At 46.8% G+C, this 72,089-nt stretch overlaps 1 protein-coding gene across 1 annotated transcript; it reads right to left on the bottom strand.

Annotated features, from left to right (window-relative positions):
* Nucleotides 1-15,885: 15,885 nt before the first annotated feature.
* Nucleotides 15,886-53,289, bottom strand: LOC139017033 (cyclin-Y-like protein 1). Its single transcript, XM_070425241.1, has 7 exons — nt 53,094-53,289; nt 40,197-40,342; nt 29,920-29,955; nt 24,751-24,870; nt 20,326-20,492; nt 17,143-17,308; nt 15,886-15,996 (listed from the first exon to the last, which is right to left on the bottom strand). Exons 1-7 carry the CDS (start codon nt 53,287-53,289, stop codon nt 15,886-15,888), a joined length of 942 nt encoding a protein of 313 aa, XP_070281342.1.
* Between the last annotated feature and the right edge of the window lie 18,800 nt (nt 53,290-72,089).

Below are 72,089 nucleotides of genomic sequence, written 5' to 3'. Positions count from 1 at the left end.
TGTGCCACAGGCGAGGCGGCTCCTGGGACCCGAGGTGAACCCATGCCTGAGGCTAGGCTTTCAGATGACGATCATGATCATGGGCCAGAGGCAAAGCAGCTCCTGGGTATCGGTGTGGCGCAGTGCCTGAGACCGGCCCTCTGAGCATGATCACGATCACGGGCTCCCTTGTGTCCCTGGGTGCCCCCTTGCCTGTGGTCCCGCTTTTAATTCACGATCATGATCTCGATCACGGCTGCAGGCACAGCAGCTCCTGGGTCCCGGGGTGCCACCTTGTCTGTGGTCCTGCTTCAAATAACCATCAAGGGCCACAGGCAAGGCGGCTCCTGGGACCGCGGGTGCCACCTTGCCGGTGGTCCGGCTTTCCTATCTCAACCACAGGACACAGGCAATGGGGCTCTTTGGAACCAGGGTGCTGCCTAGCCTGAGGCCTTACTTTCCAATATGGATCACGATCACAAGCCCGAGGTGAAGGCAGCCCCTTGTCCCGGGGTGCCACCGTGCCGCTGGTGCGGCTTTCCTATCTCAACCACAGGACACAGGCAAGGCGTTCCTGGGACCCAGGGTGCTGCCTTGCCTGAGGCCTTACTTTCCAATCACGATCACGATCACAGGCCACGGGCAAGGCGGCCCCTTTGTCCTGGGGGGCCACCTTGCCTGTGGTCAGGGTTTCAAATCACGATCATGGGCCACAGGCAAGGCGGCTCCTGGGACCCAGGGTGCCTGTATCCCGGCTTTCCGACTGCAAACATCAGCATGGGCCACAGGCAAGCCTGCCCCTGTGTCCCTAGGTGCCACCTTGCCTGTGGTCCAGCTTTCCCATCTCAATCACTTGATTCAGGCAAGGAGGCTCCTTTGACCCAGGGTGTTGTCTTGCTGCGGCCTTACATTCCAATCAAGATCATGACCACAGGCCCAGGCAAGGCGGCCCATTTGTCGCGGGGTTCCACCTTGCCTGGGGTCCAGCTTTCAAATCACGATTATGGGCCACAGGCAATGCGGCTCCTGGGACCCAGGGTTCTGCCTGACATTCAGCTCAGTTTTCTGATCATGATCATTATCAGGGGCCACACGCAAGAATGGTGATGGGTCCTGGGGTGCCGCCGTGCCTGTGGTCCTTCTTTCAGATCAAGATCAAGATCACGATCATGGATGCAGGCAAGGCACCTCCTGGTTCCCGGGATGACACCTTGCCTCTGGTCTGGCTTTCAAATCCCCATCATGGGCCACAGGCAAGGCGGCTTCCGGGACCCGGGGTCCTACGTTGCCCATGGTCCGGCTGTCCTATCTCAATCACGCTACGAATGCAAGGCGGCTCCTGGGACCCAGTGTGTTACCTTGCCTGAGGCCTTAATTTCTAATCAGGATCACAATCACTGGCGGCAGGCAAGGCGGCACCTTTGTCCCGGGGTGCCACCTTGCCTGTGCCATGCTTTCTGATCTCAGTCATGGGCCACAGGCAGGGTGGCACCCTTATGCCCAGGAACTGACTTGCCTGCGGTCCTCCTTTCTGATCTCGATCTTAATCACAAGCCACAGGCAAGGTGGCTCCTTGGTCTTTGGGGCACCCCTTGTCTGCGACCTGGCTTTCAAATCACTATCAGGGGCTGCAGGCAAGGCAGCTCCTGGGTCCCAGGATTCCGCCTTGCCTGTGGTCAAGCATTCTAATCTCAATCACGGGCTGCAGGCACAGCGGCTCCTGGGTCCTGTGGTGCCCCCTTGCCAGAAGCCCAGCTTCTAAATCACAATCATGGGCCACAGGCAAGGCGGCTCCTGGGTCCCTGGGTTCCGCCTTGCCTGTGGTCAAGCATTCTAATCTCAATCACGGGATGCAGGCACAGTGGCTCCTGGGTCCTGTGGTGCCCCCTTGACAGAAGCCCGGCTTCTAAATCACAATCATGGGCCACAGGCAAGGCGGCTCCTGGGACCCGAGGTGAACCCATGCCTGAGGCCAGGCTTTCAGATCACGATCATGATCATGGCCTAGAGGCAAAGCAGCTCCTGGGTATCCGTGTGGAGCAGTGCCTGAGAACGGCCCTCTGAGCATGATCACGATCACGGGCTCCCTTGTGTCCCTGGGTGCCCCCTTGCCTGTGGTCCCGCTTTTAATTCACGATCATGATCTCGATCACGCCTGCAGGCACAGCCGCTCCTGGGTCCCGGGGTGCCGCCTTGTCTGTGGTCCTGCTTCAAATAACCATCAAGGGCCACAGGCAAGGCAGCTCCTGGGACCCCAGGTGCCGCCTTGCCGGTGCTCCGGCTTTCCTATCTCAACCACAGGACTCAGGCAAGGCATCTCCTGGGACCCAGGGTGCTGCCTTGCTTGAGGCCTTACTTTCCAATCACGATCACGATCACAGGCCACAGGCAAGGCGGCACCTTTTTCCTGAGGTGCCACCTTGCCTGTGGTCAGGCTTTCAAATCACGATCATGGGTCACAGGCAAGGCGGCTCCTGGGACCCAGGGTTCCTGCATCTCGGCTTTCCGACTGCAATCATCATCATGGGCCACAGGCAAGCCTGCTCCTGTGTCCCTCGGTGTCACCTTGCCTGTGGACCAGCTTTCCTATCTCAATCACTTGATTCAGGCAAGGAGGCTCCTTTGACCCAGGGTGTTGCCTTGCTGTGGCCTTACATTCCAATCAAGATCACGACCACAGGCCCAGGCAAGGCGGCCCATTTGTCCCCGGGTGCCACCTTGCCTGTGGTCCAGCTTTCAAATCATGATCATGGGCCACAGGCAATGCGGCTCCTGGGACCCAGGGTTCTACCTGACATTCAGCTCAGCTTTCTGATCATGATCATGATCAGGGGCCACAGGCAAGAAGGCTGATGGGTCCTGGGTGCCGCCGTACCTGTGGTTCTGCTTTCAGATCAAGATCAAGATCACGAACATGGCTGCAGGCCAGGCACCTCCTGGGTCCCGGGATGCCACCTTGCCTGTGGTGAGGCTTTCAAATCACCATCTTGGGCCACACGCAAGGCGGCTCCTGGGACCTAGGGTGTTAGCTTGCCTGAGGACTTACTTTCTGATCAGGATCACAATCACTGGCCGCAGGCAAGGCGGCACCTTTGTCCCGGGGTGCCACCTTGCCTGTGGTCCTGCTTTCTGATCTCAGTCTTGGGCCACAGGCAGGGTGGCACCCTTATGCCCAGGAGCTGACTTGCCTGTGGTCCTCCTTTCTGATCTTGACCTTAATCACAAGCCACAGGCAAGGTGGCTCCTTGGTCTTTGGGGCACCCCTTGTCTGCGACCCGGCTTTCAAATGACTATCAGGGGCTGCAGGCAAGGCAGCTCCTGGGTCCCTGGGTTCCGCCTTGCCTGTGGTCAAGCATTCTAATCTCAATCACGGGATGTAGGCACAGTGGCTCCTGGGTCTTGGGGTGCCCCCTTGACAGAAGACCGGCTTCTAAATCACAATCATGTGCCACAGGCAAGGCGGCTCCTGGGACCCGAGGTGAACCCATGCCTGAGGCTAGGCTTTCAGATGACGATCATGATCATGGGCCAGAGGCAAAGCAGCTCCTGGGTATCGGTGTGGCGCAGTGCCTGAGACCGGCCCTCTGAGCATGATCACGATCACGGGCTCCCTTGTGTCCCTGGGTGCCCCCTTGCCTGTGGTCCCGCTTTTAATTCACGATCATGATCTCAATCACGGCTGCAGGCACAGCAGCTCCTGGGTCCCGGGGTGCCACCTTGTCTGTGGTCCTGCTTCAAATAACCATCAAGGGCCACAGGCAAGGCGGCTCCTGGGACCGCGGGTGCCACCTTGCCGGTGGTCCGGCTTTCCTATCTCAACCACAGGACACAGGCAATGGGGCTCTTTGGAACCAGGGTGCTGCCTAGCCTGAGGCCTTACTTTCCAATATGGATCACGATCACAAGCCCGAGGTGAAGGCAGCCCCTTGTCCCGGGGTGCCACTGTGCCGCTGGTGCGGCTTTCCTATCTCAACCACAGGACACAGGCAAGGCGTTCCTGGGACCCAGGGTGCTGCCTTGCCTGAGGCCTTACTTTCCAATCACGATCACGATCACAGGCCACGGGCAAGGCGGCCCCTTTGTCCTGGGGGGCCACCTTGCCTGTGGTCAGGCTTTCAAATCACGATCATGGGCCACAGGCAAGGCAGCTCCTGGGACCCAGGGTGCCTGTATCCCGGCTTTCCGACTGCAAACATCAGCATGGGCCACAGGCAAGCCTGCCCCTGTGTCCCTAGGTGCCACCTTGCCTGTGGTCCAGCTTTCCCATCTCAATCACTTGATTCAGGCAAGGAGGCTCCTTTGACCCAGGGTGTTGTCTTGCTCCGGCCTTACATTCCAATCAAGATCATGACCACAGGCCCAGGCAAGGCGGCCCATTTGTCGCGGGGTTCCACCTTGCCTGGGGTCCAGCTTTCAAATCACGATCATGGGCCACAGGCAATGCGGCTCCTGGGACCCAGGGTTCTGCCTGACATTCAGCTCAGTTTTCTGATCATGATCATGATCAGGGGCCACACGAAAGATGGCTGATGGGTCCTGCGGTGCCGCCGTGCCTGTGGTCCTTCTTTCAGATCAAGATCAAGATCACGATCATGGATGCAGGCAAGGCACCTCCTGGTTCCCGGGATGACACCTTGCCTCTGGTCCGGCTTTCAAATCCCCATCATGGGCCACAGGCAAGGCGGCTTCCGGGACCCGGGGTCCTACGTTGCCCATGGTCCGGCTTTCCTATCTCAATCACGCTACGAATGCAAGGCGGCTCCTGGGACCCAGTGTGTTACCTTGCCTGAGGCCTTAATTTCTGATCAGGATCACAATCACTGGCGGCAGGCAAGGTGGCACCTTTGTCCCGGGGTGCCACCTTGCCTGTGCCATGCTTTCTGATCTCAGTCATGGGCCACAGGCAGGGTGGCACCCTTATGCCCAGGAACTGACTTGCCTGCGGTCCTCCTTTCTGATCTCGATCTTAATCACAAGCCACAGGCAAGGTGGCTCCTTGGTCTTTGGGGCACCCCTTGTCTGCGACCTGGCTTTCAAATCATTATCAGGGGCTGCAGGCAAGGCAGCTCCTGGGTCCCAGGATTCCGCCTTGCCTGTGGTCAAGCATTCTAATCTCAATCACGGGCTGCAGGCACAGCGGCTCCTGGGTCCTGTGGTGCCCCCTTGCCAGAAGCCCAGCTTCTAAATGACAATCATGGGCCACAGGCAAGGCGGCTCCTGGGACCCGGGGTGAACCCATGCCTGAGGCCAGGCTTTCAGATCACGATCATGATCATGGCCTAGAGGCAAAGCAGCTCCTGGGTATCGGTGTGGCGAAGTGCCTGAGACCGGCCCTCTGAGCATGATCACGATCACGGGCTCCCTTGTGTCCCTGGGTGCCCCCTTGCCTGTGGTCCCGCTTTTAATTCACGATCATGATCTCGATCACGGCTGCAGGCACAGCCGCTCCTGGGTCCCGGGGTGCCGCCTTGTCTGTGGTCCTGCTTCAAATAACCATCAAGGGCCACAGGCAAGGCAGCTCCTGGGACCCCAGGTGCCGCCTTGCCGGTGCTCCGGCTTTCCTATCTCAACCACAGGACTCAGGCAAGGCATCTCCTGGGACCCAGGGTGCTGCCTTGCTTGAGGCCTTACTTTCCAATCACGATCACGATCACAGGCCACAGGCAAGGCGGCACCTTTTTCCTGAGGTGCCACCTTGCCCGTGGTCAGGCTTTCAAATCACGATCATGGGTCACAGGCAAGGCGGCTCCTGGGACCCAGGGTTCCTGCATCTCGGCTTTCCGACTGCAATCATCATCATGGGCCACAGGCAAGCCTGCTCCTGTGTCCCTCGGTGTCACCTTGCCTGTGGACCAGCTTTCCCATCTCAATCACTTGATTCAGGCAAGGAGGCTCCTTTGACCCAGGGTGTTGCCTTGCTGTGGCCTTACATTCCAATCAAGATCACGACCACAGGCCCAGGCAAGGCGGCCCATTTGTCCCCGGGTGCCACCTTGCCTGTGGTCCAGCTTTCAAATCATGATCATGGGCCACAGGCAATGCGGCTCCTGGGACCCAGGGTTCTACCTGACATTCAGCTCAGCTTTCTGATCATGATCATGATCAGGGGCCACAGGCAAGAAGGCTGATGGGTCCTGGGTGCCGCTGTACCTGTGGTTCTGCTTTCAGATCAAGATCAAGATCACGAACATGGCTGCAGGCCAGGCACCTCCTGGGTCCCGGGATGCCACCTTGCCTGTGGTGAGGCTTTCAAATCACCATCTTGGGCCACACGCAAGGCGGCTCCTGGGACCTAGGGTGTTAGCTTGCCTGAGGACTTACTTTCTGATCAGGATCACAATCACTGGCCGCAGGCAAGGCGGCACCTTTGTCCCGGGGTGCCACCTTGCCTGTGGTCCTGCTTTCTGATCTCAGTCTTGGGCCACAGGCAGGGTGGCACCCTTATGCCCAGGAGCTGACTTGCCTGCGGTCCTCCTTTCTGATCTTGACCTTAATCACAAGCCACAGGCAAGGTGGCTCCTTGGTCTTTGGGGCACCCCTTGTCTGCGACCCGGCTTTCAAATGACTATCAGGGGCTGCAGGCAAGGCAGCTCCTGGGTCCCTGGGTTCCGCCTTGCCTGTGGTCAAGCATTCTAATCTCAATCACGGGATGTAGGCACAGTGGCTCCTGGGTCTTGGGGTGCCCCCTTGACAGAAGACCGGCTTCTAAATCACAATCATGTGCCACAGGCAAGGCGGCTCCTGGGACCCGAGGTGAACCCATGCCTGAGGCTAGGCTTTCAGATGACAATCATGATCATGGGCCAGAGGCAAAGCAGCTCCTGGGTATCGGTGTGGCGCAGTGCCTGAGACCGGCCCTCTGAGCATGATCACGATCACGGGCTCCCTTGTGTCCCTGGGTGCCCCCTTGCCTGTGGTCCCGCTTTTAATTCACGATCATGATCTCGATCACGGCTGCAGGCACAGCCGCTCCTGGGTCCCGGGGTGCCGCCTTGTCTGTGGTCCTGCTTCAAATAACCATCAAGGGCCACAGGCAAGGCAGCTCCTGGGACCCCAGGTGCCGCCTTGCCGGTGCTCCGGCTTTCCTATCTCAACCACAGGACTCAGGCAAGGCATCTCCTGGGACCCCAGGTGCCGCCTTGCCGGTGGTCCGGCTTTCCTATCTCAACCACAGGACACAGGCAGTGGGGCTCTTTGGAACCAGGGTGCTGCCTTGCCTGAGGCCTTATTTTCCAATATGGATCACGATCACAAGCCCGAGGTGAAGGCAGCCCCTTGTCCCAGGGTGCCACCGTGCCGCTGGTGCGGCTTTTCTATCTCAACCACAGGACACAGGCAAGGCGTTCCTGGGACCCAGGGTGCTGCCTTGCCTGAGGCCTTACTTTCCAATCACGATCACCATCACAGGCCACGGGCAAGGCGGCCCCTTTGTCCTGGGGGGCCACCTTGCCTGTGGTCAGGCTTTCAAATCACGATCATGGGCCACAGGCAAGGCGGCTCCTGGGACCCAGGGTGCCTGTATCCCGGCTTTCCGACTGCAAACATCAGCATGGGCCACAGGCAAGCCTGCCCCTGTGTCCCTAGGTGCCACCTTGCCTGTGGTCCAGCTTTCCCATCTCAATCACTTGATTCAGTCAAGGAGGCTCCTTTGACCCAGGGTGTTGTCTTGCTGCGGCCTTACATTCCAATCAAGATCATGACCACAGGCCCAGGCAAGGCGGCCCATTTGTCGCGGGGTTCCACCTTGCCTTTGGTCCAGCTTTCAAATCACGATCATGGGCCACAGGCAATGCGGCTCCTGGGACCCAGGGTTCTGCCTGACATTCAGCTTAGTTTTCTGATCATGATCATGATCAGGGGCCACACGCAAGAAGGCTGATGGGTCCTGGGGTGCCGCCGTGCCTGTGGTCCTTCTTTCAGATCAAGATCAAGATCACGATCATGGATGCAGGCAAGGCACCTCCTGGTTCCCGGGATGACACCTTGCCTCTGGTCCGGCTTTCAAATCCCCATCATGGGCCACAGGCAAGGCGGCTTCCGGGACCCGGGGTCCTACGTTGCCCATGGTCCGGCTTTCCTATCTCAATCACGCTACGAATGCAAGGCGGCTCCTGGGACCCAGTGTGTTACCTTGCCTGAGGTCTTAATTTCTGATCAGGATCACAATCACTGGCGGCAGGCAAGGCGGCACCTTTGTCCCGGGGTGCCACCTTGCCTGTGCCATGCTTTCTGATCTCAGTCATGGGCCACAGGCAGGGTGGCACCCTTATGCCCCGGAACTGACTTGCCTGCTGTCCTCCTTTCTGATCTCGATCTTAATCACAAGCCACAGGCAAGGTGGCTCCTTGGTCTTTGGGGCACCCCTTGTCTGCAACCTGGCTTTCAAATCACTATCAGGGGCTATAGGCAAGGCAGCTCCTGGGTCCCAGGGTTCCGCCTTGCCTGTGGTCAAGCATTCTAATCTCAATCACGGGCTGTAGGCACAGCGGCTCCTGGGTCCTGTGGTGCCCCCTTGCCAGAAGCCCGGCTTCTAAATCACAATCATCTGCCACAGGCAAGGCGGCTCCTGGGACCCGAGGTGAACCCATGCCTGAGGCCAGGCTTTCAGATCACGATCATGATCATGGCCTAGAGGCAAAGCAGCTCCTGGGTATCGGTGTGGCGCAGTGCCTGAGACCGGCCCTCTGAGCATGATCACGATCACGGGCTCCCTTGTGTCCCTGGGTGCCCCCTTGCCTAAGGTCCTGCTTTTGATTCACGATCATGATCTCAATCACGGCTGCAGGCACAGCCGCTCCTGGGTCCCTGGGTGCCGCCTTGTCTGTGGTCCTGCTTTCAAATAACCATCAAGGGCCACAAGCAAGGCGGCTCCTGGTACCCCCGGTGCCACCTTGCCGGTGGTCCGGCTTTCCTATCTCAACCACAGGACACCGGCAATGCGGCTCATGGGACCCAGGGTGCTGCCTTGCCTGAGGCCTTACTTTCCAATCAAGATCACGATCACAAGCCCCAGGCAAGGTGGCCCCTTTGTCCCGGGGTGCCACCTTGCCTGTGGTCCGGCTTTCCGATCTCAATCGCGGGACACAGGCAGGGTGGCACCCTCGTGCCCAGGAGCTGACTTGCCTGTGGTCCTCCTTTCTGATCTCGATCTTAATCACAATCCACAGGCAAGGTGGCTCCTTTGTCTGTGGAGCACCACTTGTCTGCGACCTGGCTTTCAAATCACTATCATGGGCTTCAGGCAAGGCAGCTCCTGGGTCACGGGCTTCCGCCTTGCCTGTGGTCCTGCATTCCAATCTCAATCACGGCTGCAGGCGCAGCGGCTCCTCGGTCCTGGGATGCTGCCTTGCCTGAAGCCTGGCTTCTAAATCACAATCATGGGCCACAGGCAAGGCAGCCCCTGGGTCCCGGGGTGCTGCCTTGTCCTTGGTCCGACTTTCAAGTCAAGATCATGGGCCACAGGCAAGGCGGCTCCTGGGACCCGGGGTGCCTTCGACCCGGCTATTCTGATTACAATCGTTATCATGGGCCACAAGCAAGCTCGCTCCTGTGTCCCGAAGTGCCACCTTGCCTGTTGTCCGGTTTTCTGAAATCAAACACGGACCGCAGGTAAGGCGGTTCCTGGAACCCGGACTGCTGCCTTGCCTGCAGCCTTAATTTCCGAGTACTATCATGATCACGATCATGATCATGGCTGCAGGCATGGCACCTCTTGGGTCCCGGGGTGCCACCTTGCCTGTGGTCCTGTGTTCAGATCTCAATCAACGGCCGCACGCACGGCGGATCCTTGCTCCTTGGATGCCACCATGCCTGAAGCGAGGCTTCTAAATCACAATCATGGGCCACAGGCAAGGCCCCTCCTGTGGCCTGGGGTGCCGCATTGTCTGTGGTCCGACTTTCAAGTTAAGATCATGGGCCACAGGCAATGCGGCTCCTGGGACCCGGGTGCCTGCATCCCGGCTTTCTGATTACAGTCATCATCATGGGCCATAAGCAAGCCGGCTCCTGTGTCCAGGGGCGCCACTTTTCCTTTCGTCCGACTTGCGGATCTCAATCACAGGACGCAGGTAAGGAGGCACCTGGGACCAAGAATGCTGCCTTGCCTGGAGCCTTAATTTCCGAATACTATCATGATCACGATCATGATCATGGCTGCAGGCAAGGCACCTTCTGGGTTTCTGGTTGCCACCTTGCCTGTGGTCCTGTTTTCAGATCTCAATCGCCGGCCGCATGCACGGCGAATCCTGGGTCCTTGGATGCCACCATGCTTGAAGCGCCCCTTCTAAATCACAATCATGGGCCACAGGCAAGCCGCTCCTGGTCCCGTTGTGCCGCCGTGCCAGAGGACAGCCCTCCGAACATGATCATGATCACGGGTCCACATTGGTCCCGGGGTGCTGCCTTCCCTGTGGTCCTGCTTTTAAATCTCGATCAGGATCATGATTACGGCTGCAGGCAAGGCAGCTCTTGGGTCCAGGGGTGCCGCCTTGTCTGTGGTCCGGCTTTCAAATCAGGATCATGGGCCACAGGCAAGGCGGCTCCTGGGACCCGGGGTGCTGCTTGGCCTTGGGCTGAGCTTTCTGATCGTGATCATGATCCTGGGCCACAGGCAAGACGGCTGATGATTACTGGGGTGCCACCTTGCCTGTGGTCCAGCTTTCAGATCTCAATCAGGGCCTGCAGGTAAGGCAACTCCTGGGTCCCGGGGTGCCGCCTTGTCTGTGGTCCGGCTTTCAAATCACTATCATGGGCCACAGGCAAGGCGGCTCCTGGGACCCGGGGTGCTGCCTGGCCTTGCACTCAGCTCTCTGATTGTGATCATGATCCTGGGCCACAGGCAAGATGGCTGACGATTCCTGGGGTGCCGCCTTGCCTGTGGTCCTGCTTTCAGACCTCAATCACCGGCCGAAGGCACCCCGGATCCTGGGTCCTTGGATGCCACCATGCCTGAAGCACGGCTTCTAAATCACAATCATGGGCCACAGGCAAGGCCGCTCCTGGGTCCCGTTGTGCCGCCGTGCCTGAGGACAGCCCTCTGAACATGATCATGATCACAGGTCTGCTTGGGTCCCGGGGTGCCGACTTGCCTGTGGTCCCGCTTGCAGATCACAATCACGATCACGATCATGATCACAGCTGCAGGCAAGGCCACTCCTGGGTCCTGGGATGCCACCTTGCCTGTGGTCCAACTTTCAGATATCAATCAGGGGCTGCAGTCAAGGCGGCTCCTGGGTCCTGGGATGCTGCCTTACCTGAAGCCTGCCTTCTAAATCACAATCTTGGGCCATAGGCAGGGTGGCTCCTGGAATCCGAGTTGCCGCCTTAACTGCGGCCCGGCTTTGAAATCACGGTCAGGATCACGGCTGCAGGGAATGCCGATCCTGCGTCCTGTTGTGCCTCTGTGCCTGAGGACAGCCCTCTGAACATGATCATGATCACGGGTCCACTTGGGTCTTGGGGTGCCACCTTGCCTGTGGTCCTTCTTTTAAATCTCGATCAGGATCATGATCACGGCTGCAGGCAAGGCAGCTCCTGGGTCCAGGGGTGCCGCCTTGTCTGTGGTCCAGCTTTCAAATCACGATCATGGGCCACATGCAAGGTGGCTCCTGGGACCCGGGGTGCTGCCTGGCCTAGGGCTCAGATTTCTGATCGTGATCATGATCCTGGGCCACAGGCAAGACGGCTGATGATTCCTGGGGTGCCGTCTTGCCTGTGGTCCTGCTTTCAGATCACAAACAGGGGTTGCAGGCAAGGCAGCTCCTGGGTCCCGGGGTGCCGCCTTGTCTGTGGTCCGACTTTCAAGTCAAGATCATGGGCCACAGGCAAGGCTGCTGCTGGGTCCAGGGGTGCTGCCTTGCCTGTGGTCCTGCTTTTAAATCTCGATCAGGATCATGATCACGCCTGCAGGTAAGGCAGCTCCAGGGTCCAGGGGTCCCGCCTTGTCTGTGGTCCAGCTTTCAAATCACGATCATGGGCCACAGTCAAGGCGGCTCCTGGAACTGGGGGTGCTGCCTGGCCTTGGGCTCAGCTTTCTGATCGTGATCATGATCCTGAGCCACAGGCATGATGGCTGATGATTCCTGGGGTGCCGCCTTGCCTGTGGTCCTGCTTTCAGACCTCAATCACGGGCCGAAGGCACACCGGATCCTGGGTCCTTGGATGCCACCATGCCTGAAGCGCAGGTTCTCAATCACAATCATAGGCCACAGGCAAGGCCAATCCTGGGTCCCGTTGTGCCGCTGTGCCTGTGGACAGCCCTGTGTACATGATCATGATCACGGGTCCACTTGAGTCCCGGGGTGTCAACATGCCCGTCACAATCACGATCACGATCATGATCACAGCTGCAGGCAAGGCAGCTCCTGGGTCCTGGGGTGCCACCTTGCCTGTGGTCCTGCTTTCAGACCTCTATCACAGGCGGCAGGCACACAGGATCCTGGGTCCGTGGATGTCACCATGCCTGAAGCGTGGCTTCCAAATCACAATCATGGGACACAGGCAAGACCGCTCCTGGGTCCCGTTGTGCCGCCGTGCCTGAGGACAGCCCTCTGAACATGATCATGATCACGGGTCCACTTGGGTCCCGGGGTGCAGCCTTGCCTGTGGTCCTGCTTTTAAATCTCAATCAGGATCACGATCAAGGCTGCAGTCAAGGCAGCTCCTGGGTCCAGGGGTGCCGCCTTGTCTGTGGTCCATCTTTGAAATCACGATCACGGGCCACTGGCAATGCGGCTCCTAGAAACCGGGGTGCCACCTTCCCTGTAGTCTGTCCTTCTGATCTCAATCAGGGGACGCAGGTGTGGTGGCTCCTGGGACCTAGGGTGCTGCCTTACCTGCGGCAATAATTTCCGAATACAATCACGATCAGGATCAAGATCACGGCTGCAGGCAAGGCAGCTCCTGGGTCCAGGGGTGCCGCCTTGTCTGTGGTCCGGCTTTCAAATAATGATCATGGGCCAAAGGCAAGGCGGCTCCTGTGACTCAGTTCGCTGCCTTACCTGCGGCCTTAATTTCCGAGTCCTATCACTATCATGATCATGATCACGGCTGCAGGCAAGACACCTCCTGTTTCCCGGGGTGCCACCTTGCCTGTGGGACTGCTTTCAGATCTCAATCACGTGCTGCAGGCACAGTGTTCCTTGGACCCGAGGTGCCACCTTGACTGCTACCAGGTTTTCAAATCAGTATCACAGGCTGCAGGCAAGGCAGCTCCTGGGTTCCAGGGTTTCGCTTTGCCTGTGGTCCGGTATTCCAATCTCAATCACGGGCCGCAGGCACAGCAGCTCCTTGGTCCTGGGGTGCCCCCTTGCCTGAAGCCTGGCTTCTAAATCGTAATCATGGGCCACAGGCAAGGCGGCTCCTGGGACCCGGGGTGTCACCATGCCTGAGTGCAGGCTTTCAAATCATGATCATGATCAACGTCCAGATGCAAGGTGGCTCCTGGGACCCGGTGTGCGCCATGCCTGAGGTCGGCCCTCTGATCATGATCAGGATCACTGGTCCCCTTGTTTCCTGGGATGCCGCCTTGCCTTGGTCCTGCTTTCCGATCTCAATCTCAGGCCGAAGGGCACAGTGGCTCCTGGGTCCAGGTGTGCAGCCGTGCCTGAGGCTGGGCTTTCTGATCATGATAATGATCATATGCCACAGGCAATGTGGCTCCTGTGTCCCGGGGTGTCACCGTGCCTGCGGCCGGCCTTCTGATCATGACGTAGATCTCGGGCCGCCTTCAGTCCTGGAGTGCTGCCTTGCCTGTGGTCCTGCTTTCAGATCGCGATCAGGATCAAGATCACGGCTGCAGGCAAGGCAGCTCCTTGATCCCGGGCTGCCTTCTTCATGCGGCCCGGCTTTTAAATCATGATCACATGTTAACATGTAAGATAAATTCTCATATTTTCAGTTAACAAAACTTTTCAAATGTATACCACGATATAAAAAATTTAAAATCTCATTTTTTTCATGTGCACTTTAAAAATGAGGCAAAGTAAATTGAAAAAGTACGAAACTATATTTTTCAAAGGGGAATTCAGTGTAGTATGCCCACCTTAAATAGTTACTGAAGTAGCAAACTTAATATATTATGAAGCCTTTTAATCTATCACTGTGGATCTTACAGCACTGTCCACAGTAAGTATGCAGTATATACTAAGATACTAATAAAAAAATTTACAATAAAAGTTCTTACTATTTCCTTACTTTTTAATATAGAGACTGGCTTTAAGCACCTAATCTTTACAAAAAATTTTAATTACTTCAACTATTCCTGCCAACATTCTGATAACTTTAATGAAATATTAAATATACCTATATGCAACACAGTAAAACCTGGAAAATATTTAAACTCAATCTTAATGACCCTTTTGACTGACATCCTAGCCTAGTGAATATTTTCTACTCACTTCCTTCAACTGTATTATCAACTCTAAACATGTTAAAATTTTTGAAAGGTTATGCTTGAAAAGACTCAAGAAGAAACATCATGGAAGTGTTCCAATTTTTAAAATTCTTCCTTGCTAATGTGCTTTTATAATTTGCCATTGTAACTGCAGATTTAGGAGAGAAAATGCTGACATCACAGACACATTTTAACTCAAAAAGTCAATAGTGCAACACAGACAGTCCTCTAGGGAAAGCAAGATGTAGATCACAAACAATGAGATTTTACTTTCTAGATACTGGTTGTCTAATTTCTTTAAAACCAATTTCTAGACATGATAGCTAATGGCATGCATTATAGGTAGAGTAAGTCACTTACTCAATGTAAGCCCTTGGAAATACCTGCTAGCAAGGCGGTCCTGGAAAGTAATACAGAACAGCCACCCTTTGTATCCAGCGTCTGTACCACCAGAAATCTACACTTCACTAGTTCATTGTGGCAGTTTTAAGGCCAGTTACACAAGAATTTTCAAAGGCTAAAGAGCACAGAATATATGATTTTTATAATGAGAATAGTTGTTATTTAATTTCTTTGAAAGAGAAACCTTCACCCTGGCTAGATGGCTCAGTGGATTGGAGTGTCTTCCCAGGCACCAAAGGGTCCAGGATTCAGTGACCAGTCAGGGCACATACCCAGGTGCCAGGTTTGATCCCCAGTCCCAGACACTGGATGGGAGGCAACTGGTAGATATTTCTCACATATCCATGTTTCTCTCCCTTTCCCTTTCCTTCTCCCTTCCTTTCCCTCTGACATCAATTAAAAAGAAAGAGAAATCTTCAAAGTCAGAAAAACTGAAATGAAAACTCATAATTAAAATTATTTTAAAGTAATTCATATATGGTAACAATGTCCAAAAGGTTCAGGAGGAAAGGAAACAGCACATAATATATATATTAAAAGAGTAGCCATTTTGCTCTTGGAAGCAATATAAAATATTTAAGGAATTTTCTACTGTAAAATAATCCATTTTCCACATTATTAAAGTAAACATTAAAGCATTTGAAACTATACTAGTATACAGAAATAGGTACTTTAAACTTATTAAATGAGAGGACCAAAGCTGAAAAGAAAATGTCAAGTGGTAGGTTAACTAGAAATTGTTAAAAATTTAAGAGAGACATTTCCTTTTTATCCAAAATTAAACAAATGTAATAACCTCTAGTAATAAAAATAATCAAAAGGGAAATGAAAAATACTAAGGATCATAAATTAAGCATAGGCTAAGAAAGATCCTCATCAGGTTAAAACCTTTCACTTATTTTTAAGAGGAAATACTAAACTTGCCAGAATAGGGAATATTATATTTCAACAGTCCTTGTTTTGGTAGGTGAGATACTCATTATGTCAATATGCCCCCGCCGCCCCTGTCTCACTTAAAAGGAAAGAACTTATCTGGGATTGGAGCAGGAGCAGTGATTCTTCTCCAGTCCTTGCAGATGAGGCGCTCATCATGTCACAGCCCTCATTCCTCCTTAAGATAAGATGGCATGGCCACGCTGCACATCAGTAAGGTTAGCACAGCTGCCAGATTTTTTTGTGGCCACCCTGCACAGGTTTTTGTTTTCACAATATCTGGAAATGGCCTACGGGTAAACATGAGATAGAACACAGGTACATTCAAAAAAAAGGAGCTGCAGCTTTCACAGAGAAAGCATCACTGATAGCCACACAGTCCCACTTCTTTATATGGATTATAGTCATTGCCTCTTCGTAGAGCTGGCGTATACACTGCATGGTCCTTGGGATCCTATTTTATGTTCATCCACGAAGTTAAGTAGTTTAGGGACTCTGATTAGATTGACAGAGCAAAGGGGAACTCAGTATTTTTTTTTTAGTTTGAGTTTTTTCAAGATGTCAAAGGTGTGACAGTCTTCCTAACAACAGGATCATCTGTTGTCTGTACACTTGGTTCCTTAAATATAATAAATATACAGTTGGGAAATGTTATTGTTTACTCAGCTATTTACATTCTATCCAATCTTCATTAGCTAGCATTTACTCTAAGCAAATTTTAATGAGGCAGGCATGTGCTGTATTTTACTGAAAGCTCGAAAGGTCTAGTGACTGATGCACCATCAAGGTACTATTTCACTTGCACATTAAGGCAGACGCACTCTAAAGGACTATTAAGTACCAAAAAAACTGTCCATTTTAGTTATAATTTTGTTGTATACTCCCCAGAATTCATAAGCCATAAATATTATTTTGTCGCACATACTTTACAATTGCCATTAAAAACCCATATACTTTCTACACCCAGTGTTTGAAGTACATATTCTACAATCTAAGTATCACTCTCTCAGGTTACTTCTGTCTAACAAACTGAAGGTACTGAACTGTGATCTATACAGAAAAGACATGAATTTGCAAACTGAGTTAAGAGTGATAAGTAGAATATGGTTGTAGATATGATTAATGATACAATTGTAGTAAATTATTCATGTATGGTTATAAAATAGAATACAGTTTCAAAAAAAACCATCAAAGTTTAAAATGGATTTAAATTATTCTGAATCATGGTCACAGAAAAGGTAATTTTTATAATGTAGGATTCTTATATACACCATAAAAATACTGCTAATATGATGTGAGAGAGTTAATAAGTCTTATTCAATGTGTTAGTTTAAAACAGCTTTTCATTTTCCTAGTCTCTACATAATATGATTTATGCACAGATACTGGATTTTGAGTCTGACAGAAAACCCCACTTTGTGATTCCACAGCTTTACCTCTAGGTTCAGTGCTCTTTCTTTTCGAAGAGGAGTCAATGCAATAGGCAACAATCCATGGTCACTTGCTAAGGACCGAAGGTCAAAATAGTATTGGGCATAGACACTGGTAGAAACATACAGACGAAACCGCAGTAGACATATGTATTGCCTTTCCAACTCATTTCTGGGGAAGAAGGAAAACACAAAACCACCACAGGGCAATTTTAGTCAACTTGGTTCTCTTCAATATTGTCATTCTAAGCTACTAGGTTGGCTCTGAGGTTAGTTTTGAATTAAATAAAGGCTACCCAGCTGGGCTAATACACTAATGTTCAACCAGGCAAACAAGGCTCAACAATTTGTGGTCCCCTTTGAGTTTGGGACAAGGGGAAGGACTTTGAGTTTGGGACAAAGGGAAGGAGGTTATGTCTCTTGTGCACAACAGCTGTTGACTAGGGGCTCAATTATCAGAGTCCCATTAGTGCAGCTGTAGGTTTCTTCTTCTTGCTCACTCTCAGGGCTCCACTCTAGTGCTCAGATGAAAGGAATGATGTATGCTGTTTCTTAGCCCTGAAGAACTTGCAGACATTTTACCAGGCTGATAGCAGGAAGAGGATTAGTAAAATAGAGATGTGCCAACAAAAGGACTGGGCACATCACCACAGCAACAAATGGATCCATTCAGAACCACCACTCTTATCTTTGAGGGGAAAACTCTTGGAAAATTATCAGACACCAAAAAACAAACTGAGGAAGAGACAAATCAATGGAAGCATGTACAATGCTCGTGGACAGGAAGCATTAACACCTTTAAAATGTCCATACCACCTCAAATAATCTCTTTCAACCAAATTCCTATCAAGATGCCAATGCCATCTTTTACAGAAGTAGAACAACTAATCCAGAGTTTTATACGGACCCACAAAAGACCCTGGACAATTCGTCACAGCAGTTGAGAGAAAAACAAAAGAGGCTGGAGGTATCACACTACCTGATATCAAACTCCACTACAGGGTTATAGTCATCAAAACAGCATGGTACTAGCATGAAAACAAACATAGATCAATGAAACAAAATTGAAAGCCCAGAAATAACCCCACACCTATATGTTTAATTACTATTTGACAAAAGAGGAGACTTCATTCAATGGTATGAAGACAGTCTATTCAATAAATGATGTTGGGTAAATTGAACAGATACATTCAAACATTGAAGCTAGACCACTTCTTACACCATATACAAGAATAGACTCAAAATGGATTGTTAACCTAAATGTAAGTGTCAAAACCATAAAACTCCTAGAAGAAAACATAGGCACTAAAATCTGGAATATTTCTCTTAGTGCTTTGCTGATAGATTACCCTGAGCAAGCAAAATAAAAGAAAAAATAAAGGAATGGGACTATATCAAACTAATAGTTTTAGTATAGCAAAAGAAAACAGCAACAAAATAAAAAGACAACCCACTGATGGGAAAACATATGTGACATTGATATATCTAATAGGGGGTTTAATATTCAAAATTTATAAAAAACATATATAACGCAACACCTTATAAAAAACATATACAGCTCAATACCAAAAATACGAACAATCTAATTAAAAAATGGACAGAGGACCTGAAAAGACACTTATCCAAAGAGAGCATACAGATGGCTGATAGATAGGAAAAGATGCTTAACATCACTGATCATCAGTGATATGCAAATTAAAACCACAATGAGATATCCTCACACCTGTCAGAATGGCTATCATCAACAAAGAGCAAGTGCTGACAAGGATGTGGAGAAAAGGGAACCCTCGTGCACTTTTGGTGGCAAGGTATATTGGTGCAGACACTGTGGGAAATAGTATGGAAGTTCCTCAAAAATTAAAAATTGAACTGCCTATGACTCAGTGATTCTACCCCTGGTATATATCTGAAGAAAACCAGGGCACTAATTGAGAGGATATATGCACCCTATATTCACTGCAGTATTATTCATAATCCTTAAGCTGTAGAAGCAACTCAAGTGCCCATTAACTGATGAGTGGATAAAAAAGCAGTGGAATATTATGACTCATCCATAAAAAAGAATGAATTCCTGCCATTTGTGAGAGAATAGTTTGACCTAGAGGGTATAATGTTAGTGAAATAAGTCAGTCAGAGAAATACAAATAACATATGATTTCACTAAAAAGCAATATAAATGAACAAACAAAACAGAAGCAGACTCAGAGGTAAAGAGAACATTTTGATGGTTGCCAGAGGAGAAGAGGTTTGGGGGCGCTGGGTGAAGAAGGTGAAGAAATTGAGAAGTACAGACTGGCAATTACAATGCAGTTATGGGGATATAAATTACACCATGGGAAAGAGAGTCAATAATACTGCAATAACTACGCATGGTGTCAGGTCAGTACTAAAAATACTGGGGAAAACACTTCGCAAAGCACATGATTTTCTAACCATTATGCTGTACACCTGAGACTAATATGAAATAACTAGAATCCCGGTGCACAGATTTATGTTCTTACACAACCCGGGACCCCTCGGGGGATGTCAGAGAGCCAGTTTCGGCCTGATCCCTGCAGGCCAGGCCGAGGGACCCCACTGGTGCACGAATCTGTGCACTGGGACTCTAGTATGCATATAAGATCTTTGGTTAATCTCTTCCCGCACTTCCCACTCCCCCATTCTCTCTGAGATTCATCAGTCTGTTCCATGTTCCCATTCCTATGGTTTCACTCCTGTGTTAAGCATCTGCCCAGGTCGCCAGTGCACATCATAACTACTGGCTGGGCAGCCGGTCGCTTAGTTTTCTCTTTATATATAGATATTGAATGTAAAGTCTTATTGAAAATAAATGAAATTTTGAAAACGGGGGAATAAAAGACCTGAACTGGTAGAAAGCGTTAAGAATGGCATGAAGGTATTTACATTACTGTTGTTTTTGAATCTGAGCTTCTACAAACTTTGCTACCAGAGAAATATACCAAATTATCACACAGATTATTACAATAATAACACATGAACACATACTAATTAATGAGGAGTATGAAATGTCAAAGCAAATATGGATAGAAAAATGTATGTAATTTTATGCCTAGTTCAGTCCTCTGCACAATGCAACCTTTCAAAATATTTCTTATTTTGTAAACTTTATGGGGGCAAATAAGGTATTTGAAAATGGTTTGAAACTTCATCAAAATCTTGCCAACTCACAAGTTCTTGATTGTAATGCCCCTTAGCAATGAGAAGAAGTGAAAATTCCACATAGCCTCATCGTGCAGATACTTGTAGGTCAGAATAATCGCTCCCAAAACAATGCGTTTCCAGTTAGATGGGCAAATGTCGATTTCAGCATAAGATAAAAGTCTTTCTATGTAAACCTGCAAAGTAGAACACTGGTTTTTGATTCTAGTTCAGTTTAAGTGCTGTGATAAGAACTTTCAGGAATTACAGATTTCATCAGTTTTTGACATGCCTTTTATTCATAGCTTCTAGAGAGACTGCTTGGCCAGCCAAAGCCAGAGGCCAAGAAACAGTTGCAAATCAGACACTTCTACTGCCTACTTTCCCATGTGAATTTCCAGCCTGCTCACCAAAGAGTCGCTGGTTCCACTCTTGGCTCTTGTCAGGACTCATGCGGGAGGCAATCAATAGATGTCTCTCTCTCATACTGATGATTCTCTCTCTCTTTCTCCTCTCCTCCCCTGTCTTTTCTACTTTCTCTGAAAATCAATGGATAAAATATCCTCTGGTGAGGATTAAAAATTTTTTTAAAGAGAGTCCCCCCAGTGGCTGCTGTGTGGTGCAGCAGGACAGGCAGTGCAAACAGGTGTGTCTGAGGCAGGTCTCTACAACTGTCAGGTATTCCTGGACTTAGTGCCTTCGGAAGAAACACACACGCACACCAAGGATAGACATTTCATATCCCCTAAGCCTCACATCTCCATCACGATTCTGTGAAATCCATCTCTGTCTTACACAACCTGAGGCTTGGTCAGTTCTGTTGGTTTCAGTTGGTAGCAGAGCTGCCAGTCTCTATCTCCCTGGTTCTCCTCTAAACCTGCCAGATAGCTGGTGAGATCTCATGATTTCTTCACATGTATTACATGTCTATTCTACAAAGAACTGGGTGAAGTTAACAGCTAAGCAAAGATTATAGAGGCAAGCTGTGATTTGCTGTTTCGTCAAAGGGTTCTTTGAAGGAGAATATGTTTACTGTCCGAGGTTATCAGATTGACAGCTCACATTAGCCAAAGGTGTTAAAACCCAACTGTATTTTAGAAAGCAAAAGGTTACTGAACATTATGTGCTATTAGTGAAAGTTTGCACCAATCTCCCAAAGCTAAATGCTCCCAGATATCCTAAGAATGAACCTCCTTGCAAGGTTCAACTGTCAACTTTCTGGGAATAATTAGAGACATACACAACATTGGAAATCACTCAACTTTCCTTCATCACTTCTACAGATTTAGAATGTGCCATTACTCATTCATTTATACCACTTGCCCTCCTGTGTCAGTGGAATTGAGTTTCTCTTCTCACTGAGTTTCTCTTCACTCTTCCATCAGTGAAGTCAATCCCATCCCACTTCTGAAGAACACCTCCCACAATTACCTCTTCTTGAACACTTTCCTGTGCCAGAGATTCTTCCTAATATGAATATATTTATGTGGTACCCATCCCACTCCCCACAATCCCTAGACTGCCTCCTCTCTGTTTGCTCACAGTGAATGCCCTGAAGCTGCTTCTCATCTCCCACTCTCTCCTTCACCCACTGTAGTCTGCCCCTGGCACTGTCACTCGACTGAAACTACTACTGCTAAGGTCATCAGTGCGTGTGCCCATACAAACCAGAGCTCTTCACCCCAGCTCCCCACTCCCTACGCATTCCCTAATGTCATGTGGGGCACTGCCATTTGCCTAGGTGCTTGGCCAAAGACGTCCAATTGAGTTGACCTGTTCCAAACTGTTAGCAACTCTTGTTATTGCTGCCTGTCACTGATAGTGAGTCTGCTTCCTAGTCTATTTGTCACTTCTCACCCATGTCAATGTTATTGCCCCTGACTTCTCGGCCTCCACTCAGACTCCCAGCTACCATCATTCTCCCCAAAGCAGCCTGGATAGCTTTTGTAATCAAGAGCACTTCCCCACCCTGCTCAACTCTGCCAAAGTGTTTCCACCAAACAAATAAAAATGTCACTTTCTCCCATGGCCTGCAAGCTGCAAGGCCCAATCAGGTAGCACTTGCCCTTCTAGGTCCACATGACCTACATTCTCTCCCTCATTCCACACTCTGACCACACTGGCCATACCTCACTCTTACTCAAATACCAAGTATAAGTTCCCATCTCAGAGGCTGGCACTTATTCCCTCTGCACATAACGCCAGAGCTCCTCATCTTCCTCAGTTTAGTCAGGCCAGGGTCAGATGTCATCTCTTACAGAGGCTCTTCCTGATCACCTCTCTCAAGTAGCAAGCCCCTCTCAGCATGATATCACGTCACCCTGCTGTACCTTCGTGATATTTACTACTACCTGAGATATTCACCTTTTAACAACACTCAGTTAAAGAAATATTTATCTCTTCCTCACTAGGACAGAAGCTCCATAAAAGCAAACACTTTATTCAACCATGGCTCTCCTCTATCCTCTGCACTTAGATCTGTAAGGACTCAGCTCTGAAGGAGAAATCATCAGGCATAGCTTAGGATGATATCGAAAACAGGGAGAAACAATAAAATAGAAGGAAGATAAGCGAGGTTCCAGAAAGAGAGTGAGGTCAAAGTGCTCAATGCTGACAAGAAGTTGCTCGTTCCATAAATATCCACTAAATACCTGCTGTTGTTACTCTTCCTGCTTCCATGCACTTTTTATTCACACATTTTCTCGGTATTGGAATAGCTAATACTAATTCCCTGCCAGTAGCTCAGATTCATGCTCGAATTCCACATATTCAAACGCGTGGCCTGGTGCATCAAAAGCGTGCATGGAGGGGGGTGTTCCCTCAGCCTAGCCTACACTCTCTCCAATTGGGAAGACCTTGGGGGATGTCCAACTGCCAGATTAGGCCCAATCCCATGGGCCTAAACTGGCAGTCGGACATCTCCCTCACAATCTGGAACTGCTGGCTCCTAACTGCTCACATTCCTACCTGCCTGATTGCCCCTAACTGCCTCTGCCTGACTGCCTGATCACCCCTAACTGCCCTCCTCTGCTGGCCAATTTGGTTCTGACTAGTCTCTTTCTATGCCAATCAGCATCAAAAGCTCTGCTTCCTAGGCAGCCATTGGCTCCTCACACTTCACCCAGATTTGGTTCTGACTGGTCAGTTTCTATGCCAGTCAGTGTCTCTGGGTCTATCAACAGAACCTGCTCAGAAGTGCGGCACTGATGAGCAGCCCCGGTGGAGACCTGGAGAGAAATAGAGATGCTGCTGCTGGCCCGTCTTGGAGAGAAAGAGAGAGGCAAGTGTTGATCAACAGCTGCCACACAGGCTATGGATCAGACCCTGCTTCTCTCTTCAGGCCTCTCTCTGGGCCTGGTTTGCAGTCCCCTCAGCAGTCAGTGCTGGGTCATAGTGCCTGCAGCCACAGCAGTCAGTGCTGGGTCACCACGGCAACCAAGTGCTGACTGCAGGACTGACTTTCGGTTGGCTGAACCTCCGATTATGACGAACTCAGGGTTTTTATATAGTAGGATGATCTCTAGAGATGCCCCTCTGTCTCACAGGTGCATCATCTTAATGTGTTTGAAAAGCACTCACCCTCTTCTACCCCAGATGCTCTCCTTGCTGAGTTCCCTAGCTCTTCAAGTGGGAGCACCACTCCCGCCTTTGATCAGCTGTGCTCAGCACTCCAGAGGGCTGGCAGATACGTGGAAAAGCCTGTGTCTAATCCAGTGCCCACTGAGGGGTCTCTATTCGGAAGCACAGGCTGCCTCTCCAAAATTCTGACTGAACAGTGACGGAGGAGGCACTGCACTAAGTACTCTTCCCTCAGACCAAGCAGGAGACTTTCCCCTTTAGGATTGTTCGAGGGAGGAGTGATACAATCCCCATTCCTTCTCACTAGAATGGACCACTCATTCCAAATGACACACTCTTTCCACAGAAATCCTGGATGAATGACACAGAGCCCCTTACACAGCTGTAGCTGAGCAGACAACCAGCAAAGCCCTTTCAGGTCCTACTGGCACTAGAATCATGGAAACATCACAGGCAGGCACAAGAGGACAGCAAGGACAGATGAACACCCATCATCCAAGGAACAGAGAACATTGGGCTCTAGTTCTCAGTCAGGACACACATTACAACTGCCTGGGGAATGCAGCCTGCGACTCAGCTTAGACCTACACTGAACCTGACACTGCCTGGGGCCCAGAAGGTTCTGTTATTGCCCCCATCCTGCCCCATCAGCACACCTTGTATGTATGCCTGTGTGCACTGCATGTGCCTATGTCTCCTGAGGTCTGGAGTGAGAAATTGGAAATCTCTCCCTCCTGCTGCCTTTGAAAACAATCGCTTTGTGGTGAAAAAAGCAAGCACATTTTAAATCATGATGATTATTAAGCTCAAGTGTGTGAACTTTACATCCTTTGATAGGTTTCCCTTAATAAAGTTCTGAAAGAAGAACTATCTTACCAATGTTGTTATGGCATATCCTCCTGTTGCCTTAAAGGCAATGAAGAAAGGTCGAATAAATCTGTAAATTGATTCGGGATCAGGATTATGATGAAAGAATTCCTCAGGAACCTTTTCTTCCTGAAAGAAAGCATCCATTGAAGAAAAATATTAAGTACTTTTGTAACAACCATGTTCCACTTGTGCCCATGTTCCGCTTAAAATAATTTTGATTGGCTGACATGTATTTTAGCCTTTTAAATATAAATAATTGGACCTTAAAAAACAGTGACTGAATATTGACACTCAATAAAGATAAATACAGGCACAACCTCAGAATATTTATATATTCCTTTCCACCTTCCCCTACAATATTCTGTCTAAATGTGAACTATTTTTAGGCTCCAAAGACTTGTTGGTTATCATGTCATACTTCTCTGCAATCAACTTTGAGAATGTAACCATCAGGCTCTAAGGCTGTGCTGTGCATACAGTGCCCACCAGCCACATATTGTTATAGAGCATATCTGAAGACATTTGAAAATTTTTGTCATTCTAATTAATTCAATATTTAAATAGCTGTTTAATTGTCTTCTAGAGATCCTGACATATCTATTAGGTTTATGTACAAATATTCATATTGCTTGATGTTATTGAAAATTTTCTTTTAAAAATATACATTTTTGTTTTTCAGGCATGTTGTCCACTGTAGCTCACTAATTATACAAAGCTGAAACTCAGTTCTTACTGACCTATCCTATATAATTAAAGGGTAATAAGCAAATCGACCGAATGGCGGAAAATTGGTCGCTGTGATGCCCCTGACCACCAAGGGGCAGAGCCTCAACACAGGAGCTGACCCCTGGTGGTCAGTGTGCTCCCACAGGCGGAGTGCTGCTCAGCCAGAAGGCAGGCCGATGGCTGGCGAGCACAGTGGCTGTGGCAGGAGCCACTCCCGCCTCCGTGGCAGTGCTAAGGATGTAAGCCATCAGTCAGACATCCCCTAAGGGCTCCTAGACTGCAAAATGCACAGACTGGGCTGAGGGATCCTCCACCCCCAGTACATGAATGTCACGCACCGGGCCTCTAGTTTCTTATATAACATGAGAGGCTCAGTGCACAAAATCTGTGCATGGGTGGGTGGCCCTCAGCCTGTGCCCTCTCACAATCTGGGACCCCTCACGTAGGGTCCCTAGGCTTGACTGGTGATGAGGCCCTATTGGGGCTTTCCTTCTCCTGGCTACTGGCAGCTGGCCATGCCCCCATTCCTGCCACTGCTTGCCATTGGTGTGGCACTGCCAACCCCTACCCCATCACTTGGCATCTCCCTCTGCGGGCAACAGGCGTGGGGTGTGATCATTGGCTGGCCTGGGATTTCCCTCTGCGGGGTGATCACTGGCTGGCCCTGCACACCCACCACCACATTGCTAGCCAGTGGGCTGGGCCTCCCTCTGTGGGTTGATTGATTGTAGGGGCCCCCAGATCAATCACTCTGCAGAGGGTGGCCCTGCCCACACACGACAGTGCTGTCTGTAGGGGTAGCCTGGATCTTCCTCTTTAGGACAATTAGTCGTGGGGCTCTGCCCACCCAGCTGGGGCTCCACAAATGGTCACCGCCCAGAGGATGGCCTGGGCCTCCCTCATTGGGGCGATCACGGAGTGCCACCTCACCCCGATCGATCGCCCCGCCTGCCAGAGGCATGTGTCTCCCTCTTTGGGGCCTTGGCTTCCCTCTGTAGGGCGATCATGGGGCGATGGCCGGGCCCCCTGACCAATCACATTGCACCCACCTTGGCAGGCCTGGCACCAGTGTGTGTCATAGCATGGTCATCCAAAGTTCATCTGGAAGGTCGTTCTGCTGTTTGGTTGTTTGGTCGGTTTGCATAGTACACTTTTATTATTATAAACTAGAGGCCTGGTGCATGGATTTGAGCACAGGTGGGGTCCCGCGGCCGGGCCTACGGGGACCAGGCCAAAACCAGCTCTCCAACATCCCTCGAGGGCTCCCGGACTGTGAAAGGGTGCAGGTCAGGCTGAGGCACCCCTCACCCCAGTACACAAATGTTGTGCACTGGGCCTCTAGTTTCTTATATAACACTAGAGGTCTGATGCACAGATTTGTGCACAGGTGGGCTCCCCTGGTCTGGCCTGCAGGGATCAGGCTGAAACCGCTCTCGACATCCCCCAAAGCATCCGGGATTGCAAGAGGGCAGTTCTCGGGTTACACACCCCAGAATCGGGTCCCTCCTCTCAGGTTCCAGGTTCATCACCTGAGAACCACAGCTGCCAAGTCACAGAAACTCAGTAGCATCTGCATTGAGTGTCAGCCCCCTGTTGGTCAGTGCGTGCCATAGCTACCAGTTAGACAGTCGCTTATGCTTTTATATATAGAGATTCCTTTTGTAAAATAATTAGATACAACATGTGATGGGGAAGAAAACTTAAAGGAAGGTAATGTGAACTCCAAGCTGGAGAAAGTAATTTTTTACTAGTGATTAATTTTGAAGCAAATCAGCATGGAATAAGCACAACTGTCTGAGAGAAAAGGACAACCTCAATACAACTGGCACTTACTGTGACAGGATGGAGTCTCTCATCAAAAATGTCCTTGGATCTATTTGCATCTCTAGAAAACAAGAACGTGATTGAAAAAAAACTAATCCAGGAATTGTTGTGTTAGCAACACATCTGCTGGGAGTAGAGGGGGGTGGAGGGAGCTTAACCTTCAACAAAGAAAGTCCTTCTACAAATTCTTCTCTTAGATCCCGTAGGAATTTTCTGACCTCTTTTTATTCAGCACATCAAATTCTCTGAAATTTTTTCTACAATGACCTGCCAGAGCTGCCTTTATAAGCATTGACCCTCCCTAATAGGCAACGCTAGGCAACCAAATCGATGGCCAGTCCTCTAACCTCTCATTGGCAGACACAGGAACATTTTACAACGCAGTAGTAGTGGGCAATTCTTCATGTGAGAATGAGGTTACTGTTTTTTTTTTTTCCACTGTTTTTTCTCTTAGTAGTTTCCTATATTATATTCTTCTTGATTCTTTACAATAATCTGAGGTTAAAATTTGCCTTTGTATTTTAGAAGTGACCACTCTATTGATTTGAGGGGGAAAAATGGATTGGCTGCCTCCTATACATGGAACTGGAAAACTAGCTATGTGGCCTTACAGTATTGAACCTACAACCTAGGTATGTGCTGCCCTAACTTGGAATCAAACCTGCCAGCTTTTGGTGTACAAGACAATGCTCCAACCAACTGAGTGAGGGAAACCAGTCTTCTGGGGGTTTTTATGTTTAATATTCCACACTACTACACTCTGCTCATTTACACAGTGGTTCTCCAAGTGTGTTTTGCAAGTTTCAGTGGTTCCACTAGACCATTTCCAGGAGACCCATGAGGCCAAAACTGTTTGTATAGAAATATTAAGGCACTGCCTGCATTTACACTGACATTTGCAATGACTGGATAAAAGCCAAAGTCAGTAAAACTGGTTTCTGAGCAAGAATCAAGGCAGGGGTCCCAATCTGTGCTAGTAGTTATTCTATTCTTCACTGCCACTTGTTGACAAGAAATATGCTTTACTTAAGCACATCTTTGATAAAGCAGTGACAATGAATAATGTTATTAAAAGTTGAATCTTCTTCTTATACTCTACAGTGGTTCTCAACCTTCTGGCCCTTTAAATACAGTTCCTCATGTTGTGACCCAACCATAAAATTATTTTCATTGCTACTTCATAACTGTAACGTTGTTACTGTTATGAGTTGTACTGTAAATATCTGATATGCAGGATGGTCTTAAGTGACCCTTGTGAAAGGATCATTTGACCGCCAAAGGGGTCGTGACCCACAGGTTGAGAAATGCTGCAAGGGGAAGTATGCATTAAGCATTTCTGCATACTGAAATGTGGTTGTTAAGGAAAAGCACTTGGAATTAGTTGTGAGATGAATGCCCTACTGTTCTCAGAGAATAATATTTTTATTTGATAATACAAGTGTCGTGCACTCAAGACTGAAAAGTGAGTCTGTCACTTCCAGGAAAATAACTTATACATTTCTTGCCAATTGCACAGTTCCAGCTATCAAGCTCAAAATCAAGATTGGGGAAAACTTGTATCCTTTTTGTAACCTAACAGTTTTTCAATACCTAAAGTTTTTTCTGGGAAGACTGGTGGTTATGTGATGCTACCTAACAAAAGTGAGTTTTGATACTGTAAAAAGAAATGTGAGCTGATACTTTCCAAATGACCAATGCACAATGTTATTTGAAAATTACTTACAATTTAAGAGATTCATTTAGCATAGAAGATGTATGCATGGGTACTAATTTAACAGAGACCTTAGTACAAGTTCAAGGATAGGATTTAAAATTCCATTGTAACTAATTTCAGAAGACAGCTTCTGTGGACTTCTGGTATAGTATCAAAGAATATCCAAAATTATCTGAAGGCTTTGAAAATACAAACTTTTCTAGCCATAAAGATACATGAGGCTGGGTCTGCATATTGTTTATTCAAAACAAATTATTGAAATGACTGAGGTAATCACTAAGGATTGAAGACAGGGTGTAAGTGAGAATCAGCTGTCTTCTGTTGAACCAGACATAAAGAGATTTGCAAAATGTAAATAAGTGACACAATTTCCATTCGACCAATTTATTGTGGAAAATGATTCTCTTTTATAAAGAATTTTGTTACCACTATGACTTGCTATCAGGGGTGTTTCTGCCCCCCAGGAAACATTCGGCCATGGTGGATACAGCTTTTGTTGTCAAAATGGGGCCTGGGAAGATTATGCTACTGGCATCTAGTGTGGAGAGGCCAGGGAAGCTGTAAACACCCTGTAACGCACAAGGCAATCCGCCACAACAAAGCAGTATCCTGCTCAAAATTTCAACAGTGCTATAAAAACCATGTTTCAACATACAAGGAATTCATTTTTAAATTCTCAATTTTAATTTCTAATACAGTAAATATCAATATAACCCACATAAACAAATTTTCTTCAGGATCCTCAATAACTTATGCATTAGGAGTACTAAGACTAAAACAAATGGTTCATTTCAACAATGTAATAAGAGCACTATAGCTTACTCCAATAATATCCATAGTTAAAATCTAACACTAACTTTATATCTTGTAAGTTTATTAGCTAGAATAACAAGACTGGTTTTAAAACTCACCTCTTCTTTATGTGGTAATATATTGCTAGTGCCAGGCTTTGGAGAAAAGAAAAAGTAACAATTGACTTTATGTCAGGTCTGAAGACAGGTTTTAAAAGGGTTGTGGTGGGGGAAGACCATCCCAGCTGCCCAGTGGCCATGAGATCCTCATTCAGAAAGTATCGCCCAAGCACTTTCTGCCTTGTGGTAGTTCTTTGTCAGTTACTAAAATTAGGAAAACCAAAATGCTAAGGAATATGCTGTTAGAAGACATGTTTTGGGTGATCATTATAACATATAAGTTATTACACTCTTGCCCTATCTTTTGCCTTTCTACTCAGAGAACCTTTCATCCTGTACAAGTTAGATCTACTTGCACACATGCTTAAATTTAAGCCACAGTAGTTTTTCCACCTGCCCACATATTTTCCTTCTTCCCCTAAAGTTAAATAAAATGCTCTATACCGAAGCGTATCATTTAAGGTCACTTTTACATAATTGTTAAGAAAATGTAATGGCAAATATAAGAATGCAATGAAGTAAAATTATACACCGTGTAGTATTAAAAACATTTATTTCCAAATTAGTTTAAATAAAATTTTAATGAGCAGATGTAAGTCCTCACATACTGCGTAAGTTCCTATATCCCTATGTTATTCCCAGATGCTGTGTAACATGAAACAAAGGAGTGCTGTAGATCAAGTTATATGCTTTTTCTCTTTGCCCCAAATGTCAGAAATGAAGCTCCAAATAATTGAGGAAAAGCAAATCTGAATTTTATAACTAGGTTATAGAATATTAGCAGTTGTACAAAGGCCTGTAGCATTGTTAGCATCAAAGATGGGCACTTCTGTAGTGCTTCAAACAGTTTCATCTTCAAAATGATTTTAAAATCATAGAATTTGAAGCATGTAAGCTGAAAGGAACCAATGAACTTGTGATGATATTTAACTCAACAACCCATTTTACAGAGAAAGTAACCAAGGCTTAAAACTGACTTGCTCAAGGTCCCACCAAGAGTGAGAAGCAGTTCTCCTTCTTCTACCCTCTAACCAGGCAGTGTGTTTCCCAAGCTTGGCTGTGCATTGGGATCATCAGAGGAGTTTTACAAACTGCCTACTTCCACCTTGAGATGCTCTGATTTAACGGGCATTGGTTAAATTTGGAAGCTTCTCGGGTGATGACAAAGTGCAGCAAAGTTTGAGAACACATTAAGTAGAGTAAAAATCAAAATCATCCCAGATGCTTTTCTCCACATAAAAATGCCTTCCATCCCTCCTCAGCTTATCAGAAGTCTTGTGAGAGTGACAGAGTGTGTTAGGGAAGGAGAAATGGAATGCATGTGTTTAGAGACACATTTAGACAAAAATTGTGTAAGTGATTCTAATAAGGCTCACCCATCCCATTGAGAACAATGCACTATTATCCCAGAATAAACCTTTTTTTTCAAAACCATTCCGAAAAGCTAATGAGCTCTATTAATATTCTCACTAAACCTTTAATTTACCAATAGTAAATGTACTGAATGATCATTTTCAAAACTTGGTAAGAGCAAATGAAAATTTACTGTACTTCCAAAAATTAGACGAATTCGGAGAGAAAAGGCATAACACCCACTTGTCTAAGTAAGGCTAATCTTCAAAACAACTCTTGAATTATATATTGTAACACCAGAATCATCTAATTCAAAAGAAGCTATGAAATGCAGCCAGAAAGGACTGGTTTTTACTCCCGGATTTAGTGGCCAGACTGAAGAAAAAGACTCAGTGATTGTGAGTTGGGTGCCAAAGCTCAGGACTTTAGAGAGAGACGGGCTCCAGTTTTGCTGAAACACAATTTGATCTCAACTGTTGTTATGAGAGAAGAAACTTACATTATTATGATTGTGAACTGGCTGTTATAATTAAAGTAGAAGTTACTGAGAATTTAATTAGCCAAAAAGCTGATACAATATAAACAAAATTAAGTTTATAAATAAATTATGTCTTAGGACTGAAAAATAAAATCAGGAATGAGGATTTTAATATTTTCAGGTAGAATTTCTCAAACTGTGTTGTGGAAAGTCAACCCTCTCATCCTGGAGAGACACCAATAATGATCCTTGGACAGCACCAATGGGATTCAGGAAGCTCTACATCCAAGTTTTGGTTTTATTTTGCTCTTAAGTAAGCTTGAAAGTTTCATATTAGGGTGTTTTTAAAGTGCATCTCCAATTGTGGACTATGAACTCACAGAATTTAATGAATAGTTTTCATCATCATGACACTGTTATGTTTGCTTAAGCGTAAACCTGACTGTGACTATGTTTCCCAAACTTCACCTCTCTCATGATTTTGCTATATATGGATCGATATAATGTAGTTTCTTGAAGATGTGTAAATATATATCTATACATATATATATAACTAAATTTAATTCATCTATGAAATTAAAACCTCAGTTGAACAAATTTAACCCTCAAAGAAATTATTTTGAAAAGTTGTTCCTTTAGACTGCTTTGATGCATTTTTCCTGGAAGGAGAGTGCATTTCAATATAGAAATAGTGCAGGAAAAAAGAAAGTAGGATGGGGGAAACCTGACACAATCCAATGAACTGTAATTGCAGATACACTCTGGTGCCAGTAGGGGACAAGCTGTCCCTTCTTCCAAGAGCAGCTTCCAGGGTAGTACACATGGTTTTAGGCCTGTATCTCATGAAGAAATACTCTATTCCAGAAACATTCGGTAAAACGCACCTCTCCTTTCATTGGTTCAACAATGTCTCAGGAACAGTAATGCCTCAAGAAAAGATAAACACTTTTGGGGGGATTTTTTAATTGTTAAGTGGGTTTCCCTTCTTCCAGTCACTCTAAGATTAAAATGGAAGTGGAAATCAATATATAATTGACACCAGTTTTTTAACCTGAGCACTGAAAAGGACAATCAAATAAATGTACATGTGGGCAGGATAAGGGTTCTGTCCCCTATTTGTACTCACCACTGCAAGGTGATTTTCAAATCAGACTGAGAAATAGTGCTGTCTACAAATACTGTAGCACACGAGCTGTACTTTTCCCTAGGGTGACAAGGAGACACCTGAAGGGGAAGGGGAAGAGAGGAAAATATCACAGTAAGTTAAACCTATAAAAGTGTGTTTTTCCTTGGTTAAAATGTCAGACAATTAAGCATTACAATTGTTCTCATACCCTATGAACTGCTTCAGTGCAATACCATGTGCAGCTCTACGGTAAACACACTGCATGCTCTCTCTTCCAATGATGAGAATTGACGAGGGGGTCATCAAATGCTGCCCTTGACATACTACCTATAATCCAACTTGGCAAACACCTATGATTAATTCCCTTTATAACAATGTAAAACATTTAAAATAAGATTTTAGTGTTTTTTCCTTGAGAAATGAATCCTGCCAAGATTTCTATTTCTACTATTTATTTTCTACATTAAGACATACTGCCTTCTATAATATTGAAGCAAGAGCTTTTACTGAAGTACATAAAAGCCAATAATAAATGTTAGTTCAGGAGACAGTGTGACAAAATACATGTATCTGAGGCAGAGGTGTGTGTGTGCTGGGGCTGGCCTGCGGCTCACAAGTTAGGGACCAGAGTTCTCTCTGGGCCTCAGTTTCCTCACCTTGAGAATTAAAAAGTATTGTTTTAAGATTCTCTCACATCCAAAAATAGATCAAACAACTCTGAGAATTTAACTCTCTCCTCATGTTGAAATAAGACTATTATTACATTACTCAAAAGAGAACCTCAGATAATACGGTACTTAACATGATATTACAAATTCTACTAGAGGCCTGGTGCACAAATTTATGCACAGGTAGGGGGTCCCTTGGCCTGCCCGCCAATCAGGGCCCATTGGGGCTGTCTTGCCCAGTCCTGATCCGGGCTGATCAGGGCCAACCAGCCAGGGGGAGGGACTATGGGAGGTTGGCCGGCCACAGGAGGTTGGCTTTGGGAGCACATTTACCACCAGGGGCAGCTCCTGCATTGAGTGTCTGCCCCCTGGTGGTCAGTGGGCATCATAGCGACGGGTTGACTGGTTGTAACGGTCTCTTAGGCATATATATATATATATATATATATATATATATATATATATATATTAGATCCAATGCACGAGTTCATGTACGAGTAGGGTACCTCAATCAGGGCTGATTGGGGCTGTGGGAGGTTGGCAGGTGGGACGGGACATGAAAGGTTGGCCAGCCAGCCTGATCGGGGCCATTGGGGCCAGCTGACCAGGGGAGGGGTCATTGGAGGTTTCAATCAGGACCATTGGGACCAACTGGAGGGATGTTGGTCAACCGGCCTTGGGTTATGGCCATGGGAAGTTGGTTGGTCAGCGGGATGTGCTGCAAAGGGTTGGCCAGTCACCTGGGGGGAGGGGCCATGGGAGTTTGCCCGGCCCAAGGGAGAGACTGCGGGAGATTGGCCAGGCCATCGGGGCCATCAGGCTGGCTGGCTGGTCGGGGGAGGGTTTGTGGGACGTTGGCTGTGGAAGCACATTGACCACCAGGGGGCAGCTCCTGCATTGAGTGTCTGTCCCCTGGTGGTCAGTATGCATCATAGCTACTGGTTGTTCAGTTGGTTAGGCTTTTATATATATAGATTCCCTAAGCTACATGATACTTATCAGGACCCTGCCTCACTCATATGCTCTCTCTGACTACAAGGCGTTTTTCTTCCACTGTTTCCCAGCAAGGTTAACCCCACTTCCCATCTACCTCCAGGACACCTCTGCCAGCAGCCACACGACACAACTGTCCCTTTCTTTGCACTCACACACCTGAGTTACTACTTGTTACATGGTATCAACTGCTTCCAGGGCATCCCTCTCATAAAAAGTGAGCTTCTCTAGGGAAGACAGGACTTTCACTCCTCTTGTACCTCCAACCTTCTCAGCACAGAATCTGGGGCAAATTAGGCGTGCCACAAGTGTTTGACCAATTGTCTAAAATCAATTGCAACTGGAAGGCAAATCCTCCTACTGATACAAATTAGAATTTACCTGCAGTGGTGTCAGACATATGACAATGATTTTTTGAGATATGCTAAAGAATAAATTATCTTTAAAACACTAGAAATATTCATGTCTTTTAGAAGTACCCATTAATTTAAGAGCCCAACAATACAGCAATAATCAAATACGGAAATAGCCCAAACGATGTTACAAAAATCCTCTTAGAGTAAAACCAAAACCCAATTGTAGTCACTGTAAGTAGTTGAAAGTAATAGTAGTATTCTTTAATATGACAGAATACCAACAATTTTAATAAGCTTCATTTTGTTAGTGGCAAAATGGCACCAGAGGTTTGACATTTGTCGTTGAGTTTTGCTGAGGAAGAATTTAGAGCCAAGAACTTAAATTATAAGAGAAAGTATATTTAGAAAGTCACAGAGGTAGAAGTGAGCCAGTGTTGCTGCGTGGGCTCCACACACAAGTTACAGAGGCAGAAGAAGGGCCCCTGGAACTTAGAAGAAAGAAAGGAAGAATATACACGCCCAGGGGAACAAGAGGGGGAAGGCATGGGCATGCTCCAGAGTGAGAGCACCTGAGAAGAGGGCGGGGAAAACTACAGGGATGCTCAAGGGAGAGAGAGCACAGGTGCTGGGTCCTTCATCTTAAGGGCTTTTACCTAAAGGCAGAAATTTTAGGGACGGTCTTAGGGGACCTAAGCTGGGCCTGAAGCTGAAACCAACTGAGGCCTAGATATTACTTCTACTTTGACCAAAACTCTGTCTCTAAGCTCAGCAGACTGGAGGCTTTGTTACTAAGATTTTTAGAATCAGGCCAGAACCTCTTTTGTCCTCAGGGCTTAATGCTATGGGAGTCAGGATGCAAGGGCATGCATGGAAGTTGTATGAGGCTATTCTCTGGGCCCTTTGTTTCTCTTTAAGGGTGTCCATATGCTGGGGGAGGAAAAGTGAGGGGACCAGCGATATGAAAGTTCAGGGGTTGTAAACTGCATGACCCGTGATAAGCTAAGGGAGGAAAGGTCACCCTTGGGTGAGGTCCCACCCTACAATACTTGGTTTCCCAGTTTTGCCCATTGCTAGGCACCAACAGCTTTCTACTTTGGTGACATACTTGGCCTATCATTCCTACTCTGTTCGTGTCTGCCTCACTGCCTACTGTATCAGTTTTCTTGTGTTATTATAAACTAATTCAGATAAGCCTTCTTTCCTCATATTCCTATAAAATAGCTTTCATCATGCTGTCACACTTTCCCACCAGTGTGCCCCTCATATACACAAAAGACAGGTAGGGAGATTATCCGGTTGATATCTTTTAAAATACAGAGCATTTAAAAACTGCCAGTATCCAAAAATCAGAAATATCTTTATATTATACTAGAGGCCAGATACACAAAATTCATGCAGAAGTAGGCCTTCCTTTCCCTGGCTGCCAGCACCAGCTTCCCTCTGGCACCCGGGACCCAGGCTTCCCTCGCAGCCCTGGCTTCATCTGGAAGTTGGTTGTCCGGGAGGATGTGGAGTCAAATTAGTATATTATACTTTTATTATTATAGATAAAATATCAATTTGCCTGTTTCAGATGCTTCCCTTTAAAGCCACTGACTCCTCAGTAACCAGAAGCTCCAGATGGCATAATTTGAAAACAATCACTATTTGGAGGAATAAATTCTCCTTCAAGCTAGAAATATCTTAACTATAGCTAAAACTCTGATATGTTTCTTATGCCATGCAGTTAACATATACTTTACTTTTCGGATCTCATCAGACAAATACAGCTTAAAATATGAAAACTCATCCAAATACTTTTTTACTAAATGGAAGGTTTAATACTATACAGCTGCAATATGGCATATAATACACCATAATAAAGTCAATTATGACCAGAAACCTATATAGGGGGGAGTAAAAAGAATAGGAATAAATGCACCAAAATATAGACTAGTTAGTAAAACTTTGGGTGATATTTGCTTCCATTTCCTCTATTTAAATTTTTTTCCATTATAAATGTACATTGTGTTCTATTTGAAAATAGTGCTAAAACACTGAAAATTTTTAATCAGACATGGGCTCACAGGTCTATGGGGGTTCATTTAGTAAAGCAACACTTTACAGTATAGTACTGTTAGGTCCAATCAAAGCAACACTGAGTACTTCCCCATCAGTCCAGGTCTACTCCCAATTTTTCAAAATTTCCAGTACCAAGTATCTAGTACCCACTATGGTGGCAGAATTAAACCTCGTAGCAAATCCTGGATATACTGGCTGCCAGATGATTATGTTCCTCTCATCTTGCTTGAATATGTAAAACAATTGTTCTTTATGGTTAAAACTTTACTGTTGCTGGCTTACAACCTCAATAAACTCCACAGAAAACCATAGAGATAAAAAAGCAAATGCTAAAAAAGAATCAAAGAACCTAAATGCTAATGACAAGGTAGTCTTTGTAGGTATTTCAGTAGGTCACTAGAATATAGAAGGCAAAAATCCTACTGTATGTTCACTCATTCAGAACAAATGGTAGAATAGATTGACTTTTACAATCTTTTCAAGAAAGGGAAGCGGTTCGTTAGATTTACTTATTTATTATTATGGTTGTTTTTTATTGTCTAAAGTTTTACATGTCTACTTTTTCCCCAATTGTCTGCCCCTGCCATTCCCACCCCGTGTGGGCAAGCCCCTACCGCCCCAGTGTCTGTGTCCATTGGTTATGCTAATATGTATGCATACAAGTCCTTTGGTTTCTCTTCTTACCACCCCTCCGCCCCCGCTGCCATTTGTCTCTGGATCTATTCTTGTTTATCAAATTATGTTCATCAGTATAACATACATATGAGTGAGATCATGTGATATTTATCTTTCTCTGACTGGCTTATTTCGCTTAGCATAATGCTCTCCAGTTCCATCTGTGCTGTTGCAAATGGTAAAAGTTCCTTCTTTTTTATAGCAGCACTAGAGGCATTGTGCATGAAATTTGTGCACTGGGGGTGGTGTCCCTCAGCCCAGCCTGCACCCTCTCCAATCTGGAAACCCTAGCGGTTGTCCTACTGCTCGTTTAAGCCCAATCCATACACCGGCAGTTGGACATCCCTTTCACAATCTGGGACTGCTGGCTCCTAACCACTCGCCTGCTTGCCTGCCTGATTGCCCCTAACTGCTTCTGCCTGATGGCCCAATCGCCCCCAACTGCACTCCCCTGATGGGCTGATCTTGCCCTCAATGGCCCTCCCCTGCTGGCCTGGTTGCCTCCAACTGCTCTCCCCTGCCAGCGTAATCTCACCCACAACTGCACTCCCCTACCAGCCTGATTACCCCTAACTGCATCTGCCTTGGCCCCTACCACCATGGCATTGTCCAGAAGGAAGTTGGACGTCCAGAAGATGGTGGGTCAACTCAGTCTAATTAACATATTACCCTTTTATTGGTATAAATAAATTATATAGGATAGGATTGCTTAAAGGGGGGAGGGAAGCCTTTTTCAGCAGGAGGAGATGCACTTGGCAGACAAAAATACATAATCACTGTATCTTGATTGAGAGCCAGCCCTATGCACTGTACAGCCAAACTTATCATCAAAAAATTGAACCGCTTTCTTACACTTCACACCTTACACCAAACAACCTTTGCCCTTAAAACCTCTCCTCAGCCCCCACCTTAAGTTCTGCCTTCACAGTTCACCCAGATTAGGTTTTGATTGGCCAATTTCTATGCCAGTCAGCATCAAAAGCTCTGCCTCCTAGGCAGCCATTGGCTCTTCTCAGTTCACCCAGATTTGGTTGATTGGTCAGTTTCTATGCCAGTCAGCATCTCTGGGCCTATCTCTGGGCCTGACCAGAGAGGCGTGGCTGAACAGCAGCCACCCCAGGCTTCTGGCAAGCAGGCTGAACTGCTGACCTCTCAGAGAGAGCGAGCTGCTGCTGCTGGTGAGGCCCAGAGAGAGAGAGAGGCAAGGGCTGATCAGCAGCTGCCACGGAGGCTGCGGATCAGACCCTGCTTCTCTCTCTGGGCCTCACCAGAACCTACAGCAGCTGATCAACCCTGTCTCTCCCGTTTTCTGAGAGGTCAGCAGTTCAGCCTGCTCGCCAGTCCCTGCTCCCCCGAGCCTGCTGTGTGTGAAGTGTGGTGTTCGGTCGTCCCTTCAGTTGTTTTGTACATTATGGTCCCTGGCTCTTTATATATATAGACTAGTAGCCCGGTGCAAAAATTCATGCATGGGGGTGGGAGGGAAAGGGGGACCCTCAGTATGGCCTACACCGTCTCCAATCCAGGACACCTCGGGGAATGTCCGACTGCCTGTTTGTTCCCACACTTTTAACAGATGACAGCTCCACTGTTGTTTATTTCTTCTCATGCTTAAAACAATTGGAATTAGTAGGTATTCAGAGTGTGTATACATTTTGGGAGGACACTCTGTCTATCTCTAGTCAGCGGTGAAAGGAACCAACAGCGGATTTGGAACCCCCAGACAGGGAACCTCGCTCACTCTCCGCATGTCTCCCCACTTCACTTTCCACCCTCACGGGCAGCGGAAGAATAAATGTTTTCTGTCATTAACTAGGAAAAGCACATCCTCTCACCCGCCGCCTGGCAGGTGTGAGCTGCTAGGAACCATACGAGCGAGGCTCAGTCAGGCCAGCCTTTGCTCATGGGTGCTGGCACCCAAAGTGCACATTCCTCCTCTGCAATCACCCCGACTATCCCACTGTTTCAGTGAGAGGACGGACCTCTTCGCCTCCTCTGGATTCTTGATCTTGAATGCTGACCAAAGGCACCTCAGTGAGGGCCGCCTGTGCCCACCAGGGTGTCTGTCTGCACCTGCTCCCACCTAGGCACCTGCATTAGCCCCACAGAGGTGATTTCAAGCTGCACTGGCCTCCACGGGAACAGGGCATCTTCACTCCACCCTCTCACTGTCATCTCACAGGCGCCCACACTCAGCACCCAGAACACTCAGCCACTCTCCAAAGGACGTGAGCGTGTCGGAGGGGACGAGTGCACATCCTGTGGGGTCTTAGGCATGCTAGGGTTGATGGAAGTGCAGTGGAGGGGCGGGGGGAACTTGTGGAAGCCTTGTTCCAGGACTGTTGCAGGCGCACAAGGGTGACAACACCTTGGGGGATGTTCGCATGCAAGGGGGGAGGAGAGGATATGTACACCGGAGGCCTATGGCTTTGCAGATATGCAAACCCCCAGGGTGTGGCCAGGAGGACATCAATCTGGCCCTCCACGGTGGCTGTCCTTGTGATCACACACCTACTGGGCCAGGAGGTGGGACTTGTGCAGCCACTTCTTGGCACTTCACCTCGACCCACAGGCTCCAGGATGGCACGCTCACGGCTGCCATTGCCACCATGTGGGGAGTGCTGGCCGCCCTCCCCTGTCCAGAGGCTCTTCTTACGCACTGACCACAGGCCCAGAGCAGTCTGGGCGGGGCGGGACGCTGGCGAGTGCTGCTCACCTACCCACAACGGCTGGGATGGAGTGGAAGCCAGGCATCCCGCCCTGCTGTGGCGGGCCGCTCCATGCCTCCACGCATTGCACACTGGCACGGAGCGGCCAGGGTGAGACACCTGCCCGAAGGCGCTCGGTGCCTATGCACATGCACGCTGCCCACAGGCCTGCCATCTTTGTTGGGTTAATTTGCATACTCATCCTGATTGGCTGGTGAGCATAGCAGAAGTGATGGTCCCAGAGTTGGTGAAAGTCCTGGGAGCCCATGGGTGTGGCTTGGCGTGCCTCCTGGGGCTGGTGAAGATCCCAGGAGCCCGTGGCTGCGGCCATCGTGGCCTTCTGGGGCAATTGACACCTGCGTATGCAAATTAACCGCCATCCTTGTTGGATAATTTGCATAGTCACTCGGATTGGCTTGTGGGCGTGGCTTGGGCATAGCAGAGAGATGGTTAATTTGCATGTTTCTCTCTTATTATATAGGATAATGAACTCACAGAAAGAGAAATGAAAAAAAAATCCCATTTATCAGTGCACCAAAAAAATTAAGATAACTGGGAATAAATTTAACTAAGGAGGTAAAAGACCTCTACTCAGAAAACTATAGGACATTGAAAAAAGAGATAGAGGAAGATCTAAACAAATGGAAGAACATATTATGCGCATGGATTGGTAGAATCAACATCATTAAAATGTCCATACTACCCAAAGCAATCTACAGATTCAATGCAATCCCCATGAAAATACCAATTGCACATTTCAAAGATCTTTAACAAACTTTTCTAAAATTTATATGGAATAAAAAAAGACCCTGAATAACCACAGCAATGCTGAGAAGGAAGAACAAAGTTGGAGGGATCACAATACCAGAAATGAAGCTATATCAGCAAGACATGGTTCTCACAACTGCCTGGTACTGGGACAAGAAAAGACAAATAGACTAATGGAATAGAACCCAGGGTTCCTCAGATTTAAGTTCAATAGCAAAGGCTAGAAAAATTATCATGCCTAGGAGTCTAAGTGACAAGTCAAACCTTACTATCAAGTACCTGTTGAAATCCTGCCTACTGCCTCATCTTAACATATCCTATATAATAAAAGCATAGGTAGTGTCACGCGACGTTGTCACAAGATGGCTGTCACAAGATGGAAGTCACAAGATGGCTGGCAGGGGACAGCAGTTGCAGGCGATCATGCTGGCAGGGTGGGCATTCGGGGTCAAACAGGCAGGCAGGAGAGGGCAGTTAGGGGTGTCCTAGCCTGCAGGGGAGGGTGTTAGGGGTGACCAGGCCTGAAGGGGAGGGCAATTGGAGCTGACCAGGCTTGTAGGGCAGTTTGGGGCGATTGGGCCAGCAGGGGAGGGTAGTTGGGGTGATCGGGCTGTAAGGGGAGCAGTTAGGTATCAATCAGGTCGGCACGGGAGCGGTTAGAGAGCTATCAGGCTGGCAGGAGAGTGGTTAGGGGGTGATAAGGCTGGCAGGCAGAAGTGGTTAGGGGCAATCAGACAGGCAGGCAGGCAGGCAGGCGAGTGGTTAGGAGCCAGCAGTCCTGGATTGTGATGAGGGGGAAGTCCCAGATTGGAGAGGGTGCAGCCGGGCTCAGGGACAGCCCCCGCCACACCCCAGTGCACGAATTTTGTGTACTGAGCCTCTTGTTAGATATAAAAAGAGAGCCAGGGACCACCACACATCTGAAGGAAGCCAACAAGAAAGACAGACCAAAGCAGAATGGTAATCACAAGTGTTGTAGAAGTTATGGAGAAAAAGGAACCTTCATTCACTGCTGGTAGGAACATAAACTGTACATCCACTATGGAAAAGTGTATGGAATTACCTCACAAAAACAAGAATAGAATTACCATATGATCCGACAACCCCTCTTTTGGTTATCTACCAGAAAAATTGAAAAAACATTTGTTTTCAAAGATATATGTTCATTGTAACATTATTCCTGATGGCCAAAACATGAAAATAAAGTGTCCTTCAGTAAATGTTTGGATAAAGAAGATGTGGTGTGCGTGTGCGTGCGTGTGTGTGTGTGTGTGTGTGTTTGTGTGTATGATGCTACAACTCAGCCATAAGAAAGGAGGAAGTACTGCCATTTGTCACAACATGGGTATTATATGCTAAATGAAGTCAGACAGAAAAAGCTAAGAAGCATATGCTCTCACTCATATGTGGAAAATAAAACTAAAACTCATAGACATAGACCACAGTATGGTGTTTACCAGAGGGAACGGGTGTGGGGGTAAGTAAAGGGTAAAGGGGACCAAATATATGCTGAGGGAAGATTATTTGATTTTCGGTGGTGGTCACACAATGCAATGTAGCGATCATGTATCGGAGACATGTACACTTGAAATCTAAATAAGGATTTTAACCAATGTCACCCCAATGAATTTAATTTAAAAAATCTGAAGTCATAAACAAAAAGCAGATTGAAAGCATTTCCTAAAATCTACATGCTAAGAACATCATATTTCTTAGTTATTACTTTCATAGAACAATTTAGAATCTGTGGTATCAGCAAATGGGTTGTCCTATCCTATCTAATAAAAGAGAAACATGGTAATTAGCCGTACCTCCACTACCCTTCCCATTGGCTAATCAGGACGATGTGCAAATTAAAGGCCAGCCAAGATGGCGGCCGGCAGCCAGGCAGCTTGAAGCAAACATGAGGCTTGCTTGCTTCAGTGATGGAGGACTCCAACATTCCCCGCCTGCTGCTGACGGCCTCTGAGCTTGCAGTTTGAAACATTGTTACAAATATAGAAGCTAAACAAACTCCAGGAACCTACTTTCAGCCAGCCGGTATCTCAGAGCTGGAGTTGAAACAGTGTTTCGATGATAGAACACAAACAAGCCAGATACCTGCTTTTAGCAGCTGAGGCCTAAGAGCTGGAGCCACGCCTCAGAGCTAAAGCTGGCCCAGAATTAAAAAAAAAGAAAAGAAAAAAAGGAGCGGTTGGGAGCTTCAGTCACCCGCCAGCCTGAAAAGAGCCCTCAGCCCCTCACCCAGATTGGCCAGGAACCCCAGTGTTGATCCCCACCCTGATCCAGGACAACCTTCAGGTCAAACCAGCTGGCCTTCACCCATGCACCAGGCCTCTATCCTATATAGTAAAAGGGTAATATGCCTCCCAGCACCAGGATCAGTGGCGCGGCGAGGCCTCCAGGCAATGGGATCAACGTGACAGGGGGCAGCGCCCAAACCCCCTGATCGCCCTGCTCTGTTTGTGACAGGGGAAGGTTCCCCAAACCCCTGATCAGCTCTGCTCTGTGCCTGATAGGGGGGAGCTCCTCAACCGCCTGATTGCCCTGCGGCTCTGTGTGTAACAGGGTGCAGCACCCCAAGCCCCTGATCGGCCCTGCTCTGTGTGTGACAGGGTGCAGCGCCCAAACCCCACCCCCCACGGGCCCTGCTCTGTGTCTGACAGTGTAGAGCCATAACCTCCCCATCGGAACTGCCCTGAGTGTGACAGGGTGTGGCGCCCCAACCCCCTGATCCGCCCTGCTCTGTGCATGACAGGGGGCAGCGCTCCAACTCCCCAATCAGCCCTGCTCTGAGCCCGACCAGGGCCTGCACCTAGGGATTGGTCCTGCCCTCTGCCACCCGGGAGCAGGCCTAAGCCAGCAGGTCGTTATCTCTTGAGGGGTCCCAGACAGCAAGAGGGCACAGGCCGGGCTAAGGGACGCCGCCCCCATCTCCCCCGAGTGCACAAATTTTTTGAACCGGGCCTCTAGTCTATACTAATAAAAGAGTAACATGCTAATTAGACCGGACATCTTCCACAGGACTGTCCTGACAAAGCAGGGGACTTGGATGGCCTGTAAACTACCCCAGGACCCTTGCCTAGGCCAGCCCCACACCCAGCAGGGACCCCCCCCCCACCCTGATTGGAGATGAGGTCAGCTTGCAAACCACCTAGGCCCCTCACCCAGGCCGGCTCCACCCCCAGTGGGGACCCCAACGCAATTGGGATTGTGGCTGGCCTGAAAACTACACTCAGCCCCTCACCCAGACCAGTCCCACAGCCAAGCAGGGACCCCCACCCCAATTGGGGGCATGGTCAGCCTGCAAACTGCCCCAGACCCCTAGCCCAGGTCAGCCCTGCCCCCATTGGGGACCTCCACTGAGTTTGGGGGCAGGGCCAGCTTGCAAACCCCACAGCCCCTGCCCCAGTGGCCCTTCCACCCTGCAGGCTTCCCCCACCCTGATCCAGTCTTCCTTTGGCCACTGATGTTCAGTAGTTAGAGCATTGTCCTTTGCACCAAAAGGTCTAGGGTTTGGTTCCTAGTCAAGGGCAAGTACCTGGGTTTTATATTCACTCCCTTCCCCTGGTTGGGGAGCATTTGAGAGGCAGTCAGTGGATGTATTTCTCACATAGATGTTTTTCTCTCTCTCTCTCTCTCTCGCTCTCTCTCTCTCCTTTCCTGCTTCCTACCTCCCATTCTTCTACTCTCTCTGAAAAGCAATAGAAAAGTATCTTCAGGTCAAGATTAAAATTTTCTCTATATTAAAGCCCAACAACCGGAACAACTGGACGACTATCCTGTAGCTATGATGCGCACTGACCCAGACCTTGCAGCTGGGGCCCTGACATCCTCAAATCTGGTTCACCCTCACCCCGGACCCAGACAGGAGGGAGGAGGGAGCCCGATTCCTCATGGAATTGGCCGTGCCTTAACCGTGCCTTGCATGCTGCTGGCAATAAGGGGGGGCTGGCTGGCCAACTTCCCAAGGTCCCTCCCTCCTGCTAGCCGCACCCCCCATCCGTCCCAAACACCGAGGGACCCCACCTGAGCACGACTTTGTACACCAGCTCTCTAGTAAACAAACAAACAAATAAATAAATAAACTTCAGAAAAGCAAAACATTGCATTGGTAAAAGAATGAAATGCTATAAAAAATGACAGGGTATAAGAGAACACTATCAATTAAAAACTAGATAAACAAAACAGAATTATAAAGTATTGGTGGCCCTAGCCAATTTGGTTCAGTGGATAGAGAATTGGCCTGCAGACCGAAGGGTCCCGGGCTTGATTCTGGTTAAGGGCACATGCCCAGGTTGCGGGCTCAATCCCCAGTAGGGGTCGTGCAGAAAGCAGCTGATCACTGATTATCTTTTATCATTGATGTTTCTATTTTTCCATTCCTCTCTGAAATCAATAGAAATTTTTAAAAAAGGAGGTTGGTGAACAAAGTCAAGGAAACCTCCAGGAAGCAGAAAAAGACAAAATGGGAAATAAGAGGGGGGAAATATTTAGAGATTTGTCCAGGAATACTGGTCTAAGAGTTCCAATGTCTGAGTAATGGGACTGCTAGGAAAAAGAAGGAGTAAAGAATGTATAAAAGAAACAAAAATATCCCCTGAAAGTAGATAAGACCTGGAGTCTTGATGGCCACAATTAAATGAAAAGGTGCATACCAAAACATACCATCAAATTTCAGAATCCCAGGAATAGATAAGCTTCTAAACATTTCCAGAGAAGAAAGGGTGGAGGAAATTATTGAAATTCCAAATATACAGTGTATCATACATTGCCAATATATTTAAGAGCAATGCTATAATGAGAAAACAGTAGAAATGTCTTTAGAACTGCAAAAATTAATTTCAACCTAGAATTCTCTGCTTTGTTAAGTAAGAGGCATTTCAGAGGGGCTAGATCTTCAAACAATTTCTGCCCATGTATCCTTTCCCAGCAAAAAGTGCTTTAGTGAAACAAAGGAGAATAACAATACAGAGGAAAACATAAACACGGGACAAAGATTTTCAACCAGTGTACCACCCAGCACACTGGTGTGTGGCAAGAATATTTACAAAATGCAATACCTGACTATTTGGGCAGGGGCATTGACATTTTCCCTTACATTGTCAAATAACAAAATGACAACAACCAACACCACGATAGATGCCAAAAGTGAATGAATTACAATTATACATTTTTTTTAGATTGGTAAGACACATATTTTTTTGGAGTGTCACAGAATTTTAGTCATTAGTTTATGCATTCCATGAGATGAAAAAGGTTGAAAATCGCTGATCTAAGAAATCGGGGATCCAACATAAGAGAGCAGTATGTGAGATCCCAGATGACTTTAAAGAAATATGCTTCAAAGCAGACACAGAGCAGGCCTTCAGAGAACAAGTGCATAGTAGAGGAGGATAACAAAAGGCTAGGGAGATGGCTTCCAATGACAAATGGAACAAATGTGGTCAGTACGTGGAAAATATTTTTGACAGGCCTGTGACAAATGTCACAGCATGTTTGGGAAAAAAAATAGAAAAGAAGAAGTGAATACACTAAAAAAATTAATTTCACTACATAAAAATGAAAACTTACTAGGTATTATGTTAATGTAGCATAAATGTAGAGTTTTTGTCCAACAGTTATCTTTCTCTGCCAAGTTACTAGATTGTTAGATATAAAGCAGTTATTTCTGAAATCAGAGAGACCAGCCTACCTGCTGCCTTTGACTACCTGAGATCATGTTGATGAGGGAGAAGGGTTTGGATTATTCTGAAGAAGAGTAGCAGTGCTCAAATTTCAGTAATCCAGGGGGTCCCAAAAATGAATACACATTTTAACAGATGATAACTCAATTTTCACTCCTTTTCAGGTTTAATTGATTCAAAATAATAGGTAAAGTCAGACTATGCTTTGAATAAAGAAAACTTATTCTAATCTCTGACTAGACTTTTTTTTAAGAGGGAGATAGAAAACCAGCAATAGGTGACAAATTGAGGGCACACAAATATCGACTAAAATATTAATTCTTGACATTTGCAATTCCACTGCTTAGTTTTGTTAGCAGTGCCTGGACCAGAATGGCCATCAGTTTGAAAACAGGTATTCACAAAATTATTCACTTCTGAAGATTCTTTCAAATTTTGAAAATGAACTATCCTATATAATAAAAGCCTAATGTGCAAAACGACCAAACGGTGGAATGACCGGTCGCTATGATGTGCACTGACCAGTGGGGGGCAGGCGCTCAATGCAGGAGCTGCCCCCTGGTGGTCAGTGCACTCCCACAATGGGAGTGCCGCTCGGCGGCTCCCACAGCGGGCCAATCCCCACAGGCCTCACCCCCCACCAGGGCCTGAATCACATGCACGGGGCCTCAAGTAAGTTACTAAACACCAACATTCATGCAGAGTGCGTATACATTTTTTGATCAAAAGAATGAAGGGCATACAAGGAAAAGGCACAGCCAGAGAACTAGAGGGCTCAACGGTAACAAACATTTGCATAGTCATGATAACAGAAACACTGATTCAGATTTACTAACAACCATGATACATGTTGGGAGAACAGAAGGAGGGAAATAAGACCACAGTGGAGGGAGGAAGCTAAGCTGTCAGCTGCTAAAACAACAAGTCAATAGATAACACAAAAATTGCCGTAGCTATGATATGGTTGTTACTTTTGTTAAAAAACAAAATTAAAAGTTAAGGCACAAAATTAAGGTAGATCTTTATATCACAACCATGTTACTGACATTTAACTTAAAGGTCAGAACCCCTTAAAAAATGACCATTACTAAACCAAAACTTTCCTGCATATGTAAACCTGTTAATTAAGGTAACAGAAGTGATTAAGAAAATCTTCCAAAACAGGTTCATGCTAATGATACTGGACTCATAATAGATTGTTAACAATTATGGTAGACAATTTTTAATTCAAATTATTAATTTCTTACATAACTTTTTGAGTATGTACTTACATGGTAGAAATAGTTGTTCTTCCTCTTTTCTCCCACTAAGAATACAAAGAATGAACTGATCAATACTGATACAAATGCCACAGAAAAACATAAGTTACTGATTTTCTGAAAGATTATTAATATACAAAACTAGAGGCCCAGTGAAGGAATTCGTGCAAGGGTGGAGTCTGGCTGGTCAGGCCCCAATCAGGACAGATGTGGGCAGGCCTGTTGAGAGGAGGAAATGGCAGAAGGTTGGCCAGCCAGCCTGCCCTGACTAGGGCCTGATTAGGGCCAAGCTGGGTGCGGGGAGGGGCCATGGGTGATTGACCAGAAGGCCCTCCCCCAGTTGGGGTGGGGGAGGCAGATTGAAGGTGGGGCCAGCTGTGGGGAGGGGCTGGATGTGTCCGGGGCGGTGATCAGGGGCAGAGCTGGCTGTGGGGAGGGGCCATGGGCAATCAGGGTGGTGGTGGGTGATCAGGAGTGGGCTGGCTGGGGATTAGAGCTGCAGGAGGTTGGCTGGCCAGCCCCGTACCCTATTGGGGAGGGGGAGCAATCAGGGGCAGGACCATCCTGGGGCAGGAGTTGTGGGCCACTGGGAGTGGTGGGGGCCCAGCAGGGATGGTGCGGGCCTGGGGTAGGGGCTGCAGGAGGTTGGCCAGCCAGCCCCCCCACAATCTGGTCAGTTCACTGGCCACAGTGGGTGTCAAAACGACTGGCCTGATCCCACCCATTATGGTGTTCTAGTCGCTGGCTTTTTATATATATAGATAAGACCAAATTTTATTCCATTTCTTTTATAACTTCCAACAAAATTTAAAATTTAAAGCAGCTGGCAAGATGAGTCCCATAAGCAGTATCTTAAAACTAAGTTTTATACTTTTGACCTAATGGATATTCTGTTTTAGGTACAAATAAAAGTCTCTCATGTCCAGAAGGAAAGGGCAAAGGGCAAAGCCAGGGGAGAAACTTGGCTAATAAAAAAACTTATCTGTTGTGCCTCTGAGCCAGTACTCAGTCGGAGTTTCCAATTCTACACGGATACCCTCTGTACTTGAACCACCAGGATCTAACAGTTGAGGGCTCTAAGAACCAGTTTCTGGCCAGGCACCTGCAAGCATCCTGAACCACTTAGGTAACCACCTAGAATATCTTACTAAGAAATTAAATGCATCTCTACTCAACTGCAAAGTAACCTATCCAATTTAAACTTTAAAATGATGGGGCTAAGCTAAGTAAACAAGTGTACAACACACAAAATCATTTTGCTCCAATAAAGATCTGAAGAAAAATAAAAGCTCCAAAGAGGGTCTTGGGCTGAACTCTGTTTCCCACTCTGCCTCCTTTAACGTGGCAGGGGCATCATAGGCACACATTCCTTAGGACTGAGGAGAGGGGCATGGGATAGCACTTCCTTTACTCTCTCACCCTCTCTCTACAGGTGAGGAGCCCCTGGCTCTGGAAGAAACTGAGAAATACAGCAATCCTAAGCAAAATGATCAGCTCCAGACAGTCATGCACACATGCCATGAAAACGCATGTTAAAACCCCCACTTTGTATTGAGCTGCATGGATTCAAATAAAATGCACCCTTCCCTGCCTGTACTTCTGCTGTCACAATCAACTGAGACTCGATCCTCGTGCCTTTTTAAGCAAGTAAACTCGATTGAACATAACATTAAGGAAATAAGCAGGCAAGCAGAAGCATTAAAGTCCTACAGTTCTGGTTCTTATCCTAAAACAAACAGGACACAGGAAATTGACATAGTTGTAGGTGCTCCTGCTAGGCTTCTGGGAACCCCATAGGGCTCTGTTCCTCTGAGGTACTCTGGCAGCATTACATAGGGGAGAGAGTTTGAATAGCTTCAAATTCTAATGTGGGACAGGATCCTGTGCTTGAGCACTATGTAAGATCACAAATTCAATCCTCATATGTAAACAACTGCAATGTTTTTTATTTGTTCAAACAAAAACCTGTGACCTAAATCCTATCTTGACTTACCAATCATTTGACATTTCTTCCGGAAAATTGTGCCAGCCCCAGGATGGCCAGAAGGGATTAAACCTGAAGGAAGAAGAGAAAAGGCATACAATTTTGTTGAGTAGAAAAATTGGTAATTTAAAAAATAGCTACACATCAACTTATATCACTTCCTGTTGGGAAGACTTTTTTAAAAATATATTTTATTGATTTTTTTACAGAGAGTAAGGGAGAGGGAAAGAGAGTTAGAAACATTGATGAGAGAGAAACACCGACCAGCTGCCTCCTGCACATCCCCTACTGGGGATGTGCCCGCAACCAAGGTACATGCCCTTGACAGGAATTGAACCTGGGACCCTTGAATCCGCAGGCCGACACTCTATCCACTGAGGGAAACCGGTTAGGGCATGGGAAGACATTTTAAGTAATGGTAATCAGCCAATTTTAGTAAAGGCAACAATATAAAAATTCTACTCAGAAAATTCAAAATTGCAGAATCTTGCTATACATGTGCAGTAAAACCCGGCTATGTCTTAGACTTTTTTTTCTAACTTGCACCTAAATAATCTATGGATTATTTATGTGTTTCCCCACTTCTACTTATCAATTAGAAATATAGTCAGTCTCTTTCACGCTGATATTACCAGCCCATTTCAGAAACCGTGTTAAGAAACAAATTAAACTGTGGCCAATTACTGTCAGGTACCTGCTAATACATCAAATATGCCCAAATCATGAGCTATATTTGGCAAATATTCTTTACCATTTGGCTAATTCTAACTCCATTCACAAAATGAACTTATTTAGTTAGCTGTGGCTTACTTGGCGCTATTCATCGTGGCACGTTTAAAAGGGTAGTATAAAAGCTCAATGTTTTAATCTACGGGGAAACTTTCACGACAGTGACTTTTTATACTTTCATCAAAGTGATTTTTTTCAATCTTTATTGTTCAAAGTATTACAGATGTCCCCTAGTTTCCACAATTGTCCCCTTCTAGCCCACGCCCAGGCCATCACCCCCCTATTGTCTGTGTCCATGGGTTACGCATATATGTGAAAGTTTTCACTTGCATTCTTTGCTTGATCTAGTCCCACCCACCCACCCACTCCAGCCTTCCCTCTGAGATTCATCAGCTGTTTCATATTTCTATGTCTCTGGATCTATTTTGTTCATCAGTTTGTTGTTGTTGATGTTTTAGACATAGATGGAGTGGTAATTGTTGTTTCTGAGTTGTATACAATAATATCAAATGGAAATAATCAAGACTGGAGCAAGTTAAATAGGCTCACTTTGTGGAGAGTTTCTAACATATAGGCTGCATTCTAAGGAGCGCTGTGTACATCAACAAATTGAATTTGGCACATCTATCACCAGCATGTCAGCCTGTCCTGTTCAGCAGCTGGTTACACATCCGTTCACATCTCTAAGTGTCAGTTTCTTCATCAGCAATAGAAGAATATACACGGGACTTGTTTGCAGTTAGAAGGACCAAATGGGCTATACATGGGAGTGAGCTGTAAATCTTAAATATATAACGGTCTTATTTTGGTCTCTCATCCAAAACTACCCATCTACTAACTGGTTTATAAAACCACTCAGACAGAGGCTTACCTTATAGCACCAAACAGAGTGAACAGAAAATTTCACAGGTTCTCACTTGTTTTGTGTTTAAAGGTACAATTCATTAATTCAAGAACGTTGCTCGTTTTTTCATACTATTTTAATATACTGAACAGGGAGTACTTTTCAGTTATAAAGACATAGCGACCATCCAGGTGAACCCCTAGGCTTAATTATTCTAACTTTTAAAGAAATTAAAAGCTAAACTAGAGTTTAAATAGAATAAGAGCTATGATGTGTTTTCTCTATGAAATAATCTCTACCATTTAAATGAAAAAAAAAGGGCCAAAGAGGCTTTAACATCTTTGTAAATGTATGTTTCCTACTTCACAAATCACAGTCTTCATTAGCTATATTTGTTACCCAGAATTATTTTAAACCAAGTACCATATTTCCACTCTTCTCCCTCTCTCCTCCCACTTCTCCACTCCCCAAACCCCTCTTCAGGCATCTGGTCTTCAGAACTTTCACCTCAACATTCTTACAGTTAAACAGGAAGCTACTGGCAGTACGGGAGACGATGAGGACAAACATTCTTGCACACAATTTTACATCTTAACTGCCAAGACTTTATGTTACAAACTAAAGTCTACATATGTGTGTTCTCTTTAGAAACTTTTGACCAACACTCTTGTGAACCATCCCCGCTCCTTTGGGACAAACAATGTGACAGGGAAGTCTGTTAGGTCACTGAAGGAAGACTGAGGAAATTTTGTGTCAACGTGGACATATCAAAGTAATCCGAACTCCCTGGGTTCTGCTATAAATAAAAAAAACAAAACAAGCAACTATTCTCTGTATGACTGGCAGTAACATTTCACATGATTCGAGAAATTTTGAGTTCCCTCTCCCACCATTTCCTTCTGTGTTCAAATTATAAGCTGGAAGGAAGAAATAGCTTCTATCCAGGCAACTGAAAACAGCCAATGTAATAACACTATATAGGTTCTATGTCGGTTATCGATTTCAAGTTTACCTAACAACCCCTAAAATCTTTGCAGCAGAACTGTTCAGAGTATCAACTGTCTTAACAGGTGGAAACAAGGGTATCACTGGGCCCTACCTGATTCCTTCACTAAGAACCAAAAGGCTAGGTAAGGACAGGGAGATGGGATGGAACCTTGGAAGTTGGGATGTTAAAGTTTTCACTGAGAAAAAGGAGAGAATATACCCACAATTCTTCCTGGAGTCCCAGGAGACACTACAGAGAGCCAGGAACAGGAAGGGCCAACTGGAGTGTCTCAGGCTGAATGGGGATGGAAGAAAGAACTGGGTAGTTGGGTACTGAACAGGGAAAGAAACTGGCCAGACATGACGGGGGTGGGGAAATAAAGGTTCGGGATGCCAGAAAGAAGGCAAGGAGGAGTCTGAGGTGGTGCCCATCTAGGGGGTCCTGGGGTCAGCAGAGCCCAGAGGTGTGACTGAGATCAGCGAACCCCTGCCACTCCTTACCTTTGGGCGTTTGCCGGTTACTGAGGCGCAGCACAGGGTGGCATTTGCAGAACAGGAAACCCAAGTCCTCATGTGCCCAGGCAGCTTGAGTCACCTCACAGGCATCAGACTCAGGGTGCGGATTCACCCACTCCAAGCTCTGGCCCACCTTGGGGCTGGCATTGGGCTTCATGCAGCAGCTGAATTTGTTCCCCATGAGGAACCTCTACTCGCGCTGCTGTCACTGCCTTCACTCAACAGTCCCCCTAACCACCCCCCGCCCCGCCCAACCCCCAAAAGGGCAAACCCAGGGGCCCCCGCCGCCCCCGCCCAGCTGTCAGCTGCTGCCGCCTCCACAGAGTTGACTAGTCTGTGAGGACAGCCAGCAGTCTCACGTATTTAAAAGGTGTACTGATCAGGCAACTGCTGAGAATCACAACCACTGCAAGAAGAGAGCACAGCCGAAGCTCCACTGCCTGCCACAGCTGTTTCTCAACTGAAGGCAGGGCTCCTGGCGGGCCCCAGCCAACCAGAACACATTCTGTGGTCACCTGGTTACGAGGGACCAATCACGGCAGCGTTCCCTCCACGTGCCCACCTGGCAGGGAAGGCAGTGGGTCAGAATGCTGGTCCTCCCTGCCCTGTAGGCCCTCTATCCCCTCTCCCAGCGCACTCATGTGGCCCAGCCTCGGGCTCCAAACAGCATTTCCTAAACACACTCAAATGTTGTCAGGAGGGCAGGAAACCTGCAAATGCCCTTGGCGATGGCAAAGAAGTGAATACATTTTTCAGTTACTGTACACGTTTTGGAGAAAAACAGAAAAAAATCAAGAAGAAAAAGACGTGTACAGTAATTGCAAAATGTACAGACATTTACAAACCCTTCAATCAAATAGTTGCCCCACCAAAGGACCAGAGGGAGTGTTTTCCTTTATTAAAAGAATAGGAGAAAAAGGTCACCTCAAAAAATCAGGGAAACAGAGATTATTAATATTCAACAGTATAAGAGATATGTCTGGTGACAAGAATGAGCAAGATGTTAACATGTGGAGACCACAGTGGAATGGGAAATGACCTGATGAACTTCAGTTTCTTTTAAATAGCATCTAGTTAAGTCCTTAGAAGCTGGATTTAACTGGATGCTATTAATAATATTATTGTCTAAAGTCCTAGGAATGTCATTAGATAGCATTTTGGATGGCTCTTGGAAGCTTGAGACAACACTGAAGATTATGTTGTAAACAGTGCCTGCACTTAACGCCAGAGACGCGCACAACAAAACTCAGACTTCAATTGCCAGACATTTAAGGTTTTCCCTCCAGGCCCCAGAAACCTAAGAACAGGTGCTCTTTCTGAGGACTGCGCCCTTCCTCCAGCCTTCCCTTCCCAGGATCAGCATGGAGAAAGCCTGTGCCAGAGGGCATAAGCCTGTCCCTATAGCACCTGGAGCACACTCTCCCCACCCCCTTCTACTTTTCTGACAGCGCCCCAAACACTGCTGCCAGATCCCACGGAGCCAGGGCCTGGTGCTCAGGGTAAGGCGTCCTGTTGCCATAGTGTCTGGGGCTTCTCCCAGACAGGCAGGCTCCATGGATGCAGGTGGATGCAGACCTTGGAAGGAAGAAACCGCCCCGCCCGCCTTCCATCTCCGCACCTCCACCCAGGAGAGGGGGTGTCCATGGAATCCGCTTGTGGGCTGGAGAAAGGGGCACATCCCTGCCACATCTGCATCTGCCAGACTCCTCCCATTGTGCATAGCACCCAGCAGAGCCTAGCCCAGCAGCAATGTGCCCAGCCAGGAGTCAGCATCTTGGACCCTGCCACCTCCCAGAGACCACGCCCTGCCTCCAGGGCCAGGGTCTGCAGCCTTCCCTGAATTCTGAATCCACAAGGACCAGACGCCCTGAGCCTAGGACCCCCTTCCCCAGGGAGGACTCAGTGTAACCCGCGCTGGTCTTCCCACAGCACAAGGCAGACTGGGCAGGGGCTCAGCACCCCAGGAAGGCAGGCATGTGATGGCTGGGGGACTGGGCAGCCTCGGGGAGCATGGCTGGCAGGTGGGGACACAGCTGTGCCTGAGCAGGAAGGCAGGTGAGTGCACACCCGGTGGGCAGGCCCACCCCCCACAGGGCCCCTGTGCTCTCTGGAGGCTGGAGATGACCATCCCATCTCCTCAGTAAGAACCACGCTCCCATTTCCCGCGGGCTGGACTGGAAATCTCCACGTGAGACCTGGACGCCCTGGTTCTCCGTCCGTGTGGGGTTTGACCAGCTTTCCAGCTGACTTTGGCAGACATAATCCTCAAAATTCGCGTTTTCTAGACCTGAAACTTTAGCCAGGAAAATTTGCTGCATGCTGCATGGCCCTTTCCGCTGTTTCTCTTTCCTAACCCCTGACCTGTCCACCAGGTTGGCTAAAGCCCGCCACACAGCTCAAGCCTTTCCCACCCTCGCCGCCAGCCCCCAGAAAGGGCCCAGTGCCTGGACTGCAGTGCTCAGTGGCCCCTCCGCCCTGGGAGCTCCCCCGGCTCAACAGCTTTCTCTACTGTCTCTGGTATGTTGTCCTGAAAGGGGTCCTGCGGAAGCGACCTCTGTTCTGCTCTAGATGCCTGGTGGTGTGGGGAAGCCACATGCACTCTTGACATCAGGGGCACACGCTGTCCACGCTGGGGGCATGCACTTTGACACTGGGAACAAGCGCTCTGATGCACAGGGCACGCGTATTGATGCACAGAGTATGTGGTCTGATGCCCTGGGCACTTGCTCTGGACCTCCTGGGCAGGAGCTGCGGGAGTGGAGCGCTTGGGTCAGGGAGGCCTGTGCACGTGGTGACACCCTGTGGTCCCTGTGCTCCCTTTATTCCAGGGGGAAGGCTCCTGGGGGTGGCTGTGACCACCCTGCCCTGCGGGGACCTGCAGGTAAGCAGAGCCCCAGGGGAGCTACCACCACCAGTGTGGGTGAAAGGACGAAGGTCTCACTCCAGGCGTCCCTGTGGGTCTCTTTCTCCCATTTGTCAGAAGCCATGGCTCGTTGCCCCGCAGGAGTGAAGCTGTCTGTCCACAGGAGTGATGTCTGTGCCTGTTGGGTATGCTGGGGAGGGGAGGCTGATCCTGCACCATTGGCCTTGGGGGCTGAGGTGGATCTGCTACCGAGCCTGGAGGAGGCCATGGGATCTGCACCTGCGGGTGCACCAGCTTGGTGGACCTGGGCAAGCAGGGCACCTGGACAGGGGTGTGCTCTGTTCTCTCAGAGGCTGCCTGTCCTTTCCAGCCCCCTGTGTGCAGTCCTGTTCCCTGGAGGAAACTGGATTCCTGCTGCAGGGGATGGGGTGGGGGGTAGGAGTGTCGGGGTGGTCTCTCAGGCCTCCCTCCTGCTCCAGCTTCTCCCTCCTGCCCCAGCATCTCCCACCTGCCCCAGCTTCTCCCTCCTGCCCTCAGACCCACCTCTCAGCCTGTTCCCACCTTCACAGTGCCTCCAGGGGCCCACACAGATACACAGTAGGTCTGTAACTGGGTTAGACCTGCCACCCAGAACCGTCAAGATAGGTTAGCATTAGAACATCCTCACTGCTGGGATAGGCACTTCCCACAACCTGCGTATGGCTATTTGCCCTCCTCTTTATCCTGCTGCACTGGGAACTGCAGTGTCACACCCACCCGGGTCCTCACAGGGCCCAGGGTATCACTGTGCTCACTGAGCATGCCTTCATCACACCTGGCCTGGGCCCAGTCAGGGTCCTTACCTGCATGGCCGTATCCCCTCTTCCCATCCTGTGTCTGTTTTTTGAAGGTGATTACTTCACTCAAGAGTTTCATTGAAATAATGGGACTGCTTAGTCATTCCCATGGAAGCGCAGAGCATCTGGCCACCTCACAATCCTTGGTAGGTCAGAGACGGGGTAAATCACAGAGCCCTAAGTACAGCTGCCAGCGCTGCAAAATGATTGCCTTGCTGGTGCATTCGGAGAGCAGGGTCTACAGCGACAGTCCTTCTTGGAATCTAATACTTGTTAAAAAGGATAAAGATTCAGATGACACAATTCAGAAACCATGAATGGCCCGGACAAATCCTCCACTGCATGCTGTTTCTATGGTCACTTCTTTGGGGAAGACCCTACCTTTAACAGCTGCCAAGCTTCTCTTCCCGACCTGGAAAAGTCACATGTTCACCTGCCAGAGATGGGAAGCGCTTGGGAGCCATCAAAGGTATTGAAAGCATTGTAGTTCCTGCTTTTCCCCTGCTGGCTGTGTGACCACAGGGGAGTGCCCAACCTCTCTGAGATGGTTTCTTCCTGCCTACACCAAGCGATTAAACAAAACTTTGTCCTGCCAGTGTCGCTCAGTGGTTGAGCATAGTCCCAGGAACCAGAAGGTTGTCTGTTTGATTCCGGTTGAGGCACATGCCTGGGTTGTGGACACAATCCCCAGTGTGGGGCATGTAGGAGGCAGCTGACCAGTGATGTTCCTCTCTCCTCAATGTTTCTATCTCTCTATCTCTCTCCCCTCCTCTCTCTCTAAAAATCAAGAAAAACAAAACAAAAACTTATCCCTGGAATCCTGCACATCTCTTTGCTGTTGCCGATTGTGAACAGCCAGCATGTCTCTGGCACTCAGGTTTCAAATCTCTAAGATAGACACGCAGAGGATGCGCCAAGGTCAGGGGTCAAAAAGATTCACATAAAACAGCCTGCAGTGAAAGAGCCATCTTCCTGTCAACATGAAAGGTGGGCCATGTTTCTGGAAATTGGCTGTGTTAGACTTGGGAAATTATCATCTAGATAGAATCTTTTGCACATCTTGCTTCTGAGATGTTGCTGCCAAGTTTCCTAATTCTGTTTCCTCTATCCTCCGTACTCTCAGACATACACATCTGAGAGAATATATATATGACACATACATACATTACATTTTCCCACAAAACGAAGCTCAAACCCCTGTGGAAAATCACCAGGCATTAGTGCACAGGTTCCAGATAGTAGGCATTTCCTATAAAATGAAGTTGGGGATGGAATTTATTATATTAACTAAATCAATTTCCATGCGATGACGGTGAAAATTCTGTCTGGCAGCCTGGCTGTCTTTGTGGCGGCAGCATTCCTTCACCAGGAACATCTTGGCTGCCCATGCAAGAACACTCCCAATTAAGAAGGTGCGGTTACATGGCAGTGTCACTGTGCTTTGTGCTGCCAGCTGTGGAATGAGTGCTCCAAGCTGGGGAACAGCTTTGGGCCTCCTCATGCCTGCTTATGACCTGCATCAGAATGGGCTGCTTTCTTTGTCATTTTACTTAGTTTTCTTAGAGCCAGATTCAAGTTTTGTTCATAAAATCATGACGACGATAAATGAAGGGGGCCCTATACACCCTCGGAAGCATATAGATCGTGGGCTAGGAATACAACCGCAGGTTTTGCCAATGGAAGGAAATACGTCAACCCCTAGGTTACAGATTTTTAAACATGTATTTGCTTAATGAAAAGGTGGTACAAGTGTGTGTGTAAAACTCACAGGATACGAGAGTTACAAGGGTACAGCGGAAACCTAAAACCGCTCTCCAGCTAACAAAGCTCTGTCTAGGGGCAACTAAGGTTATCGATCCTTATGTGTCCTCTGGCTAATCTTACAGTGAAGGAAAATGGCACTCAGACCAGCAAAGCGATTAATTGAGCGGCACCACTGGTTACTTGCTGTAGCTAGGCCACTAAACCAGGACCTGGCCTCCCCCACCCCTAACACATTCGTCCCCATCATCCATGGCTGTCCACAGGCCCCAGGCAACTGGAGACATTCTTTTCTTAAAACACAAACTACAACGTTAATAAAGCAGAAGGCGGAGGAGAACCTTCAGACACAGTGCTTTCACTTGGATGAATGTTCAATGCAGGACACCGGAGATTAGCTCTGAAATAGATATATAGGGAATCCATTCCAATGGCCTCAGCTTATAGATGAGGGAGCTGAGTTTCCAACAAGGAAATAAATACCCAGCACATTAATGCTGACGGGACCCGTTTTTGAGAACTCTAAGCAGTGCTTCTGACTTTGCAGAGACAGTCTGGGTTCTCTCTCCCTTGCCCCATTGTCATCTCTTGGTCTGCCTGGCTACGTCAGGGCATTATGGCTAAGTTGGAATGGAAAATGCAGGAGCTCACTGATTTTCAAAATGGTTGTACCTATAGGAACTTGCGAGGACATCTCTGGCTAGAAGATTTGGCATTGAGTGTCTGGAAATCTTGAACTGAAACTGATGTTCAAAAGCAGTATCTCCCACTTGCTCCTGGAGAAAAGCCTTTCCCGCATGGTGAGTCCTTGATGGTGAGTCCTTGACTGGTCACTACTAAAAGGTGAACCAACTTAGTAATCCACACGTTAAACCTAAATGTGCATGTTAACTAATGTCACCTCAAAAAATTTAATGAAAAGAAATAAAGAAAAAGAAAGGAAAAAAAAACAACCAATGAAACAATAAATAAAAGGTGCACCTTTTATTTATAAAATAAAAGTGGGAAATGGGTTGCTAGGCATTTGGACATCTTTTGTCTTGTTAGTAGAGCAAGTTATGGGCTTTGGAAAAAATAAAGCAATCATGAATCAAGCTTTGAGAAAAAGCTATGTAGTAACAAGTTTCCTCATATCTTTCTAATTTGGGTTGTATCCAGTGGTTCTCAACCTTCTGGCCCTTTAAATTCAGTTCCTCTTGTTGTGACGCATCCATAAAATTATTATCGTTGCTACTTCATAACTGTAGTGTTACTACTATTACGAATCGTAATGTAAATATCTGATATGCAGGATGGTCTTTGGCGACCCCTGTGATATGGTCGTTTGACCACCAATGGGGTCGCGACTACAGGTTGAGAACCGCTGTATTAGACAGGGTGATTACAGAGAACAAGAGGAAGATTGACAGCAAGATGAAAGTTTGAGTACAGTCACCCTCGTCCCCTGCCCAGGCAAGACGAAGAGCTTCAAAATGTCCCTGCCTGTGCTACCTCTACAGTCCTTTATATTTTAAATCTAACAACCAACTTGGGAGGCAGATATTCTCACCACTTTCATTCTAAAGGTGATTATAATGAAACTAATGGCCTGGTGCACAAAATTCATGCACATTAAAAGGGGATTAATTAGAAGAAATAATTTGATATTGCTATTTGCCCTTTCTCTATAATAGAATTGTCAGAGATAAAAGAAAATTAGTAAAATGTATATGAAATTCTTTCTCCTATCAGAGTCTGGGGTGAACCGTGGGACTGAGTCAAGTCCCCGCCTACCAAAATCGCCAGAAACCCAGACCCAGACCCAGCCAGCCCCACCACCATTGGGTGAGATCCAGACCCAGCCAGCCCCACATTTGTCAAGCCCCACCATGCAGGGGGGGCGGGGGGTGCAGCCTCAAGTCCCCTGGCCTGGAACCAGTCAGGGGGTGCATCCTCAGCTTCCCAAGCGCACACTCAGGTCCCTTGGCCCAGCACCAGACAAGGGGGCATGTCCTGAGGTCCATCGGCCTGGCACCAGTGCGGGTGGCATGGCCTGAGGTACCTCGCCATGCCCTGCCTGTTGGGGGGGCACAGCATCAGGACCCCATCAAGCCCTGCCTGGTGGAGGGTGCAGCCTCAGGTCTCCCAGCCCAGGGCAGGGGGAGCAGCCGGAGGATTCCCAGCCCAGCATCTGGGCAGGGGGTGTAACTTGAGATCCCCTGTCAAGCCCCACTGGATGGGGGGTGCGACCTCAGGTCTCCTGGCCCAGTGCCAGGGTGGGGGGCAAGGTCTGAGATCCCCCGCCCCAGCGCCGGGGTGGGGTTGCAGCCTGAGGTCCCCCGTCGAGCCCTGCTGGGCAAGGAGGTATGGCCTGAGGTCCCCTGGGCTGGGGCGGGGGTCATGGCCTGAGGTTCCCTGTCAAGCCCCACTAGGCAGGGGGTGCAGCGTCAGGTCCCCTGCCCAGGCGCAGCACCACGCAGCCTCAGGTCCCTGCTGATTGCTCATTAAGGCTTCTTACAGGAACTCAGCCTCTGCTGTGAGTGCAGTCTTTTTTGTTATGGAAACCCCGCCTCCGCTGTGGGCACTGCCATCTCCTTGATGGTGTGATGGTCAATTTGCATATTCCCTCTTTATTAGATAGGATGATAACATTGTAAGGTATTGTATCATTCCCTCTCTCATTTTCCTGTGTCTTGGGTATGTCTTGTAATGATCATTGAGGCAATAATTACAATGAGGTATTCTCAGCAGTTCTTGACCCTGGATATTATTTTTGCATCGTTCACTTAGTCAACAAACAATTATCAAATGCTTATTATGTGCCAGGGTATGTTCTAAGTATAGGTGACTTGAAGGTGAACAAGTGGTCTTCCTGCCTCCAATCTTGCCTGTGTTTATCCTTTCTTCCCAGCGTAGTCAGAGGGAGCCTCCTCTACAAAGTGCAAATCTGATTCTGTCACCATACTGACATTAATGTTCAGATTCAGTTCAAAATACTTCAGGCTTTTGGTTTCTGTTAATTTCTTAGCCTTCTTTCTATAACCTTCTCTCTCCACTCTTACACTGTAGTCATACTGCAGTCTCAGTTTTGTCAGCTCATCCAACTTTTTTGTTTTGAGCTTCATTTATATAGTTCCTTCTGGTCAGAATACTCTCCACTCCACTTACCTCTCTCCTCCCTCCAGATTTTTAGCAGGCAATCTTCCCAAATACCTTCAGCTGTCAAGTTAGATGTCACTGCTCCTGGGTTGCCTTTTCTGTGTTCTTTAAAGCCTACTCTAGTATATGTGTGCAGAGCACTCTACTTCACATTTCTTTGCATACATCATAATGTGTTGCATTTGTTTACCTCTCACAGCTCCTTTATAAGTTCTTTGAGATCAAAGACAATTGTATTTTCAACACCTTGCCTATACTTAAGATATACTACTTTTATTTTCAGTTACATTTACATTTAATATTATTCTGTACTAGAAGCCCAGTGCACGTATTTGTGCATGGGTACAGTCCAGCTGGCCAGGCCCCGATTGGGGTGGATCAGGGCTGGGCCTGTCGGGAGGAGGAGAAGGTGGGAGGGTGTCCAGCTGGACTGCTCTGATCAGGGCCAGGCCAGAAGGGGGAAGAGGCTGTGGGTGATTGGCCGGTGGGCCCCGCCCCCAATTGGTGTGGGGGTGCCAATTGGGGGTGGGGCAAGGAATGGGGTGCGGCTGCAGGAGGTTGGTTGTCTGCCCCGCCCCTTATTGGGGTAGAGGGTTTTGATCAGGGGCAGGGACAGCTGGGGAGAGGGGCTGCAGGCTGAGCAGGGTGGTGGGGGACCATTGTGGTTGGGGCTGGCTAGGAGGAGGGGCTGCAGGAGGTTGGCCACCAGCCCCACCTCCTATTGGGGTGGGGGGGCAATCAGGCACAGGGTGAGCCCATCGGGGGCGCGGCTGGCCAGGAGGAAAGGCCAGGAGAGTTTGGCTAGGGGGCCAAACCCCGGAACGGCCCTTTCGTTGGCCACAGAGGGCGTCATAGTGATTAGTTGTTCCAGTCATTACGGCATTCTGGTCACTGGGTTTTTATACATGTATAGAATACTTTCAGATGTACAGCATAGTGGTTAGAAAATCATGTAATTTACAGACTGGTTCCCCCAATATTTCAAGTACCTACATGGCCCTATACATAGTTATTACGATATTGATTAGTCCCTGTGCTATAATTTACATCCCTGGGACTATTCTCTAACTACCAATTTGTACTTCTTAGTCCCTTCACCTTTTTCACCCAGTGCCCACAGCCTTCATCTCCTCTATCAATTGACACTCTGTTGTCTGTATCTGTGAATCTGTTTCTATTTTCTTGCTTATTTTGTTCTTTAGATTTCATATGTAAGGGAAATCAAATGGTATTTGTCTTTCTTTACCTGACTTATTTCACTAAGCATAATACCCCCTAGGACTATTCATGCTGTCACAAAAGGTAAGATTGCTTTTTAATGTTCAAGTAGTATTCCATGTGTATATGTACCACAGCTTTTTTTTTTTTATCCTCACCCAAGGACATGCTTAGAGAGAAAATGGGAGAGGGAGTGAACAAGGGAGGGAGGGAGGGAAAGAGAAAGAGCATTGATGTTTCAGAGAAACATCAATTTGTTGCCTTCTGTATGTGCCCCTACCAGGGATGGAGCCCACAACCTGGATATGTGCCCTGACCAGGAATCAAATGGGCAACCTTTAAGTGCAAGGCATGGTGTCCAATCATCTGAGCCCCACTGGCCAGGGCCCAACAATTCCATTTTATGGTATACACTAAAAGGACTTGAAATCTGGAACTCAAATGGACATGTGTCCACCAAGGCTCATAGAAGCATTATTTACAATAATGTAGAGGCGGAGATAACCTAAATGTCTATCAACAGAGGAATGGACCAACAACAGTTGTATATACATTCAACAGAATATTATTCATTTTACAAAGGTAATGAAATTCTGATTCATGCTGCCGTAGGTGAACCTTGAAAACATGGTAAGTATGAAGTAAGCCAGGGGGAAAAAAGGTCAAATATATGTTTCCATTTATATGGGATATCTACAGTGGACAAATTCAAAGAGATGGAAAGTTGAATAGAGATTAGAAGGCCCTGGACGTAGGGAGAAATGAGAAGTTAGTGTTTAATTTGTATAGAATATCTGTTAGTTATGATAAAAAGTTCTGGAAACGACAGTGGATGATGGTTACACAATATTGTGACTGTGCTTCATGCCACTGAATTATACATTTAAAAATGGTTAAAATAATACATTTTGTTAGGCATAGTTCACCACAATAAAACTAAATTGAAAAGCAAAACAAAGATAAGAAGGAACCAGGGAATCTAATGAACAAAATAAACTGATGGACCAAATAGATCCAGAGACACAGAAGCATGGAATAGTCTGAGGAATCTGAGGGAAGGTAGGGGTAGGATATGGGTGGGGAGACAGTAACCAGGGCAATTCATATGTATACATGCATAGCCCTGGGACACAGACAATAGTGTGATGAAGACCTGCAATGGACATATATAGGGTGGAGGTGCTTATTGGGGAGGGGATAGTGGGGGAGACAGCTGTAATACTTTCAACAATAAAGATACATTTTTTAAAAAGTAACCAGGGGAAACAGAAATCTTGACTATGACTGAAATAGGACCAAAGGCTCAGTTTATAGGGACTTGTTTTAAAAGAAACAAAGTTGAGATGTTAAATATCTTTATAAACAAAAGATTGAGGTAATATGTATATAAATTATATCTATGTAATATGAGAATGAATGGGTAATTTTTTTGTCTTTGGAAATGTTTGACATTTTCTAATTAATATTCAGTAGGCATGCAGAATCAGAGTAATTAGGCCTATGTTGCATTGAAAGGAATTAAAGGAAAGTGCTAAGATTATTTTGAGGCTATTTTATATTCTCCACTTGATTATTATTTTCTCTAGAGTAGGAGCTGCCTTAATGCATGTATGTAGTTCTATTCCTTGCCACTTGGTAAACCCTGATCTGTTTTTTGAATGAATGATTGTGGGCAGGATTAGCAAGGTTGTTTTTGTTTGGGGCCTAACTGCATTGCAATGTAGGTGTTAGCAGCAATGTCTCCAGTATGGCACTGGAACAAGAAAAATACAATAGGAGCTCAAAGCTATAAAGTTGGGGGTATGGGAGGAATGTGAAGATGTATCCTATACATTAAAGTTCAAAAAGAGTTTCACACTATTTTATCAGTTTGTATAGAGTACATTAAATTATTCTACAAATATTAGAATACAATATGTGAATTATTTTAATATTAGGTATTAGATAGATCATGTTGGCTCCTTCAGTGGAGACCCCAGTGAGGTCATTAGCTGCTCCCTATTTCAGTGTGCTGTAATTTCTGGATTCTAAATTGTTATGCCTTTGCTCACCAAGGATCAATCACTATGGATTCCTAATGGATAGTGCTTTGTGCCTGCAAAGTTTACGAGCCTGTGCAGTTTAAACTTGCAATTGTGGTCTTCTATAAGATGGTCTAACCAGGCAATTTCGGCATAAAAATGATCACTAAATGAAGTGCGAGACTATGAAAAACCACAGGTCACATCATTAAATGTATCTGAGATAAGCATCATTATTCTCTGTTCATGTTACTTGGCAATACTATTTATGTTACTTTAATCTAATCCTAAATGTTATTGTAAATGTTTTCCTTTTATTCTATTTTTAAATTCTTTATTGTTTAAAGAATTACATAAGTCTCTCTTTCCCCCCATTGACCTCTGCCTGGCCGCCCCCACCCCCAGCATATGCCCTCACACGCCTACTGTTAGTGTCCATTGGTTATGCTCATATGCTTGCATAAAAGTCCTTTGGTTGCTCTCTTACCCCCTCACCCCCTGCCTTCCCTCACAGGTTCCACAGTCTGTTAAATGCTTCTATGACTCTGGTTCTATTTTTGTTCACCAGTTTATGTTCATTATATTCCACACATGAATGAGATCGTGTGATATTTTTCTTTCTCTGAATATCTTATTTTGCTTAGCATAGTGCGCTCCAGTTCCATCCATGCTGTTGCCAATGGTAAGAATTCCTTCTTTTTTACTGCAGCATAGTATTCCATTGGGTAGATGTACTCCAGTTTTCTAATCCACTCATCTGCTGATGGGCAATTACGCTGTTTCCAAATCTTAGCTATGGTAAATTGTGCTGCTATGAACATAGGGATGCATGTATCCTTTCTGATAATTGTTTCTGTTGTCTTGAGACATATTCCTAGAAGTGGGATCACTGGGTCAAATGGGAGTTCCATTTTTAATTTTTTGAGGAAACACCATACTGTTTCCATAGTGGCAGCACTAGTCTGCATTCCCACCAGCAGTGTAAGAGGGTTCCTTTTTCTCCGCATCCTCTCCAGCACTTGTCGTTTCTTGATTTGTTGACGATAGCCATTCTGACAGGTGTGAGATGGTATCTCATTGCTCTTTTGATTTGCATCTCTCAGATGATTACTGACTTTGAGCATCTATAAATATACTAGATGCCCGGTGCACAGTAATTTGTGCACTGGCGGGGGCCGGGGGGGGGGGAGTCCCTCAGCCCAACCTGTGCCCTCTCACAGTCTGGGACCCCTCGAGAGATAACCACCTGCTGGCTTAGGCCTGCTCCTCTGGTGGCCGCTGGCACGCCCAATACCGCAGTGTCTGCCCCGTCTCTCCTGGTCGCAGATGGCAGGCCCGGATCCCGCGATGGGTCGGGTGGCCAGTCAGATCATGCTGCCTCCCACTTCGCCCCACACACGACAGGCCCGGATCCCATGCTGGGGTGGGCGGAGGCTCTGGATTGTGCTGCTGGGGCACTGTTGGCCCTGAATCTGTTTTACTGTACACCCGTGTTTGCGTTTCACAGCCTGTAGGACAGCAACTTTGAAGAATGCCCTCTCGCACTCCTATATAATAAAAGAGGAATATGCTAATTAGCCCATATATACTAATTAGTTATGACCAGTCCGGTGTTTAATAATCACGACCTGTTAGGTGCAGCCTGGAAGTGGCCCCCAGAGGAAGTGGCCACCATCAGGGGCGCCGGTCAGCCCTGAGGCTACCCTGCCAGGGGTCACAAAGAGGCAAGCCTCACTGCCTGGCCTAGGCGCTGCTCCAGGCAGAAGTGGCCATCGGCAGAGGTGCAAGCAGGCACCCTGCACCCGGGCTGGAGGCCGCCCAGCTGAAAGAGTCACTGAAAACTCTGGTTAAATTCAATATTTAAAATCACTATGATCTGTAAGAGCTGACATCCTCAATCACTCAGGACCCTAAATCATACAAATTAATAGGAAACAATTGCATAATGCTTTGGCCTAATTGTACACACTTTAGTATTGTTTACAAATTATTCTACATCCTTCAAGTAAATTCAGCAGCTGACTGAGGAGAGCAGGTGCTGAGATGTGAAGGGCCCGAGCTCTGCTATCTTGAGTTTGTGGTTCCCAAGGAAAAAGCCAGAAGGGGTGATAAACCTTCCTCAAACTCAGCCAGCGCCTATCTAAGCTGTGGCAAGCGGAGGCTTGGTTTAAATCGAGCCTCTCCAGCAGTGAATGACGCCAGCCCTCCCTCGAACAGGCAGGTTCCTGTGGAGTGCAATCTCCAGGTAATACGAGGGGGCCCCAGTTTCGTCCCTGGCGATGTCATGTGCATTAGCTCAGTCAGCAGGGAAAGAAGGGAAAAGGCATCATGTGGGGCAGCTCTGGCGAGCAAGTGGAAGGAAACCATGCCTGGCAGACACTCCCGTGCTACGCCCTTCAACCAACATGTAAGGAGAATCAAATAAACCAATACAAACACCCCTCCCTGCCCTGGAGAGATCTGGGACTGAGGGACGTCTTGCCCAGACATTGTGTACCTGCTTCCCACCCACTTTATCCAAAAGGACAGGTTAGGGGGTTAAGGGGAGGTGGAGGAGCCCTGCAGGACGGGGACACCCTGGAACTGCACCCCTGCCCTCCATCTAGACCTGACCTCAGGGAGCACAGGGCGTGACCCCACCCCCAGAAGATTTGCATATCAGAGACCCTCCAGTACTTCCAGGCACTGGGCATTCTGGCATCTACCCTGCCTGCTGGCCACTGACCCTCACTGTCTCCAGCCCCAGAAACACTCTGTCCTCCACAAATTTCGTTCTTTATAGCCTAAATTCATCGTGGTTTTAGTTGCTTCTCCACGGATTTCATTTGATAAGAACCCAGTGAAGTTGCTTAGCAACTGAGCTGCTCAGACTTCATCAGAGACATCGAATGACACATCTTACTTGGCTTTGATAGCAAAGCAATCTTATTCTTTTATTTTTTTAAGTACATTTTTATTGGTTTCAGAGAGGAAGGGAGAGGAAGAGAGATAGAAACATCAATGATGAGAGAGAATCATTGATCGGCTGCCTCCTGCACGCATCCTACTGGGGATCGAGTCCACAACCCAGGCATGTGCTCTTGACCAGAATCGAAGCTGGGACCCTTCAGTCCTCAGGCTGAAGCTCTAGCCACTGAGCAAAACCAGATAGGACAAGCAATCTTATGCTTAAAGGCTTGATTTTTGTCATAAACAAGTGGATTTGAATCATAGCAAACTAATATACATTTTTCAATGAAATGTCTCTTCATTTCTACTAATGCAACTCTGCCTTAAAGGTTATGTTGTATGATCTATATTAATAAAAGGGTAATATGCTCATTAGACTGGACATCTTCCAGACATCATTCCGGATGTCCTTCTGCACAAAGCCATGATGGTAGGGGCCGAGGCAGCGGCGCATAGGGGCGACCAGGCCGGAAGGGGAGAGCACTTAGCTGCAATCAGGCTGCCAGACAGGTGAGCAGTTAGCTACCAGTGGTCCCAGATTGTGAAAGGGATATCTGACTGCCAGTTTAGGCCTGATCCCACAGGGGATCTCCTGAGGGGACCCGGATTGGAGAGGGCGCAGCCTGGGCTGAGGGACATTTCCCCCACTCCCTGTGCATGAATTTCGTGCACCAGGTCTCTAGTCTATATATAATGCTAAGTGACTGGCCATCTGTGTGATGATTTTACTAATTTTCTTTCATCTCTGACACTTATAAAGACAGGGAGAAGAGTAATATTAAAATATTTCTTCTAATTAATTTCCTTTCAATGTGCACTAATCCGTGCCCTGGGCAATAGTGTTTTCATATTGGCCTTCTGTATGTTCTCTTTTGAAAAGTGTCTATTTAGGTCCTTTGCCCATTTTTGGATGGGATTATTTATCTTCCTTTTATGAAGTTGTATGAATTCCCTATACATTTTGGAGATTAATCCTTATCGGAGATAAAATTGGCAAATATGTTTTGCCATGCAGTGGGCTTTCTTGTTCTTCCGTTGATGGATTCTTTTGCTGTGCAGAAGCTTTTTCATTTGATGTAGTACCATTTGTTTATTTTCTCCTTAGTTTCCATTGCCGTTGGAGCTGTATCAGTAAAGATATTGCTATGACTCAGATTCATCACTGTAACGTTTAAGTGTAAGTAAAATAAGGAATTTAGGGACTGCTACTTCTTCCATAATACCTAGATTTCTACTTTAAATACAAGTTGATCGTTCCAAAGATATTTTCCAAATACTATACTAGGTGCATGGGATATGTTGGTAAACAGAAGAGACAAAGGGCTCTGCATTTGTGTAGTTTATATTCTAGTGAGGAGACACAGACAATACTTAATAACCATAATATATAAGGAAATAATATAGATATTAGTAAGTTAAAAGGGCTATAAAAACACAAAGTTTAGTGAAGTACAATTATGATATTATAGAAGTTGGTAAGGCTTGGTCTCATGGAGAAGATGAATTTGAACAAAGGTCTGAAGGAGTTAAGAGGCTCCCTGAGGTAACTCTTCCAAGCAACGCAAACAGCCAGTGCCAAGGCTGTAAGTCAGGGGTATGCCTGGTATATTTCGGAAACACAGAGGCCCATGAGGCTGAAGGTAAGTGAGCAGGACGAGAGGGAAGGTAAGTGAGCAGGGAGAGAGGAACTGGAGATGTGGCTGGAGGGGTAATAGGAATGTGAAGAGGTGGCAGATCTTATAGGTTCTTGTAGGCCATTTAAAAATCTTTAGCTTTTACTCATAGTGAAATTGAGGGACCACTGTGGGATTCTGAGAAGAGGAGTCAACCTGATCTGCCTGATGTTTAAAAGTCTCACCTCCACTGCTTGAGCATAAACTGACAGGAGCAAGGATGAGAGCAAGGAACCCATTAGGAAGCTTTGTGAATCAGCGTATATTTTGAAGGTAGAACCAACAGAATCTCCTGACAGAATGGATGTGCAGTGTGAGGGAATGAGGAGTCAAAGCTTTTGTCCAAAACACCTGGAATGATGGAATTGTCATCAACGTGGGGCTGTTGGGGGAGAGACAACAGAAATGCACTTTTGAATGTGGAGATAATGCATCAACTGGTAGTAAGTATTTGCTTATTATATATAAGGCTAAGGTAGTCAGGCTAAGTTAACTCTTTGAGAAGATGCTATTATTATTCTCATTTTAAGAAATTGTGACCACAGAACCAGCTTAAACTGGTCCTATGCTGTTTCTAACCAGATTCAAAATGTTTAAACCTTGGATACACCACTTATAGGTAAACACCATTCATGAGTGACACTTGTGCACCAGTAACTATTCTCCACCCCCATGGATCCAAAATAACCATATGATTAGAACCTGAACCCCAGAACCCTTTCTGAAGCAAAGTGTCTATTGGCCAGGATGATCTGGTACTGGAGCTCCTTAAATCTTGCTCCTTGACCAGCGGGACAGATTTGGCACTAGCCTCCTGTTTTCTTGGAAGTCAACTTGCAAATAAGAGCTCTTTCTTTTACCTCCTGTGTTAATTTTATTCCTAAGAATCTTAATTTTTTTGTTGCAGTGTTAAATGGAATTTTTTGTTTAGTTTCTCTTTCTATTCGTTTATTATTGGTGTATTGAAAAGCCATCGGTGATTCAGTGTTAATTTTGTATCCTGCTACATTTCTGAATTTATTAAATCCAGTAATTTTTCTATGGAGTCTTTAGGATTTTCTAGTACAGTATCATGTCATCTGAGAATAAGGAGTTTTGCTTCCTCCTTTCCAATTTGGATCTCTTTTCTATGACTTCTTGTCTGATCACGGTGGCTAGGACTTCCAGTACTATGCTGAACAAGAGTGGTGAAAGAGGACATCCCTGTATTGTTCCCGTTCCTATGGGAAATGGTTTTCTTTTTTGCCCATTGAGTATGATGTTGGCAGTTGGTTTTGTCATATATGCCTTTTATTATGATGAGATATGATCCCTCTATTCCTATTTTACTGAGAATTTTTATCAGCAATGGGTGTTGGATTTTGTCAAGTGCTTTTTCTGCATCAATTGATATAATCATAAGTTGATGGAAATTCAGGAGTTAGTGATGAAAAGGAACTATTGGGATTAGGGTGGCACTTAGAGCAAGATTATCACTACTTATCTTTTTGTCATTATTTATCTTTTCGATTTGCTTTGCACTTAGAATTTAAAAGCATTCTCTAATCTAGTTTATAGTTTCTCCTACTAATATTGAAACTCATGGAGCTTGGACCCTATATTTATGGACATAATTTATTGATTATTGATATTATCCTATTGGTCCTTTTGCATTTTTGTTGATCCAGAATATCCGTTTCATATTTTAAATTTGCATTAGACAGAGCTAAAACGTGCATGCTTAGTTTATTTTGTCTACTTATTGTTATCCCATCCCCTGTACTAGGTGTTATTTTTTTCTCATGTTCCTGAGCCACTATTTCTTTAAATTAATTTTCTTCAGTATAGAGTGATCATGTCTAACAAAAAGGAATTTGAAGCAACATTCATTCCACTCATTTAAAAGCAGTATTGAACTTTTGCTACGCTAGAGTCAGAGTAAGAAGACAAATGATACAGGTTCTTTTCCCTCAAGAGTTGGTGCTTGGTAGAGGAGAAGAGGAAAAGAATATGCAAAAACAAAACTTCCCAATTTTATGAAATAAAAAATACAGGAAGATCGCCATTATTAATTTCCATCCTTTTATAAATGAAATCTTAGCTTTGGTAAACACCATTTGATTTAATTAAGTACATTTTTTCTTTTTTAAAACATATTTTTATGATTTCACAGAGGAAGGGAGAGGGAGAGAGAGATAGAAACATCAATGATGAGAGAGAATTATTAATCAGCTGCCTCCTGCATACCCCCCACTGAGGATCGAAGCCGAAACCCGGGCATGTGCCCTCACCAGAATGGAACCCCGGTCACTTCATTCCACAGGCCGACAGTCTATCCACTGAGCCAAATCAGCCAGGGCAAATTAAATAAGTACATCTTAAAGACCTACTAGGAGGAGTCCTCGGGGTGAACTAGACAATGTTCCTGTCCTCAAGGAGCTGAAAGGGCTGGTAATGTGGATGTAGATTTCCCTGTACACCAAGCCCTTCCCAATTGCAAACTGACAGGGTTCTTGAGAAAACCAAATTGAAGGAATTGAGGA

This window comes from Myotis yumanensis, unplaced genomic scaffold, assembly GCF_028538775.1.
Source record: "Myotis yumanensis isolate MYYU_CA2020_CCGP unplaced genomic scaffold, mMyoYum1.0.hap1 SCAF_1, whole genome shotgun sequence".
In the NCBI taxonomy this organism is placed as follows: Eukaryota; Metazoa; Chordata; class Mammalia; order Chiroptera; family Vespertilionidae; genus Myotis; species Myotis yumanensis.
The sequence above is the reverse complement of the archived record's forward strand: the minus strand, read 5'-3'. Positions and strand labels throughout refer to the sequence as shown.

Excerpts from the sequence above, each read along its gene's own strand:
- LOC139017033 (XM_070425241.1), bottom strand. The coding sequence starts at position 53,289 with ATGGGGAACAAATTCAGCTGCTGCATGAAGCCCAATGCCAGCCCCAAG. Across the intron at positions 40,343-53,093 it reads TAACCGGCAAACGCCCAAAG|GTGAGCAGCACTCGCCAGCG; the intron begins GTAAGGAGTGGC and ends CGTTGTGGGTAG. Across the intron at positions 24,871-29,919 it reads TATTACCACATAAAGAAGAG|GAAGAAAAGGTTCCTGAGGA; the intron begins GTGAGTTTTAAA and ends GCTTTCTTTCAG.